Below are 72,089 nucleotides of genomic sequence, written 5' to 3'. Positions count from 1 at the left end.
GACTGGACTATTCTTCAACCTATCATGGACTGAATAGAAATTCTACTACAACATTACCGGACTGTGGGGTACCATGAGAAGGACCTGGGTAGCTGACTCTGTACTATACCTCCTGACCTTTTCCATGACTCCACAACCAGTGAGCCCACGTCACCCTTGCCCCTGCATGACAGTGTAGCAACATTTGACTGTCAAGGATACTAGATTCACTATGGCTTCTTCAGGACAGCAAGGCTTGAGTAAATGATCCAGTCAATGCCGTATTATAGGCTCACCCTTGCTCCTTGACAGATCTAGTTTTAGCTGTAGATGGAAGATCTCATACTACACTTGACAACACATTGGATACCAAGGGCGACCAAAACATACCGACTTTTTAACCCAGCCATGACTCACAGTCAGATGCCTATATAGTCCTGATTATCCGTCACTTACCACCTCCTGTCAAAGAACTACTTGGTCTGATAGTGGAGAGCATTCCCCCTCTGGTTTGATTATAATTATATGTTCATGTTTATTAATGTTTGCTATGTTACATATTTAAATGAGTATTTTATGTTATATTCATGCTTGTATTGTGAAAGCAACGCTGCTTTCTGGGTTTGGCGGGGATTATGGCTGACCTTTGCTAATCTCCGCCCCACAAAAATAGTTGTGTCCCCCTGATAGATATAAGGGGAGACACTCATTGCGAAAGTGATTTTCTTGACACTTTTCTTCCTCATCGCTCTCTCCTTAGAGTAATATTTAGGATGTTTGATCTTTCAATCATACCAGGCATCCCAGTTTGGTAGACTCCCGTGTCTGGCTCCTCGATAGTAAACTTTGTAACCGCCACATTTCCCACCCGGACCTTATCCTCTCCTTTGCCCACAGCCGATAGAAATAATGGCCCCAATTCGAATAGCTACCCTTAACGCACAAGGACTAAACTCCCCAACAAAGCGGAAACTTTTGCTTAATTATATCCGTACCCATAAGGTCCATATCTTGTTTCTCCAGGAGACACATTGGTCAGGGGATTCTAACACCATTAGGAACTCACAATATTTCCCCATTTGCGAAATGGCTTCAAATACTGCAGGGAAGACCCGAGGAGTGGCAATCTTAATCAGTAGAGACTTAACCTTCACACTAGAACATGTAGAGAAAGATACTGAGGGTAGATTCCTTATACTAATATGTACACTTAATGGCATACAATACACCTTAGCCTCAGTATATGCACCAAATGCGAAACAGATCCCCTTTGTAAGGCAGTTCCTCGCCAGGGTTGACCAACTCAAGAGAGGCCACCTAGTCATAGGAGGGGACTTTAATATGGTGTGGGACCCACGCAAGGATAAGAGATCCCTCCTCACCACTCACTCAGATAGAAATGTCTCGTCACTCTCCAATGCCTTCCGAAAACTTATGTTCCAGCATAACCTATATGATGCATGGAGATGCTTAGCCCCTACAAATACAGATTTCACACATTATTCCAAAGCCCACAACTCGTTCTCAAGGATCGACTATGTCATATGTGACTCTTGGTCCTTAGACAAGATGACAAACCCAACTGTTCAACCATGCACATGGTCGGACCATGACATGGCCTACCTAGACTTTTCCGAGTTACAGACCTTCACCAGCAGACCTCCCTGGAGACTTTCTGACCACCTATTGACTGAGAAAGAGATGCCATCACTTCTCAAGGAGATAACTGACTTTCTAACACATAATGACATAGGCACCACTGACCTAGACATGGTTTGGGCAGCCCTTAAGGCGTTCCTGAGAGGGTACTTCATTAAGACGTTAGCCCATCACCGTAAATCAGGTAACCAATCTTTAGCCAAGCTCTATGGAGACCTCTATGCCCTAGAGACCACCAACAAAGCATGCTCCGAACCCCAATTATCCCAAAAGATAGGCCGCATTAGAGAAGAAATTTCCAGAAGGGAAACTCTACGAGTGCAAGACAACTTGAACAGACTTAAACAGTTATATTATTACAAAGGCATTAGAGCAGACAGGCTGCTAGCCAATAAGCTCAGAAAACGTACACAGCAGAGTAGGATAGCCTCTATCACCACCCAACAGGGTCCAGTCCACTCCCCTAAAGCAATAGGAGTGGCCTTCACAGATTATTACTCCTCTCTCTATAATATCACGTCGACAGAGCAGATAAATGAAGCCACCCCGGATGACATCCGTCAGTTCTTGGGAGAACTGAATTTACCTACATTGGCAGATGATGCCAGAACTGCATTAACGCAGCAATTTACACTGGAGGAGGTCAGCATGGCTATAGCCGATTTGGCCTCTCACAAAGCCCCGGGACCAGATGGTTTCACTGTCACCTTCTATCAGAACCTTAGTTCCATACTTTCTCCAATTCTACTCCGTCTCTTTAATAGAGTGGCCCAACGTGGTGAGTTTCTTCCAGAATTTCTAGAGGCCAACATCACCACAATCCACAAGGAGGGCAAAGATCCATCGCTATGCTCTAGCTACAGACCCATCTCGCTCATTAATGTTGACGCCAAGATCTATGCCAAGATTCTCGCCAACAGACTGAATGTACACCTCCAGTCGCTCATACACCTAGACCAGGTGGGCTTCATTCTTAATAGACAAGGCTCTGACAATACCCGCCGTCTCTTGAACATATATGCAGAGGTGGCAGATTTGGGCCTACCCATGCTCACTGTGTCACTCGATGCCAAAAAGGCATTTGACAGAGTGAGGTGGGATTACTTAACCCAGACCATGGAGGCGTTTGGTATACCGGATGCATACATCAGAGCCGCCATGGCACTTTATTCATGCCCCACTGCTGTAGTGAGGGGTTTGGGTTTCTGCTCCCCCACAATACGGATAACGAATGGGACGAGACAGGGATGTCCCCTGTCCCCCTTGCTGTTCGTACTAGCAATCGAACCCCTGGGTGCAGCTATTAGGAAGTGCCCTGAAATACAGGGACTCCAGCTCCACTACACCATCCAGAAGCTAGCTCTGTTCGCAGACGATCTCACGGTCTTCCTCACGGATCCTTTGGATTCCCTCCCTCCATTGTTCCGCTTGTTGCAGAGATTTGGTGAACTTTCCTATTACAAAATAAATGTTAGTAAAACTGAGGTGTACTCTCTTAACCTCCCCTTAGAAGAGGAGCACAACATTCGACTCCTATATCCTTTCAACTGGTCCACTAATGGGAATTAGACACCTAGGAGTGTTTCTCTCTCACTCTAAGCAGATCACCATTAGAGAAAACTATGAGAAACTGCTGAAGGAGATTACATTCGAATTGAATACCAATAGATATAGCGAGATCTCGTGGTTCGGTAGAGTGGCGGCCCTCAAAATGATGGTCCTACCTAGACTCACATACGCGTTTCGATGTATTCCCATCCCAATTCTGATCTCTCTGACTCGGAAGTTCCAGACTCTTTTTAATGCCTATACTTGGCAAGATAAAAGGCCTCGAGTCGCAGCCCATATACTACAAACGCCTATAGAGAAGGAAGGAGCAGGCCTCCCCAATGTGAGGAAATACCACGAGGCAGCAATGCCCCCTCGGCGTGGGGTGACGGCCTGCCTGCGACCAGATGGAGAGAGATAGAGCAGGCTTCCTTACCAGCGCTGGTGGAGTTGGAGGACCTTCTGTAGCTTCCTCCGCATTGGCGGACAAAAATTCATATATCTAATGTCAAGGGGTGACAGGAAGCCTGGTTGAAATTGAGACATAGCAGACTCATTGCCCCACACCCCTCGCCTACACATTCTATCCAGGGCCTCCTCTTGGGATTACCTGATATCCCTACCAACTCGTGGTCTGCCACAGGAGTAGCTTCTCTGTCAGATTTCTACGATAACAGGAGACTGAAAACTCCCGCTTTATACTTCTGCACCTCCGAGCACTTATGAAATCCTGGGGCTTCTTGGAAGATGAGTTGAGGGACCCCACATTGTGGGAACAGTGATGGAGGGCCAATCTCCAACTCTACAAACCTCTTTCAGTGCATTACCAGTGCCTACACCTATTAGGAGACCCTATCCCCTCTAAAACGATTCATATGGAGGCATGGGAAAAAGATTTGCAACTTACCTACCCATTGGAAGTATGGGAGGAAACAATCTGCATCACTAAAAGGGCCACCCATTGTGTTACTTTGTATGAGCTCTATTTAAAAATCATTACGAGATGGCATTTAGTACCCACTAAATTGCAAAGACTCTATCCCGATCACTCTCCCATGTGCTGGCGAGAATGCGGTGAACGGGGCACCCCGACCCACATCTGGTGGTCTTGCCCAAAACTGGCAGACACCTGGAAAAAGGTAGAAACCCTATGCAAAAAACTTGGGCTAGTAGAAACACTGGAACCGGCTATGGCGCTCCTGCATTTGGGGGTGGACTTGCCCCCTAGCATTAAACGAAATTTACTTATATACATCCTCATTTCCACCAAACTACTGGTAGCCAGAAACTGGAAGAAAAGACAGCCCCCCAAATGGTTGGGAGTAATAGAATATGTGAACTACATCAGAAGTATGGAAACCTATGTCTATGGTGAACGCAAGAAATTGACAGATTTCTGCCTTATCTGGGAACCTTGGGACACTTACATGTCTGATAAAATACACAACCAGACTACATAACACCTGACCTTACCAACACACCCTTAGAGACCTTCCCCGACACTCTGTTAAGTGAGGAAGCCAGACACGGGATGTTCAAGAGAGCCAGTGGCTGTATTATTACGGCCTCTCTTGACTCCCATATAATACACGATGTGATGCTCGACCTCTTAGTTGTTTTTCCACTCGCTGTGCCTACAAAATCTGTTTTTCTCTTCAATAGTCCTAATGACTCTATCTATTGACTTTAAAGCTGTCGTAGTAACATAACCGCTAGACTGGGCAAACATGTTCTATACTGCCCAATTTGATTCTAAATGACGGCCTCTGTAAAAACGAGGTACGTGTTCTACCCAAGGTGTAAACAAGCCTCATGTCTTAAAGTTTATGTTTCATGTTATGTTGTTATTTCTTCTTACTGCAATGCATAAGCAGTATGCCATTTGACTTACCTCAATAAAAACTATTTATAATAAAATCCCCATCTGCACGCTCACTGTTGTTCCAAAACTGTACCGCAACCGAGATTCTCTCAGCCCTGAGCGGTATTTGTAAAATAGCAATAGGTGAACCAATGCTGTTTATTTGATGTTCTCATCAAAACTAATACTATAATTTATGTACTATATGACAACATAAATCAACTGTATATGTGGAGGACAGTGGATTTAGTTTATATCTTATATTATAATGTGAATATAAAAAAATGAACTGATGATTTAACGTAGTGTTTATGTGTTATGTGGAATGTGAATATGTGCTCATGTTATCATAAACAAAATTTCTATCTTATATTATAGTGTGTAATGCCAAAAAATAAAATAAAATATATATATATACAGGTATATATATATTGATCCTTCATACTACGTTAGGGGAACTGGGGATATATTGTTTAACAACTATAGTGAATGTGTATAATGTGAATAAATTTACTTTATCTTCTTGTGTTATGTAGGGTATGATTGTATTATAAATATAAATATATATATATATATATATATATATATATATACATATAGATTCAGTATATTTTTATAGAAGAAAAATATATATACATAGCAGAGCTGTATGAGAATACTATGTGTAAAGAAGGGGAATACAGCACTCAGCACAAAATACTCCTAATTGATCTGATATGCAGATTAAAGGCTGAAACATTAGTATCCAGACACAAAAAAACATCTGACACACCTCGGTTAACTCAAAAAGCCATGATATTTATTCCTTATAGAAACAAAGCTAGCATGCAATTGTCATAGCACATGTGGGGCCCCACTGAAGTGTATAAATAGACCACAGTATGTATGTGTATACAGATTACCGTAGGACATAATATGAACCACAAAATAACAGAGATACATAGATACAAAGGTTAGCGGATAATGTCAACAAATAGTGACTGAGAACACTGAAATATATATCAATCTTATTATGCAAAGTCCTGATGAAAAGACTTGATGTAGTATATTGCTTAGAGTCTCTAAGTCACTGATAAGGCATTAAACACTGCTGGTCGAAACTGACATTATCGAGGTAAAAGCGTCCTCAAATATCATTTCACCTGATATCTCCAATCTCAGCAATTTTCAGCTCGTTATCCTTGAGCAGCACATGTAATTGTAACAAATGCATACAACCTTGTTTGTTGCAGCGTGATCCGGGTATGCTGGGCAAAGAGGCATTCAGGTAAGTGGACCGGGATTCCTCCTCTGACGTCCTTTCACTCCCAACAGGTAACGGTCTGTATCTTTGCTCCAGAGAACATAGGTCAGACTTGAAACTCCGTATGTCGGTAAGCTGATTTCTAACGCCTCTGCCACAGAAACTTTTCCGGCTCCTTTCGAAAATGCACCCGCCAATCTTTACAGGTGCATCTACTGCTGCTTCAATATGATTAGGTCGACGCGTGTTTCGCCCCACAATGCTGTGCGGTCGGGGCCTCGTCAGGACTGTCAATCAGGAATGGAACTTGCTGCTTTTATTGATTGCTCACCTGCCAGTATAGAGAGGTGTGTTTATACCAGCCAATCATCTTTGTTAAAGGTGTGACACCTAGTTTTAAGAAAAGCTGTTTGTTTACCCTTGTACTTCACTTTAATATTTACCTATAAAAAACATCAACAGGCACAGGGTTGATATAGATAAAGTACAAAACAGAAAAGCTGAGGGGCGCTTACGTTCCTGGGTTTAGTCTGTGAGCTGAAGGAAAGCCGGTTGCTCTATTGAGCAGGAAGTAGATCCACTGTGAAAGCGTGTTGCAGATGTCAGTGATGGTCTGCTTCCTGTGTCACTGTAGTGATGAGCGCTGCCTGAGAAAGAGGGAGGTGTATTCTCCAAACACCTCCAGCAGGTAGTAATCTGTGAAAAGAAAGCAAAGACAGGCGCAGCCCAATTCAAGTGTAGTATTCTTTAATTCAGTGTAAGAGCACACGTACAAATGGCTACTTACAAAATGCACAAATAAAAACTGCATATAAAGGTATCTTTACATCCAAACTGTGTTGTAGTATAACATACAGCTGTGAAACAAACTCTACGCGTTTCGTCTGAGAACGCCCAGACTTTCTCAAGAGGTGAAAAATTGGAAATGTTGCAAGCATGGTGCCTACCGGCTTTATAAAGGGAACCATTAATTGCATGATTGATTACCAGCCAATCAAAGTGTAGGTGAAACTGATTGGCAGGTGAGCATGTTAAGTAGGAAAAATGCTTTGCATTATTGCATGTCTGAAAAGCATATAGAATTTGTTCAGTGTAATCACCTTAAATGCAAAAATAAAAGTTAAAATATAAACATAGATATGAAAATGAACAATGATGAACATGAATTGTACTACATGTACAGACTATTCAAAAATGAGCATTATGTTAAAAAACCTTGAATGTTAAAAACTAAATAAATGTTTAAAAGCAATGTGTAGTTGTATACATTAAAATTAAAAATGTGATGTTGGGTTTTTAAAATGTGTTTTTAATGAAACTACATGAAAGCTTGCAGGTCTAGTTCTAGGTTTAGACCTGATGGTTGCATGGTGTTTAGTTGATAAATCCACCATGATTATCTGCGTCTGAGTGTTAGAAGCCTGTTTGGAAATTTGTTGGGGGGTATCCAGTCTATGACTTGGATTTTTAGAGATGCAGGATTTGAATTGTGATGTAGTTTAAAATGTTCTGGCACACTGTGTGTCATGAGGCCATTTTTTATATTATTGACATGTTCTCCCAGCCTCGTACGTATACTTCTTTTGGTTCTTCCTATGTAAATCAAATTGCAGCTACATTTCAGCAAGTAAACTACATAGGTGGTACTGCAGTTGCTCTTATATTTTTGTTTGAATGTTATATCTCCCCCTGAATTGGTAAAGGTAACCTCCCTATTTACATATTGGCACATGCCACATCTGGATACCCCGCATTTGTAGGTGCCGGGTTTTTGTTGTAACCAGTGTGTTTTATCCTTAATTATACAAGGTTTATTAGAATTACGCAATCTTGTGGGTGCTAAAATGTTTTTAAAATCCATATTTTTTCTGAAAGTTACCAATGGGTGATCTGGTAAAACATCGCCCAGTATAGGATCTGCCTTTAACACACCCCAGTGTTTCTTTAGGATATTTTGTATTTCTCTAGAACTCTGACTGTATGTTGTGATAAATCTGACATTATTTGATGTGTTAGATTGTCTCCTTCGTTTTGACTTTTCAGTGGGAAGTAAAAGAGTTTTCCTGTCCATTAGAGAAACTTTAGTTTTAGCCTGTTCTAATAACTCAACTGAATAACCCTTTTCAATGAATCTAGAGTCTAGTAGAGCGCACTCTTGGTTGTAATCGCTTATTTTGCTGCAGTTTCTCTTTACCCTTTGGTATTGCCCCAGGGGAATGTTAGTCTTCCATCTGGGTAAATGTTAGTCTTCCATCTGGGTAAATGGCCACTACAAGATTGCGTAATTCTAATAAACCTTGTATAATTAAGGATAAAACACACTGGTTACAACAAAAACCCGGCACCTACAAATGCGGGGTATCCAGATGTGGCATGTGCCAATATGTAAATAGGGAGGTTACCTTTACCAATCCGGGTGGAGATATAACATTCAAACAAAAATATAAGAGCAACTGCAGTACCACCTATGTAGTTTACTTGCTGAAATGTAGCTGCAATTTGATTTACATAGGAAGAACCAAAAGAAGTATACGTACGAGGCTGGGAGAACATGTCAATAATATAAAAAATGGCCTCATGACACACAGTGTGCCAGAACATTTTAAACTACATCACAATTCAAATCCTGCATCTCTAAAAATCCAAGTCATAGACTGGATACCCCCCAACAAATTTCCAAACAGGCTTCTAACACTCAGACGCAGAGAATCATGGTGGATTTATCAACTAAACACCATGCAACCATCAGGTCTAAACCTAGAACTAGACCTGCAAGCTTTCATGTAGTTTCATTAAAAACACATTTTAAAAACACAACATCACATTTTTAATTTTAATGTATACAACTACACATTGCTTTTAAACATTTATTTAGTTTTTAACATTCAAGGTTTTTTAACATAATGCTCATTTTTGAATAGTCTGTACATGTAGTACAATTCATGTTCATCATTGTTCATTTTCATATCTATGTTTATATTTTAACTTTTATTTTTGCATTTAAGGTGATTACACTGAACAAATTCTATATGCTTTTCAGACATGCAATAATGCAAAGCATTTTTCCTACTTAACATGCTCACCTGCCAATCAGTTTCACCTACACTTTGATTGGCTGGTAATCAATCATGCAATTAATGGTTCCTTTTATAAAGCCAGTAGGCACCATGCTTGCAACACTTCCAATTTTTCACCTCTTGAGAAAGTCTGGGCGTTCTCAGACGAAACGCGTAGAGTTTGTTTCACAGCTGTATGTTATACTACAACACAGTTTGGATGTAAAGATACCTTTATATGCAGTTTTTATTTGTGCATTTTGTAAGTAGCCATTTGTACATGTGCTCTTACACTGAATTAAAGAATACTACACTTGAATTGGGCTGCGCCTGTCTTTGCTTTCTTGATATAGATAAAAGTACAGTGTGATATATCTCTGGCGGTTAAGCAAGGTTAGTAGCAAGTTAGGAAGGAAACAAAAAATCACGGCATTTAGAAGAAAAGTGTGCAGAGCTTGAAGCAAACTATGTCAAAAGGACACACAAAGTGAAACTAATTATTTTCCTGTGTATCTAGACAAAAGGTCTAGAGTAAATTAATGATTAGACTATACAAAGTGTTAGAAAAATAATAGCGACTTGTTCGCATTATGCCTTAATTTAAGGAGTACCATTGTTGCCACTTATAGTACTTAAATCCTATGGATTGGCTGAGATGCAACTTGTAAGCTAAGGAAATTCCTTTCCACCTTGATTATTCCATAGATATTATTTATATAAATGGTAAAGATTGTAAGTAAAATAGTATGAAGATGTAATTATGTATTTAGCTATATAATACTATCTGTATTCGCTAGGAAAACTATTTTAGTTTAAGAAGGATCCATATTCTATTCTCTCATTCAGGCCAAGAGGGGACACTGTCTGAAGCACATATGTCCATCTTGCTTCTTTTTTAAGAAGACATGCATTATTATCCCCACCTCTACCATTCATGATTCCCTGATCAATTGCTACGAACTTTAAGGAGGAAGTATTACTATTGTGGACATCTTTGAAATGTCGTGCTACACTAGTGTCTCTCTCATAAAGGATATCATCCCGGTGCTCCTGTATCCTGTCCTTGAACATGTGTTTGGTTTTACCTACATAGAACAGGGGACAGGAGCAGCTCAGGAGATATACCACACCAACGGTGTTACAATTAGAGAAGCATCTAATGTCAAAATGTTTCCCAGTATTTGCTGAAAATGTTTTACATTTGCGCATATAGGGACAGTATACGCAATGTCCACAGGGAAAGTTACCTTTTACTTGTTGGTGTCTATTCAACCAACATTTATCTGGTTCTGACCTCACAAATCTACTTTTGACTAGCTTATCCTTTAAGTTAGGAGATTTCTTTGCAGTCAAAAGAGGTTTGCTTCCAACTTTTTCTACAATTTTGTCATCAAGGGAAAGTAAATGCCAGTTGTGTGACAAAATCTATCTTATATTTTGCCATTGGCAGTTGTAAATGGTTATGAATCTAATATAGTTTTCATTCTTAACATTTTTCCTGCAATACAGCAGATCATTTCGCTTAAGTTTTCTTACTTTGTTTAATGTCGATTTTATCAAATTATGTGAATATCCTCTATCTAGAAAATTTTTACACATAATCTCTGCATGGTATTCAAATTTCATTTTTGAGGAACAATTCCTCTTTAGTCTTAGCAATTGGCCATAGGGGATTCCTTTCTTTAGGGACTCTGGGTGACCACTAGATGCCTCCAATAGGCTGTTAGTTGCCGTACTTTTACGATGGTTTTCAGTAGAAATGCTCAAGCCTTCTTTTTTAATGCAAATATCAAGGAACAGAAGCTCCTTTTCACTATATGCATATGTCAGTAAAATATTACGGTTGTTAATGTTGAGTGAATTGACAAATTCTTGTAGGCAGGCCAGGGGACCATCCCAAAACATCAGGATATCGTCCACATATCTAATCCAAAGGGACACATAGGAGCTGAACACATCCTCAAACTGCTCAAATATGTCCAACTCCCATGCTCCCAAATGCAGACATGCATATGTGGGTGCACATACCGCTCCCATTGCTGTCCCCCTGACCTGCCTATAAATAGAACCATCAAATTCAAAAACATTATTCTCAAGAATAAACCTTAATAGGTCTATTACAAAGATGGTATGTTGGTCACTTCCAGAACCCCTGGTTTTCAAAAAGTGTTCACTGGCTTTAATTCCTGCCTCATGCGGAATTGATGAGTAGAGGCTCTCTACATCAAGGGATACAAGGATTGTATTGGGGGAGACAGTTACATCGTCCAATTTGCGCAAAAGATCTGGGATATCCTTTACGTAAGAAGGAAGGGAAAGAAGAAATGGTCTTAGGAAAAAATCCACATATTGTCCGATATGTTCACTGATGCCCCCTATCCCCGACACAATTGGTCTCCCAGGTGGATGGGATTAATTCTTGTGAATCTTCGGGATAATGTAAAAGGTGGGCATCACTGGACAAACCGGATTCATGAATTTAAACTCATCTAAAGAAATCAACCCTTCCATTTTTGCACTTTGTAAAATGTGATAGAGTTTTGATTTCATCAAAATCAATGGATTTCTCTGAAGTCTTTCATATTGGGTCTTATCTAAAAGTTGCCTTTTTGCCTCATTTAAGTAGTAAGTTTCATCTAATAGGACTAAATTTCCTCCCTTATCGGCCGGCTTGTAAATAATTCCCTTAGCTGACATGAGTTCCTTAAGGGCATTCCTTTCCTTGAAGGATAAATTATCAACCCAAATACAATCATCAGGTAATTGCTCAATTTCTTGTTCAACAGATTTTACAAATAGTGAAATAGCAGGAACCTGTGCAATTGAAGGCATGAATGTGGATTTCGGTTTTAGCTTGGTTCTAAAAATTTTATCACTTTCACGGAATGTAGTACGTCCCTCACTGTCAGCTAAGAGTGATGTTAACGCCTTTTGTGCTTCATTTTCTTTTTTACTTTCTGAAAACAACCCGATTAGGGAGGAGATATCCACAGCAAGAGCAGAGAGGGAGAGGGGACACTGTGAGACAGAGATCAAGAAACAGGGGAATACCACGGAGAAGACCCTATCAGGGCTATTAAATCCTGCCCCTGCTAATGATGAACTGCAGATCATAAATTTGTCCTCCTTTAACCTCAATTTAACCCATATCCAAGTGCTTAGTCCAAGTGCTTAGAAAAGGCCTTTCATTTTACCCCACAAATAAGTTAAATAAGTTTGATCTCATTAAAGACGTACACATGCTCGCCAGAAAGCTTGTGTTACACTATACCCTTCATCAATTTTCAGAAAGTAAAAAAGAAAATTGCACAGGTTCCTGCTATTTCACTATTTGTAAAATCTGTTGAACAAGAAATTGAGCAATTACCTGATGATTGGATTTGGGTTGATAATGTATCCTTCAAGGAAAGGAATGCCCTTAAGGAACTCATGTCAGCTAAGGGAATTATTTACAAGCCGGCCGATAAGGGAGGAAATTTAGTCCTATTAGATGAAACTTACTACTTAAATGAGGCAAAAAGGCAACTTTTAGATAAGACCCAATATGAAAGACTTCAGAGAAATCCATTGATTTTGATGAAATCAAAACTCTATCACATTTTACAAAGTGCAAAAATGGAAGGGTTGATTTCTTTAGATGAGTTTAAATTCATGAATCTGGTTTGTCCAGTGATGCCCACCTTTTACATTATCCCGAAGATTCACAAGAATAAATCCCATCCACCTGGGAGACCAATTGTGTCTGGGATAGGGGGCATCAGTGAACATATCGGACAATATGTGGATTTTTTCCTAAGACCATTTCTTCTTTCCCTTCCTTCTTACGTAAAGGATACCCCAGATCTTTTGCGCAAATTGGACGATGTAACTGTCTCCCCCAATACAATCCTTGTATCCCTTGATTTAGAGAGCCTCTACTCATCAATTCTGCATGAGGCAGGAATTAAAGCCAGTGAACACTTTTTGAAAACCAGGGGTTCTGGAAGTGACCAACATACAACCTTTGTAATAGACCTATTAAGGTTTATTCTTGAGAATAATGTTTTTAAATTTGATGGTTCTATTTATAGGCAGGTCAGGGGGACAGCAATGGGAGCGGTATGTGCACCCACATATGCATGTCTGCATTTGGGAGCATGGGAGTTGGACATATTTGAGCAGTTTGAGGATGTGCTCAGCTCCTATGTGTCCCTTTGGATTAGCTATGTGGACGATATCCTGATGTTTTGGGATGGCCCTCTGGCCTGCCTACAAGAATTTGTCAATTCACTCAACATTAACAACCGTAATATTTTACTGACATATGCATATAGTGAAAAGGAGCTTCCGTTCCTTGATATTTGCATTAAAAAAGAAGGCTTGAGCATTTCTACTGAAAACCATCGTAAAAGTACGGCAACTAACAGCCTATTGGAGGCATCTAGTGGTCACCCAGAGTCCCTAAAGAAAGGAATCCCCTATGGCCAATTGCTAAGACTAAAGAGGAATTGTTCCTCAAAAATGAAATTTGAATACCATGCAGAGATTATGTGTAAAAATTTTCTAGATAGAGGATATTCACATAATTTGATAAAATCGACTTTAAACAAAGTAAGAAAACTTAAGCGAAATGATCTGCTGTATTGCAGGAAAAATGTTAAGAATGAAAACTATATTAGATTCATAACCACTTACAACTGCCAATGGCAAAATATAAGATAGATTTTGTCACACAACTGGCATTTACTTTCCCTTGATGACAAAATTGTAGAAAAAGTTGGAAGCAAACCTCTTTTGACTGCAAAGAAATCTCGTAACTTAAAGGATAAGCTAGTCAAAAGTAGATTTGTGAGGTCAGAACCAGATAAATGTTGGTTGAATAGACACCAACAAGTAAAAGGTAACTTTCCCTGTGGACATTGCGTATACTGTCCCTATATGCGCAAATGTAAAACATTTTCAGCAAATACTGGGAAATATTTTTACATTAGATGCTTCTCTAATTGTAACACCGTTGGTGTGGTATATCTCCTGAGCTGCTCCTGTCCCCTGTTCTATGTAGGTAAAACCAAACGCATGTTCAAGGACAGGATACAGGAGCACCGGGATGATATCCTTTATGAGAGAGACACTAGTGTAGCACGACATTTCAAAGATGTCCACAATAGTAATACTTCCTCCTTAAAGTTTGTAGCAATTGATCAGGGAATCATGAATGGTAGAGGTGGGGATAATAATGCATGTCTTCTTAAAAAAGAAGCAAGATGGACATATGTGCTTCAGACAGTGTCCCCTCTTGGCCTGAATGAGAGAATAGAATATGGATCCTTCTTAAACTAAAATAGTTTTCCTAGCGAATACAGATAGTATTATATAGCTAAATACATAATTACTTCTTCATACTATTTTACTTACAATCTTTACCATTTATATAAATAATATCTATGGAATAATCAAGGTGGAAAGGAATTTCCTTAGCTTACAAGTTGCATCTCAGCCAATCCATAGGATTTAAGTACTATAAGTGGTAACAATGGTACTCCTTAAATTAAGGCATAATGCGAACAAGTCGCTATTATTTTTCTAACACTTTGTATAGTCTAATCATTAATTTACTCTAGACCTTTTGTCTAGATACACAGGAAAATAATTAGTTTCACTTTGTGTGTCCTTTTGACATAGTTTGCTTCAAGCTCTGCACACTTCGGTTTTCTTCTAAATGCCGTGATTTTTTGTTTCCTTCCTAACTTGCTACTAACCTTGCTTAACCGCCAGAGATATATCACACTGTACTTTTATCTATATCAACCCTGTGCCTGTTGATGTTTTTTATAGGTAAATATTAAAGTGAAGTAGAAGGGTAAATGAACAGCTTTTCATAAAACTAGGTGTCACACCTTTAACAAAGATGATTGGCTGGTATAAACACACCTCTCTATACTGGCAGGTGAGCAATCAATAAAAGCAGCAAGTTCCATTCCTGATTGACAGTCCTGACGAGGCCCGACCGCACAGCATTGTGGGGCGAAACGCGCGTCGACCTAATCATATTGAAGCAGCAGTAGATGCACCTGTAAAGATTGGCGGGTGCATTTTCAAAAGGAGCCGGAAAAGTTTCTGTGGCAGAGGTGTAAGAAATCAGCTTACCGACATACGGAGTTTCAAGTCTGACCTGTGTTCTCTGGAGCAAAGATACAAACCGTTACCTGTTGGGAGTGAAAGGACGTCAGAGGAGGAATCCCGGTCCACTTACCTGAATGCCTCTTTGCCCAGCATACCCGGATCACGCTGCAACAAACAAGGTCGTATGCATTTGTTACAATTACATGTGCTGCTCAAGGATAACGAGCTGAAAATTGCTGAGATTGGAGATATCAGGCGAAATGATATTTGAGGACGCTTTTACCTCGATAATGTCAGTTTCGACCAGCAGTGTTTAATGCCTTATCAGTGACTTAGAGACTCTAAGCAATATACTACATCAAGTCTTTTCATCAGGACTTTGCATTATAAGATTGATATATCTTTCAGTGTTCTCAGTCACTATTTGTTGACATTATCGGCTAACCTTTGTATCTATGTATCTCTGTTATTTTGTGGCTCATATTATGTCCTACGGTAATCTGTATACACATACATACTGTGGTCTATTTATCCACTTCAGTGGGGCCCCACATGTGCTATGACAATTGCATGCTAGCTTTGTTTCTATAAGGAATAAATATCATGGCTTTTTGAGTTAACCGAGGTGTGTCAGATGTTTTTTGTGTCTGGATACTAATGTTTCAGCCTTTAATCTGCATATCAGATCAATTAGGAGTATTTTGTGCTGAGTGCTGTATTCCCCTTCTTTACACATAGTATTCTCATACAGCTCTGCTATGTATATATATTTTTCTTCTATAAAAATATACTGAATCTATATAATTTATTTTGGGGTCTGCACCAGGCCTATGTTCAGCTAAACACTGGCTAGGTATAAAATTTTGTTAGTTTTTTCAAATTTATAAACACTATTTACTAGGTGTTTTTGAAAAGTATAGTTTCTCTCCCTATTGCTATTTAGTTATATATATATATATATATATATATATATATATATATATATATATATATATATATATATATATATATATATTGCCATAAATATTTTTGTTGTATATGGGCATGTGAATAATGCTAAACATTAAACTAAAGAAACCCCATAATAATGAAATAATTTATAAGTAAGTAATGGAGCCTTAAAAGAATCTATGGCCTAGATTTGGAGTTTGGCGGTAGCCGTGAAAACCAGCGTTAGAGGCTCCTAATGCTGGTTTTAGGCTACCTCCAGTATTTGGAGTCACTCAAAAAAGGGTCTAACGCTCACTTTTCAGCCGTGACTTTTCCATACCGCAGATCCCCTTACGTCAATTGCGTATCCTATCTTTTCAATGGGATTTTTCTAACTCCGGTATTTAGAGTCGTGGCTGAAGTCAGCGTTAGAATTCTAACGACAAAACTCCAGCCGCAGAAAAAAGTCAGTAGTTAAGGGCTCTCTGGGCTAACGCCGGTTCATAAAGCTCTTAACTACTGTACTCTAAAGTACACTAACACCCATAAACTACCTATGTACCCCTAAACCGAGGCCCCCCACATCGCCGCCACTCGATTAAATTTTTTTAACCCCTAATCTGCTGACCGCCACCTACGTTATCCTTATGTACCCCTAATCTGCTGCCCCTAACACCACCGACCCCTATATTATATTTATTAACCCCTAACCTGCCCCCCACCACATCGCAGCCAGCTACCTACAATAATTAACCCCTAATCTGCCGACCGCAAAGCGCCGCTACTTAAGTTATCCTTATGTACCCCTAATCTGCTGCCCCTAACACCGCCGACACCTATATTATATTTATTAACCCCTAATCTGCCCCCCTCAACGTCGCCTCCACCTGCCTACACTTATTAACCCCTAATCAGCCGAGCGGACTGCACCACTACTATAATAAAGTTATTAACCCCTAATCCGCCTCACTAACCCTATAATAAATAGTATTAACCCCTAATCTGTCCTCCCTAACATCGCCGACACCTAACTTCAATTATTAACCCCTAATCTGCCGACCGGAGCTCACCGCTATTCTAATAAATGTATTAAACCCTAAAGCTAAGTCTAATCCTAACACTAACACCCCCCTAACTTAAATATAATTTAAATCTAACAAAATTAATTAACTCTTATTAAATAAATTATTCCTATTTAAAGCTAAATACTTACCTGTAAAATAAATCCTAATATAGCTACAATATAAATTATAATTATATTATAGCTATTTTAGGATTAATATTTATTTTACAGGTAACTTTGTATTTATTTTAGCCAGGTACAATAGCTATTAAATAGTTAAGAATCAGCCAGTCAGATTGAGCTTGCATTCTATTGGCTGATCGGAACAGCCAATAGAATGCGAGCTCAATCTGATTGGCTGATTGGATCAGCCAATTGGATTGAACTTGATTCTGATTGGCTGATTCCATCAGCCAATCAGAATATTCCTACCTTAATTATGATTGGCTGATAGAATCCTATCAGCCAATCGGAATTTGAGGGACGCCATCTTGGATGACGTCCCTTAAAGGAACCGTCATTCTTCAGTTGGACGTCGCCGGATGAAGATGGGTCCGCGGTGGAGGTCTTCAGGATTAAGCCGGTCCTCATCGGATGAAGATAGAAGATGCCGCTTGGAAGATGATGGTTGCCGGTCCTGATCTACCTCCACCTGCCTACAGTTATTAATCCCTAATCTGCCGAACGGATCTCACCGCTACTATAATAAAGTTATTAACCCCTAATCCGCCTCACTAACCCTATAATAAATAGTATTAACCCCTAATCTGCCCTCCCTAACATCGCCGACACCTAACTTCAATTATTAACCCCTAATCTGCCGACCGGAGCTCACCGCTATTCTAATAAATGTATTAAACCCTAAAGCTAAGTCTAACCCTAACACTAACACCCCCCTAACTTAAATATAATTTTATTCTAACGAAATAAATTAACTCTTATTAAATAAATTATTCCTATTTAAATCTAAATACTTACCTGTAAAATAAACCCTAATATAGCTACAATATAAATTATAATTATATTATAGCTATTTTAGGATTAATATTTATTTTACAGGCAACTTTGTATTTATTTTAACCAGGTACAATAGCTATTAAATAGTTAAGAACTATTTAATAGCTAAAATAGTTAAAATAATTACAAAATTACCTGTAAAATAAATCCAAACCTAAATTACAATTAAACCTAACACTACACTATCAATAAATTAATTAAATACAATATCTACAATTATCTACAATTAAACCTAACACTACACTATCAATAAATTATTTAAATACAATATCTACAATTATCTACAATTAAACCTAACACTACACTATCAATAAATTAATTAAATACAATACCTATAAATAACTACAATTAAATAAACTAACTAAAGTACAAAAAATTAAAAAGAACTAAGCTACAAAAAATAAAAAAATATTTACAAACATTAGAAAAATATTACAATAATTTTAAACTAATTAAACCTACTCTAAGCCCCCTAATAAAATAACAAAGCCCCCCAAAATAAAAAATGCCCTACCCTATTCTAAATTAAAAACGTTCAAAGCTCTTTTACCTTACCAGCCCTGAACAGGGCCCTTTGCGGGGCATGCCCCAAATAATTCAGCTCTTATGCCTGTAAAAAAAAACCATACAATACCCCTCCAACATTACAACCCACCACCCACATACCCCTAATCTAACCCAAACCCCCCTTAAATAAACCTAACACTAAGCCCCTGAAGATCTTCCTACCTTATCTTCACCATACCAATGTTGGGGGGGGGGTATTGTATGTGTTTTTTTTACAGGCAAAAGAGCTGAATTCTTTGGGACATGCCCCACAAAGGGCCCTGTTCAAGGCTGGTAAGGTAAAAGAGCTTTGAACTTTTTAAATTTAGAATAGGGTAGGGCATTTTTTTATTTTGGGGGGCTTTGTTATTTTATCAGGGGGCTTAGAGTAGGTGTAATTAGTTTAAAATTGTTGTAATATTTTTCTAATGTTTGTAAATATTTTTTTATTTTTTGTAACTTAGTTCTTTTTTATTTTTTGTACTTTAGTTAGTTTATTTAATTGTAGTTTTTTGTAGGTATTGTATTTAATTCATTTATTGATAGTGTAGTGTTAGGTTTAATTGTAACTTAGGTTAGGATTTATTTTACAGGTAATTTTGTTATTATTTTAACTATTTTAGCTATTAAATAATTCTTAACTATTTAATAGCTATTGTACCTGGTTAAAATAAATACAAAGTTACCTGTAAAATAAATATAAATCCTAAAATAGCTATAATATAATTATAATTTATATTGTAGCTATATTAGGATTTATTTTACAGGTAAGTATATAGCTTTAAATAGGAATAATTTATTTAATAAGAGTTAATTTATTTCGTTAGATTTAAATTATATTTAACTTAGGGGGGTGTTAGTGTTAGGGTTAGACTTAGCTTTAGGGGTTAATACATTTATTAGAATAGCGGTGAGCTCCAGTTGGCTGATTAGGGGTTAATAATTGAAGTTAGGTGTCGGCGATGTTAGGGAGGGCAGATTAGGGGTTAATACTATTTATTATAGGGTTATTGAGGCGGGAGTGAGGCGGATTAGGGGTTAATAACTTTATTATAATAGCGGTGCGGTCCGCTCGGCAGATTAGGGGTTTATAAGTGTAGGCAGGTGGAGGCGACGTTGTGGGGGGCAGATTAGGGGTTAATAAATATAATATAGGGGTTGGCAGTGTTAGGGGCAGCAGATTAGGGGTACATAGGGATAATGTAAGTAGCGGCGGTTTACGGAGCGGCAGATTAGGGGTTAATAATAATATGCAGGGGTCAGCGATAGCGGGGGCGGCAGAATAGGGGTTAATAAGTGTAAGGTTAGGGGTGTTTAGACTCGGGGTACATGTTAGAGTGTTAGGTGCAGACGTAGGAAGTGTTTCCCCATAGCAAACAATGGGGCTGTGTTAGGAGCTGAACGCAGCTTTTTTGCAGGTGTTAGGTTTTTTTTCAGCTCAAACAGCCCCATTGTTTCCTATGGGGGAATCGTGCACGAGCACGTTTTTGAAGCTGGCCGCGTCCGTAAGCACCGCTGGTATCGAGAGTTGAAGTTGCGTTAAATATGCTCTACGCTCCTTTTTTGGAGCCTAACGCAGCCATTCTGTGAACTCTCAATACCAGCGGTATTTAAAAGGTGCGGCCAGAAAAAGCACACGTAGTTAACGCACCCCTTTGGCCGCAGAACTCTAAATCAAGGCAATTAGTGTCTTATGTATAGGTTTATTAATAATTACCATTTCATATATGATGAAAACATCACCAGAAAGCAGCTAAATCTAACACTTCATTTAAGCCAGAGGGAAACAATGATTGGAACTTATATATCCAATATGTCTCCATCTGGTGTAGACGAACATATCTGTTAGTACCTACATTATGGGGAATCTGTTCTAGGGGGGTGATCTTGCATGTATGGTGATTGCCCTTGTGTTGGATTGTACTATGCCTAGATACACTGTCTTTCATGGAGCGGTTTTTGATGTTCCTCCAATGTTCACTCCACCTGGTTCGGATTTTTCTGCAAGTGCGCCCTAAATATTGAAGGTCGCATTCGCACATAAGTACGTAAATAATATAGTCACTTCCACAATCGATTCTACTTTAGATTGTGATTATTTCCCCTGTGGTATGTCACTTTATAGTTTTATTTCCATGTGTGATAGGTTTACACATGTAACACCTAGTTTTGTTAGATCTGTATGAACCTATTCTCTTTTCTTTAGAAGTCGGGAAATTGTGATTGTGTATATTCTTCTTTTTGGATATCACCAACTTACTTGGCGCAAGTTTCTGTTTAAGGGTTGGTGCTCTATGGAACACTAGTTTGAGATTTTTATTTATACTGTTTTTAAGGATGGGATCTTTTAGAATTATAGGCCGATATTTATTGAGAATCCGTCTAATTTCTTTATGTTCTGAATTATATTGGGTAATGAACACAGGGTCCTTTGAGTCTTCTTAATTTTTTGTCTTATTTACCCCTTTTGAATTTGGTGCAAGAATAATATCTCTGTCTACATTCCTCACTTTGGTATAGCCATCATTAATTAGTTCCATCGGGTATCCTTTCTCTCTAAATCTTTTTATTAAGATTTCAGATTGAACATCATAGAGTTCCATCGTACTACGATTTCTCCTAATTCTCCTAATTCCATTTGGCATCTTCTAAATTGATATAGTCATATTTTGATTGATCTGCACATATAGTTCATCTCTCTATGCTTTATATATTCACTGCAGCACATAGGAAATCCTAGCTGGTGGTGAGCTGTTACACCCGATAATTCTACAGCCTGCACCTACTAGCACATTGGTGTGCTCTACTAATATGTGAGTACCCATTTGGCTCATTTTGTATTATACTCATATATATATTTGATGATCCTGCACATGAGGTGCCCCTCTATTTTTCTTCAAATTCTGCAGTTGTAACCCGGATAAGTCGGTGAGGAGGAGGCAGCCATTTATATTTACCTATATCCAAAGAGGATTCTCCTACACATTAGAAGTGCATATTGCTAAATCTGGGACTATTCTCTAGACTTTCATTTTGTATGTACAAAACTACTATAGTTATGGTTATATATCACATTGTATAACAGACTTGATATATTGTTAATTGCTAATCATTAACATTTCAGTTTCTTTTTAGTGCCCCCTTTGTTTGTATTACATTATGGGTCTAGAGATCTATTTTTGAGAATGTATGAGTTGGGGGTTATCTAGGGGATCTCTTGTGTAATGCTGTGTGTGTTGGGTTTGGGTCTATGGGGTTTGCATGGACTTAGGATAGTGTGGTTTGCATAAAGGAGTTAGTGCCAGATGATATCTGAAAATGTATTGTACTTATATAATATAGATAGTAATGTTAACTCCAAGCTGATCATTTATTTTTTATATGTACACACATGTTCTTGCATTGTGGCTGGTGTTACATCAGGTCAGGAAAGGCATAATGGGTTAAGGATATGCATTGCAATAGGTTGCAAAAGCTAAAATCAAATTGTAATGCTGCCACATTTGGCTTTTGCTTTTCCCACTGAAATCAAGAAGAAGAGCAATTACCTGCAACCCTATGGAGGTTTTGGCTAAGTATTTTAGCACCAGGATTTTAATCTGTAACAATGTTTTGGGCATGTATTGGTTTTGCTACAACAATATTGGGATTTAGCCCTTAAAAATATTTCTCTGTTTTTGTATCCTCGATTACAATTGAAGATTATATTATTGTCTGCAATCTGATGAATTTATAATATGAAGTAAATTAAGTATGCTAATTTTCCTCCATTAAATAGTAAATTGTGAAAATGATTCCTGTAGTGAACTAACTTTGACTAATTAACTTTAAATCTGATTTGTTTTTGGATGCGGACCAGATGACATGCCTTATAGGCTTGTACCAGATGGACATCGAAAGGTTGCTGTTAACCATATGGTCAGAAAATAGTCCAGGTAGACTTTGCTTTCACTGGGATAAAAAAAATCCAGAATAATCAGCTTAATGCAAAAATTATCTATCCACATGGAAACGTGAAGCTTATTATCAGCATTTAAAATAAATGCTCAATCTGGGAATTTAATGTAGTCCTATTGAACAAAGAAAAATTATGACATGATTTAACTTCTACTTAAATTTAGTTAGCATACATTTTGATTATTACATTACAATTAGTCTAGACTAATACAAATATTAAAAAAAAAGTTAATACCAAAGAAAATAGATAACATTTTTATTACATTTATGTGGATATGTTGGGTGGTTTTATTTCACATAAACAAACCAGGTAATATTTTAGTGAATAAAAAAGTTGCAAATATTACAGAAAATATTACAGAAAAAATTACATACTAAAAAGCCATATTTCCATGAAGCTTTCTGTGAACTTTTAAAGCCATAATTACAGTTTCTCTTTCCTAGACTTAAACAATATTATTTAAAATAATTTGGCCTTTTTTTCCTTTAAAGTTCTTTGTTTGTGTTGACATTACATAGTTATTTTGAGGCCTAGTTTGTAATAATATGAACTTGTTATTTATTACTTTGATTGGATAAAAGTAATTGTACTTTACAAAAGTAAGTTTTTTTCTTAAAATACCAAAGGACTTCAAACTCTTAAGCAATCATTACTTAATCAGTTTCAATATTTACTCAATTTGTATTATTATTATTATTATTATTATTATTATTATTATTATTATGCTCTGCATATGTTAAGTATGTCACTACGCCATAAATACAGACAATTTTGAATCTAGTGAAGTTTATTTTAAGATAGGAAAATAGCCTAGATTAATTAACTGCCTCTCCAACTTTTCCGGTGTATTTAATTCATATATTATTCCATCCTAATATTTCCTTGATTTATTGACTTGGTGTAACAAAGAAGAATTTAGAGTCTTGAGAGGATGATAGTACATCTAACCCTGAACAGTATCAGATATATATATATATATATAGAAATATATTTAATAATAAAAAATACATTATTTTCTATCACCTAGATTACGAGTTTTGCGCTAAACAGGGTGTGAAACTAAAGCCAAAAAAGTTGCTTTATTTCACTCTCCATAGCGCTGCCATTACGAGTTACTGAAAACCCTCCTTGTGTGTGCGATATGTTGGCGTTAAGCTCCATACCGCACAAAAGCCAAGGGCTGCATTGACGTGCTCATGCACGCTTTACCCCAGAGACATCAATGGGGAGAGAAGTGCGGAATGAAAATTCTCCGTAACGCAACCCCATTGATGTCTATGGAGAAAAAAACTTATGTTTAAACCTAACATAAACCCCAAGTCTAAACACCCCTAATCTGCTGCCCTGACATCGCCAACACTATATAAACCTATTAACCCCTAATCTGATGCTCCCAACATCGCCGACACTATAATAAAGTTATTAACTCCTATTCTTCCGCAACCACCGGCATCCCACATCTTCACAACTAAGTAAACCTATTAACCCCTAAACCTCCAGCCTCCTACATCTCCGCAACTAAATAAACCTATTAACCCCTAAACCGCCACCCCCCAAATTTCAAAACACTAAATTAAACTATTAACACCTAAACCTAACACCCCCCTGTTAAAAATAGACAATATGATTAGAGCTATTGAAATCCTATTGGCTGTTCAAATTAGCCAATAGGATTTCAGTAGCTCTCATCCTATTGGCTGTTTTGAACAGTCAATAACATTTTAGAACATCTCATCCTATTGGCTGATTTGAATTTTAAGAATCAAATCAGCCAATAGGAATGCAAGGTACGCCATTTTGAAATTGCTACCTTGCATTGAAGCTTCGTAGGTAAAAGATTGTCCCCAGCACTCAATTATAGTTTAAGGAAATTTATTCACATAAAAATCAGCAACGTTTCGGGGTCACATCCCTTTATTCATGATAGTGCCTTAATCTATAATTGAGTGCTGGGGACTATCCTTTACCTACGTTGTTTGCTGGAGGATTAGGCAGTATCCTCAAGTCTTGCGTGCACTCCATATCTTCTGTGCTGTTCTCTTCATTCTATTTTGCATTGAAGCTTCAGTGTATGGCAGGGACCGTATGAAGAGGACGCTCTGCGCTGGATGTCTTTGTTGCTCCGCTCTGTGCCGCCGGGATATAGATAGAAGATGCCTCCATGATGGATGAAGATGTCGCTGCCTTGATGAAGACTTCTTGCCGCCTGGATGTCCGGATTTCAGCAACCGTGAGTAGATATTGTGGGGTTAGTGTTAGGTATTATTTTATTTTTTGTGTTTTTTTTTTCCATATTAGGGTTTGGGCAATTTGAAAAAGAGCTAAATGCCCTTTTAAGGGCAATGGAAAAGAGCTAAATGCCCATACAAATGCCCATTTAGGGGTAATGGGTAGCTTAGGTTTTTTTTTAGAGTTAAGTTTTTTTTATTTTGGGGGATTGGTTGGGTGGTGGGTTTATTGTTGGGGAGACTTTGTATTTTTTTACAGGTAAAAGAGCTGTTTAACTTAGGGGAATGTCCTTAAAAAAAGCCCTTTTAAGGGATATTGGTAGTTTATTGTAAACTAGGGGGTGTTTTTATTTTTGTGGGGCTTTTTTATTTTTATAGGGCTATAAGATTAAGTGTAATTGGTTTTATTTTTGATAATTTCGTTTATTTTTTTTTGTAATCTTAGTGTTTTTATTTTTCATAATTTAGTGTTTATTATTTTTGTAAATTTAGATTTTTTAATTTTTCTCCTAGTGTTATTTTTTTTTAAATTTGAAATTTAGATTTTTAATTGGTAGTATTTTTTATTTTATTAGAATAGTAAAGTTAGGTTAATGTATAGTTTAATGTTAGGGTAATTTTTATTTCACAGGTAAGTTTTTAATTATTTAAATATAGTTATATTGTAATTTTAATTTAAAGTTAGGGGGTGTTAGGTTTAGGGGTTAATAGTTTAATTTAGTGTTTTGCAATGTTGGGGGCCGAAGATTTAGGGGTTTATTGGTTTACTTAGTGGTGGAGATGTGGGAGTCCGGAGGTTTAGGGGTTAATAGGTTTATTTAGTGACGGAGATGTGGGAGGCCGGAGGTTTAGGGGTTAATAACTTTATTATAGTGTTGCCAATGTTGGGGAGTGGCGGAATAGGGGTTAATAGCTTTATTATAGTGTTGGGGATGTTGGGTAGCGACGTAATAGGGCCTGATAGCTTTATTATAGTGGCAGTGATGTTGGGGAACGGCGGAATTGGGGTTAATAAATTTATTACAGTGGCAGTGATGTTGGGGAGTGGCGGAATAGGGGTTAATAATTTTTATTAGTGTCGGAGATGTCGGGAGCGGTAGATTAGGTGTTAATAGGTTTAATATAGTGTTTACGATGCAGCAGGGTGGCAGTTTAGGGGTTAATAGGTAGTTTATGGTTGTTAGTGTACTTTGTAACACTTTAGTTATGAGTTATGTGAAACATTTTTGTGGCGCAAAACTTATAACTACTGGTATCAGATGGCGGTATGGATTTTATCGGTAAGGATAAACAAAAGAAAAAGTTGACAGTACCCAGCACTCACATATTACCATAGGGTAGCAATGATTGCAGAGACTGGGTCAGTTTCAGAGACTGGTAGTAAATTAAAACATAACTTTTACTATTCACAGGGTAAAAATTGGTAAGGTGTACCAAAAAGTGTACTACATAGATAGTTGTGAAGACATACGTTTAAAACTTAGAATAAAAAGGAAAATCAGGACTGATTGTGTGAGACACATGAACAGAATTATCTCCCTGGATAAGTACTAGACAAACTGTTCAGCTCAGAGCTCATAAACATGCACGGATTGCACTAAAACTATCTACAAAAGGGGATTGACCCCAACAACATTATCTAAACTGTGCAATACTGGCATACAGAGCAAGGGCAGAGCCGGTTGACTGTTAAGCTAAATAAAGAGAGGCAAGTGCCTATAATTATCAATATAAACAGACCCAGGGAGGTACATAAATTAGGGTCTCACACGCACAGACAATGCCTGATGGGCATTTTGCCGCTAGCATGGCTTTCTCAGAGGCTAACCAGAGTCTGGTCATTAGCCCGGTATTTGTATGGTCTTCTACCAATGAGAATTGGTTGTAAGCACACACCTCTCAATTAGGCCTATCGTGTACGGTCTCCCGTCATTGGTCCAGGGTTGGTCACATGTCTGTATCTAAGTAACGGTAAACATAGTCATAGCCATTTCTATAACCTCAGCAAAGTTAAATTATTTCACTTCATAATGTATGTAATCAGCCGATCCTCTAATATATTCAGTTCCCTGGGGTACTTATGAGTTCTGATTCTAGGAATACCGTTTATGATACACTATTGGGGTTATGTGTCATATATTTGTGACTGCATATAACGGAATGTGTGTGCAAGTTTCCTTTCACATTACAAATTGTATTTTGACATCGATTGAGGGTTTATATATTACTAATGATAATACAAATGAAACCATGAATGTCGCTGTGATATTTCCTCATTGGTCAGGAGGTTATCCTCTTGTCCAATAAGACTTGAATATATCCGTTGCCATAGAGATCTACATAAACACCGCTTGTAGGGATAATGGATTCTATTGTCACGATCTTTAAGCAATACTTAGATTGGATCAAGATGACAATTTAGATTTCAAACAGTTTGTGAAAGTGTTACTCCTCTAATTGTACCAAGGGGTTATAAAGGTAACAGTATTTGATAATTTTTAATCCCATAAAGTGCAGTACTGTAGCGTAACATCTTTGATCAAATTGCATAACGGTATGGAAATTAATAAAATCCGGTATATGTTTCTGAACAAAGTTTTGTATTACAGACTACCCCAAATGTGCACTCTATATATTACGGAATATATCCACAAGGTCATGATTTATATATCAGACAAACAAACGTTCAGAGTATGTTACTGAGTGGGATCCACATCACAGATTTTGTCTCAATACAGAATAGGGGTTTATGTGTTCCTAATAATAAAGCAAATTGCACACTGTATATCCTTGCGATATCCCACCATTAGTCTGGATTTTATCATCTAATCAGAATGGCATATATCCATTGCCATGAAGCTCTAAGTAAATACTGCTTGCAGGAATATAACTTTGTATTATCACAAGTTTTATCAGTACTAGACTTAATACTGATGACATTTGGAATTCAAAAGTATATGTGTATGTGTTAATCCTTAGATTACACCCAAAGGGTTATAATGATAACAGAGTTTAGTCATTTTTAATTCTGTAGTGTGCAATAATTTATCTTATATTTGCATTACATAGCAGAAGTTAGTAAAGTGAGATATTTGATTCTGAGCTGAAATTTATATTGTTAGGACCCCAAAAATACATTCAATATATTGGGCAAAATAAGGTGTAATATTGTTAAACAGCCAGTTTATTATGGCACTATTAAATTCAGATTTGATTTAGTGATATTCTGCTAGATTTAGAGTTTTGTCGGTAACGACCCGCGTATCTAACGCTGGCTTTTTTTTCCCCGCACCTTTCAAATACCGCTGGTATTTAGAGTTCACAGAAGGGCTGCGTTAGGCTCCAAAAAGGGAGCGTATAGCATATTTACCGCCACTGCAACTCTAAATACCAGCGGTGCTTACGGACGCGGCCAGCTTCAAAAACGTGCTCATGCACGATTCCCCCATAGAAAACAATGGGGCATTTTGAGCTGAAAAAAAAACCTAACACCTGCAAAAAAGCAGCGTTCAGCTCCTAACGCAGCCCCATTATTTCCTATGGGGAAACACTTCCTAAGTCTGCACATAACACCCTAACATGTACCCCGAGTCTAAGCACCCCTAACCTTACACTTATTAACCCCTAATCTGCCACCCCCGCTATCGCTGACCCCTGCATATTTTTTTAACCCCTAATCTGCCGCTCTGTGCATCGCCGCAACCTACGTTATCCCTATGAACCCCTAATCTGCTGCCCCTAACACCGCCGACCCCTATATTATATTTATTAACCCCTAATCTGCTGCCCCCAACGTCGCCTCCACCTAACAACACTTATTAACCCCTAATCTGCGGACCGGACCTCACCGCTAATATAATAAAATTATTAACCACTAATCCGCCTCACTCCCGCCTCAATAACCCTATAATAAATAGTATTAACCCCTAATCTGCCCTCCCTAACATCGCCGACACCTAACTTCAAGTATTAACCCCTAATATGCCGACCGGACCTCGCCGCTACTATAATAAATTTATTAACCCTAAAGCTAAGTCTAACCTTAACACTAACACCCCCCTAAGTTAAATATAATTTAAATCTAACGAAATAAATTAACTCTTATTATATAAATTATTCCTATTTAAAGCTAAATACTTACTTGTAAAATAAACCCTAATATAGCTACAATATAAATAATAATTATATTGTAGCTATCGTAGGATTTATTTTTATTTTACAGGCAACTTTCAATTTATTTTAACTAGGTACACTAGCTATTAAATAGTTATTAACTATTTAATAGCTACCTAGCTAAAATAAAGAGAAATTTACCTGTAAAATAAAAACTAACCTAAGTTACAATTACACCTAACACTACACTATACTTAAATAAATTATTCCTATTTAAAACTAAATACTTACCTGTAAAATAAACCCTAAGATAGCTACAATGTAATTAATAATTACATTGTAGCTATTTTAGGATTTATATTTATTTTACAGGTAACTTTGTATTTATTTTAGCTAGTTAGAATAGTTATTAAATAGTTATTAACTATTTAATAACTACCTAGCTAAAAGAAATACAAAATGACCTGTAAAATAAATCCTAACCTAAGTTACAATTAAACCGAACACTACACTATCATTAAATTAATAAAATAAATTAACTACAAATAACTACAATTAAATACAATTACATAAACTAACTAAAGTACAAACAATAAAAAAAGCTAAGTTACAAAAAATAAAAAAAAATAAGTTACATTTTAAAAATATTACAACAATTTTAAGCTAATTACACCTAATCTAAGCCCCCTAATAAAATAACAAAGCCCCCCAAAATAAAAAATTCCCTACCCTAATCTATATTAAAAAAGTTCAAAGCTCTTTTACCTTACCAGCCCTTAAAAGGGCCTTTTGTGGGGCATGCCCCAAAGAAAACTGCTCTTTTGCCTGTAAAAAAAAAATACAACCCCTCCCCAACATTAAAACCCACCACCCACATACCCCTAATCTAACCCAAACCCCCCTTAAAAAAACCTAACACTACCCCCCTGAAGATCATCCTACCTTGAGTCGTCTTCACTCAGCCGATTCCGAACAGCCAATAGAATGCAAGCTCAATCTGATTGGCTGATCCAATCAGCAAATCAGATTGAACTTGAATCTGATTGGCTGATTCCATCAGCCAATCAGATTTTTCCTACCTTAATTCCGATTGGCTGATAGAATCTTATCAGCCAATCGGAATTCGAGGGACGCCATCTTGGATGACGTCCCTTAAAGGAGCCTTCATTCGTCGGTAGTCCGTCGGGGAAGAAGGATGTTCCGCGTCGGCAGAATGAAGATGGATTCTGAAGAAGAAGATTGAAGACCCCGCTTGGAAGATGACATCGCCTGGATAGAAGACTTCTTCAGCGCCACCTGGAGGATCACTTCATCGGATGGAAGACTTCTTCAGCGCCCCTTGGAGGATCATTTCTGCCTCTACGGATCTCCTCTTCGGTTCCATCGGTGGCTCGGCTGAGTGAAGATGACTCAAGGTATGATGATCTTCAGGGGGGTCGTGTTAAGTTTTTTTAAGGGGGGTTTGGGTTAGATTAGGGGTATGTGGGTGGTGGGTTTTAATGTTGGGGGGGTTGTATTTTTCTTTTACAGGCAAAAGAGCAGTATTCTTTGGGGCATGCCCCACAAAAGGCCCTTTTAAGGGCTGGTAAGGTAAAAGAGCTTTGAACTTTTTAAATGTAGAATAGGGTAGGGAATTTTTTTATTTTGGGGGGTTTGTTATTTTATTAGGGGGCTTAGATTAGGTGTAATTAGCTTAAAATTGTTGTAATATTTTTAAAATGTTTGTAACTTATTTTTTTTATTTTTTGTAACAGCTTTTTTTATTTTTAGTACTTTAGTTAGTTTATGTAATTGTATTTAATTGTAGTTATTTGTAGTTAATTTATTTTATTAATTTAATGATAGTGTAGTGTTAGGTTTAATTGTAACTTAGGTTAGGATTTAATTTACAGGTAATTTTGTATTTCTTTTAGCTAGGTAGTTATTAAATAGTTAATAACTATTTAATAACTATTCTAACTAGCTAAAATAAATACAAAGTTACCTGTAAAATAAATATAAATCCTAAAATAGCTACAATGTAATTATTAATTACATTGTAGCTATCTTAGGGTTTATTTTACAGGTAAGTATTTAGTTTTAAATAGGAATAATTTATTTAAGTATAGTGTAGTGTTAGGTGTAATTGTAACTTAGGTTAGTTTTTATTTTACAGGCAAATTTCTCTTTATTTTAGCTAGGTAGTTATTAAATAGTTAATAACTATTTAATAGCTATTGTACCTAGTTAAAATAAATTGAAAGTTGCCTGTAAAATAAAAATAAATCCTACGATAGCTACAATATAATTATTATTTATATTGTAGCTATATTAGGGTTTATTTTACAGGTAAGTATTTAGCTTTAAATAGGAATAATTTATTTAATAAGAGTTAATTTATTTCGTTAGATTTAAATTATATTTAACTTAGGGGGGTGTTAGTGTTAAGGTTAGACTTAGCTTTAGGGATTAATAAATTTATTATAGTAGCGGCGAGGTCCGGTCGGCATATTAGGGGTTAATACTTGTCGGCGATGTTAGGGAGGGCAGATTAGGGGTTAATACTATTTATTATAGGGTTATTGAGGCGGGAGTGAGGCATATTAGGGGTTAATAACTTTATTATAGTAGGGGTTAATATTTGTAGGTAGGTGTAGGCGACGTTGGGGGCGGAAGATTAGGGGTTAATAAATATAATATAGGGGTCGGCGGTGTTAGGGGCAGCAGATTAGGGGTACATAGGGATAACGTAGGTGGCGGCGGTGTGCGGTCGGCAGATTAGGGCTTAAAAATTTTTAATAGAGTGGCGGCGATGTGGGGGGACCTCGGTTTAGGGGTACATAGGTAGTTTATGGGTGTTAGTGTACTTTAGAGCACAGTAAGAGCTTTATGAACCGGCGTTAGCCCAGAAAGCTCTTAACTCCTGACTTTTTTCTGCGGCTGGAGTTTTGTCGTTAGATTTCTAACGTTCACTTCAGCCAAGACTCTAAATACCGGCTTTAGAAAGATCCCATTGAAAAGATAGGATACGCAAATGGCGTAGGGGGATCTGCGGTATGGAAAAGTCGCAGCTGGAAAGTGAGCGTTAGACCCTTACCTACAAGACTCTAAATTCCAGCGGTAGCCCAAAACCAGCGTTAGGAGCCTCTAACGCTGGTTTTGACAGCTAATGCAGAACTCTAAATCTAGCCGTTAGTTTGCTCTGAAGTATGTCTGGAAAGCTCATGGATATAAGTCCTACTGTAAACACAAAATATTATAGGATCATAGAATATATGTCCACAAAGTGATGGTTTATATATCCAACAATCAGATGTTAAATAGAAAATAAAAATACCATTTCATAGTTATATTATTGTGATCAATGGGTCAATGGATAGTAGGATTATAGTCAACTAGCCTCCAGAAAGCCCAAGGTCATTTTAATACATATACATAAAACTGATGTTGGTTTGGGTTCAAAAGTCTGTAAGTATAGTTATCATAACAAAGTATTTGAAGTACATACATTTATTAGTATTATTTCAATCAACTAGACACTTCTTTACAAAAATGCTGAAAAACCATCTTGTTCGTTAAGTCCATTTGGTATAAGGGTATTAAGCCAGAATATCCAGCGACATTCAGATTGGAGTAACATTTGTTCTATGTCACCCCCCCTGATGCCAGGTTTTATGACCTGTAATACAGAAACTTTAAGAAGTGGTCTGGTACCATGTTTCCTTAAGTAATGCCTTGCTACTGGAGTAAGTGTTTTGTTTTTACCCATATCTGTTACACAACTTTTGATGCTATTAATGTGTTCACCTATTCTGGTGTGCAGTTCTCGGGTCGTGATACCGACATATCTCATGCCGCATTCACATCGTAGACAGTAGACCAAGTTTTTGGTCCTACAATTAGCGAAACCAAGCATCCATTTGGTTCCAGTACGTGTCAAGAATTCTCTTTCATCATGAATGTATTCACAGAAACTGCATGAGCCACAAGCATATGTTCCAAACAGTGTTTTATTGCTTGTTTTTTTCCTAATAAAGTGACTCTGTACCAGTTTGTTCCCTATTGTTGGAGCTCTGCACCAACTGGTATTTATCCTTTCACCTATACTCTTGGCCAACACTGGATCGGATTTCAGAATACCAACATGTCTATTGAGAATTTCATAGAGAAGCTGATGTTCTGAGTTATAGGTCGTTACAAATCTTACAGTATTTTCGGGGTTTGTGTTTTTCTTTTTTGGTATAAGTAAGGAATCTCTAGAGGTTCTTTTTGCGTGTTGGAATGCCAGTCTTATTGTTTTTCGCGTATACCCTCTCTCCCTCAAACGTAGTTTGAGTTCTTTTGCTCTTTCAAGGAAAACCGTTTCATCTGTACAATTTCTCCTGATTCTCAGGAATTCTCCCGTGGGGATTGCTCTTTTTGTTTGTGTAGTATGACAGCTGTCATATTGTAGTAAGGAATTTGTTGCTGTCTTTTTCCTATATAAATCTGTTTTGAGTGTATTTCTCTCATCCTTATAGATCATAATGTCAAGGAATTCTACTTTTGTTTCACTTATATTATAGGTCAGTTTTAAATTGAGGTCATTATTGTTTAATAATGATATAAATTCTTTGAATTTGTTAACACTGCCTATCCAGAATATGAACAAATCATCTATGTAGCGATTCCACATGCTTATATATTGTGTGTATTGGGACATGTCCTCTCCAAAAACTTTTTCACGCTCCCACCACCCTAAATAGATATTCGCATATGTGGGGGCACAGCTTGAGCCCATTGCGGTCCCCTGTACTTGTAGATAAAATCTATTGTTAAATACAAAGTAGTTGTGTTTTAGGACGGAATGTAGTAATTTCATTATGAAATCATTGAGTTCTTTTTTATCATTAGATTGCATGTCCAAAAAGTATTTGACCGCATCACAGCCTTTGTCATGTTTTATAGACGTATAAAGTGACTCAACATCACAAGTTATTAATCCCATCACAAGTTATATTATCCCTGGTGTAAGAGGGGAGCAAGGTCACAATATCCCGTAAGTATAGGTCAAGAAATCTGCTAGCCTGTTCACATAAACTCCCTATGCTTGAGACTATAGGTCTACCTGGTGGTTTATTTTTATGAACTTTGGGTAGAAGATATAATGTTGCAGTTTTGGGGTTTATATGGTATATATGTAATCTGGTTATTATTTTTTGACCCATTGATCACAATAATATAACTATGAAATGGTATTTTTATTTTCTAATTAACATCTGATTGTTGGATAAATAAACCATCACTTTGTAGATACATATTCTATGACCCTATAATATTTTGTGTTTACAGTAGGACTTATATCCATGAGTTAGCTTTCCAGACATACTTCAGAGCAAACTAAATGACTAAATCAAATATGAATTTAATAGTGCCATAATATTATTAGTGGCTGTTTAACAATATTACTCCTTATTTTGCCCAATATATTGAATGTACATTTGGGGTCCTAACAATATATATTTCAGCTCAGAATCAAATATCTCACTTTACTAACTTCTGCTATGTAATGCAAATATAAGATAAATTATTGCACACTACGGAATTAAAAATGACTAAACTCTGTTATCATTATAACCCTTTGGGTGTAATCTAAGGATTAACACATACATTCTTGAATTCCAAATGTCATCAGTATTAAGTCTAGTACTGATAAAACTTGTGATAATACAAAGTTAGATTCCTGCAAGCAGTATTTACTTAGAGCTTCATGGCAACGGATATATGCCATTCTGATTAGATGATAAAATCCAGACTAATGATGGGATATCACAAGGATATACAGTGTGCAATTTGCTTTATTATTAGGAACACATAAACCCCTATTCTGTAGTGAGACAAAATATGTGATGTGGATCACACTCAGTAACATACTCTGAACGTTTGTTTGTCTGATATATAAATCATGACCTTGTGGATATATTCCGTAATATATAGAGTGCACATTTGGGGTAGTCAGTAATACAAAACTTTGTTCAGAAACAAATACCGGATTTTATTAATTTCCATACCGTTATGCAATTTGATCAAAGATGTTACGCTACAGTACTGCACTTTATGGGATTAAAAATTATCAAATACTGTTACCTTTATAACCCCTTGGTAGAATTAGAGGAGTAACACTTTCACAAACTATTTGAAATCTAAAATGTCATCTTGATCCAATCTAAGTATTGCTTAAAGATCGTGACAATAGAATCCATTATCCCTACAAGCGGTGTTTATGTAGATCTCTATGGCAACGGCTATATACAAGTCTTTTTGGACAAGAGGATAACCTCCTGACCAATGAGAAAATATCACAACGACATTCATGGTTTCATTTGTATTATCATTAGTAATATATAAACCCTCATTCGATGTTAAAATACAATTTGTGATGTGAAAGGAAACTTGCGCACACATTCCGTTATATGCAGTCACAAATATATGACACATAACCCCAATAGTGTATCATAAACGGTATTCCTAGAATCAGAACTCATAAGTACCCCAGGGAACTGAATATATTAGAGGATCGGCTGATTACATACATTATGAAGTGAAATAATTTAACTTTGCTGAGGTTATAGAAATGGCTATGACTATGTTTACCGTTACTTAGATACAGACATGTGACCAACCCTGGACCAATGACGGGAGACCGTACACGATAGGCCTAATTCAGAGGTGTGTGCTTACAACCAATTCTCATTGGTAGAAGACCATACAAATACCGGGCTAATGACGGGCATTGTCTGTGCGTGTGAGACCCTAATTTATGTACCTCCCTGGGTCTGTTTATATTGATAATTATAGGCACTTGCCTCTCTTTATTTAGCTTAACAGTCAACCGGCTCTGCCCTTGCTCTGTATGCCAGTATTGCACAGTTTAGATAATGTTGTTGGGGTCAATCCCCTTTTGTTGATAGTTTTAGTGCAATCCGTGCATGTTTATGAGCTCTGAGCTGAACGGTTTGTCTAGTACTTATCCAGGGAGATAATTCTGTTCATGTGTCTCACACAATCAGTCCTGATTTTCCTTTTTATTCTAAGTTTTAAACGTATGTCTTCACAACTATCTATGTAGTACACTTTTTGGTACACCTTACCAATTTTTACCCTGTGAATAGTAAAAGTTATGTTTTAATTAACTACCAGTCTCTGACACTGACCCGGTCTCTGCAATCATTGCTACCCTATGGTAATATGTGAGTGCTGGGTACTGTCAACTTTTTCTTTTGTTTATCCTTATACATATCAGACAGTCAGCACCTCCCTTCCTTGTATATTTTACCAGTGCAGTTAACTGGTTTAGAAAGATTGTTTAATCTAATTAATTATATATATTACTTCTGAAGGGGCTCAATATTAGTAATATTACACTGTCTCACTATATTTCTGGATTGTATCGGTATAGGCTGTAATGCAAACATTTTAGTCGGACTGCACAACATGTAATACCAGCGCTATTTAAAATCGCACACGAAAACGTCATTTTTTGGAGTGCGGAATGGACGTTGCGTTACAGGCTAAAATGCTTGCGGTATAGCTATACCGACACGAGTCGCAATAGCTGCGATACTGCCATTATGCTGAAATTGCCATTTTCTCCAGCGTTAAAAGCCATAAAATACAAAACTCGTAATCTACCTGTAGTTCTTGATGGGATCAGGTTAGTGCAGCTGAAAACTTAGTATTCTTAAGGCGCGTTATTGAAATATTATATATAAGATATTACAAAAAAATATTCAAAATTATTAAACATATTGTGAAATATTCCAAATAATCCATAGAATATATATCTATATATTTCACAGAGTGATTAATATTTTTAAATAATTTTTATTATTTTTTTTTTAACATTTTAAATGCAATATTTCAAAAACATACCTTACGAATTCTAAATTTTCATGTTCGCTAACTCAACCACGATAAGATCTAAACTGACAATGAAACATGATACGCAAAACACATATTTTATTTTCCTATGTCCATCATATAGAAAATCACATACTTTTTATTATTAAATATATATTACTATATATATTTGATACTGCTCATGTAAAACAAATATCTATACCTTTATATCTATAGGAATAGATATGCAGGTATAGGTATATACACATATATATAGAAAAATGTATTTTAAAATAAAAAATAACATTATCCTGGAAGTGAAGAACAATGGAATGTAAAATATGTACTGTAAGGCACATAGAAACACATAGATACATATGTATCCATATATAGGGGCAGATTTATCATGGCCCTAATTGGGCCAAATATCGCTGTTTCTGCGCGAGCCTGAAGACTCGCTGGAAACAGGAGTTAAGAAGCAGCAGTCTTAAAGTGCCATAAACAGGTTGAGATCTGTGAATGTCCTAAAGGGGCTAGTTTATAAATTGCTGGCAAGTATTTTAAAATAATTTTCAAAAATAAGCAAAGTGAAATAAATAACTAAACTGCTTGAAGCAGCTAACCCCACCCCTCTTATCAGTGTTTAGACACAGGCATTGTATTTCAACTGAGTTCACAGCTTCTAGGCATGCTCCAGCAGATAACCCTATTCACTTTTGCATTTTACCAAAAGAACAATAAACATAGATACAGCCATAAAAGGAATTGTGTGGGGGGAGTTAGAGCTTTACAATTCTGAAACTTAAAAGAAAGGGTTAATGATGACGCACCGATTGGCCGCGAAACTGCAGGGGGTGGCATTGCTCAAGCAGAACTGCTTGTGCAATGTTAAATGCCGACAGCATATTCAGCAATATCGGCATTCAGCAATATCTGGCGGACATGATCTGCTACAGCAGATCATGTCCACCAGACATTAATAAATCGACCCCATAGACTTTTATATGTAAGTGCATTGGAGCCCTTTGCAGTCAAGTAACTAAAAACATGTAAAATTATATTTATATATTTAATAAAGTGTTTAACTGTGTTTTTAGTGTAAATATTTCCCATTTCAAGGTTCTTTACATACAGGAATATAATATATATATATATATATATATATATATATATATATATATATATATGTATGTGTGTGTGAAGAACATTGGAATGTGAAATATTATTATTTCATGTCGGGTTAGTGCACTTGAGAAAACACTATAGGGTTTGTGTAATGTGTTGGGTGATTCCAATTCTCACACTCCATTGAAATCTAAAGGAGAATACGTTAACACGGTTGTAATGTTGTAAATTCTGCTTTTTGTGTGCCTCAGGTTAATGCACATGTGAAAACTTTTACTTTAAACTTTTGGTATCCGAAAGTGCAGTTAGCGCACGAGCTGGAGTGATAATTAGCGCTCCACTCGTAATCTAGCCCTATAATGACCCTTTAAAGGGACACTGAACCCAAATTTTTTCTTTTGTGATTCAGATAGAGAATGCAATTTTAAGCAACTTTCTAATTTACTCCTATTAGCAAATGTTCTTCATTCTTTTGGTATCTTTATTTGAAAAGCAAGTTTGTAAGTTTAAATGCCGACCCATTTTGGTGAACAATCTGGGTTGTTCTTGCTGATTGGTGGATAAATTCATCCACCAATAAACAAGTACTGACCAAGGTTCTGGACTTTCTTTTTCAAATAAAGATAGCAAGAGAACAAATAAAATTTGATAATAGGAGTAAATTAGAAAGTTGCTTAAAATTGCATGCTCTATCTGAATCAGAAAAGAAAAAAAAATTGGCTTCAGTGTCCCTTTAACAAACACACATTTGGAGAGATGGCTGCAGGGATTAAAGCTGAATGCTGATGCATGGAAAAGAAGTCAGTGAAAGTAATGTATTCTATTTATTGGGGGGGGGTAATACTGGCTATACTAAATATGCTAAAATGTGCTTATTTAAAACTACAACATTAATTATTAAAAAGTTTACATATGTTTTGTACTGCTGTTTAAAAGATTTTTAGAGTGATGTAATTTTAAGTTGCTAATAATAACAGTGAATGCCCTTTATGTTTATTAAATGAAACAGAATCTGAATGGCTAATCAATATTTGAATGTTCATTCAGTTCTTTGAATTGAAATGCTATGAAAGCTTATTTAGCATATGTCTGTACAAATAAATATTTGAATGCAATCGTTACATTCTATCTCATAGATGTGTAATAAAAGGCTAAATTTGAATGCAATAACTATGATATTTGAAAAACAAAAGAGTATATAAAGTTATATAAAAATAATTATTCTCTTGTTATGCCAATACATTTGCACTTGAAAGTTAAATCTGTTTAATACTGTATTATTTTAATAGTTTGAATGCTTAACATTTGAACTTGCATGAATCGTTCAAAGTCATTATTTTAATGAAATACGTAGCGGAGAGTATATATTGCAGGTATAAAATACTTTAAATATTACCATTTCATGCAGTATCTTGTTCCTAGTTCTACAGTCTTGCAGATTATAGTGATATTGCTAGGTAGTGAAGTAGTGTTTTAATTGTGATTTAGTAATTGCTTTTTTAGATGGGTAGTTAACTCTAATTTTAGACTTACGTAACATGAGATTATTGGTTATTATAATTAGTGTAAATATTGAAAAGATATGTAATGGGATAACTTGATTATGAAAGTCAAATTGTCAATGTCTTTGTGGTTGTTGAATTTAACTTCATAAAAGATTAGATATAACATTACTGTAATGATTAGACATTTTATAACTGCAAAACGTCCATAAGGCAAAGTGTAATTTAAAACATATTATTGTAGTGATTACCTTTTTTTAACTTAAAAAGTGAGGTCTTTTGAAACATGAGCAGACTGATATGGAATGATTTTTTGATAGATTTTATTACAAGGACAGAGACTTCATATTTTGCTTAACCTTCTCTTTTTACTGCTCACAGCACTTAAAGGGATATGAAACCCACATTTTTTCTTTCATGGTTTAGGAAGAGAATGCAATTTGAAACATCTTTCTAATTTACTTCTATTATCTAATTTGTTTTATTCTCTTGATAGTCTTTGCTGAAAAGCATATCTAGATATGCTCAGTAGCTGCTGATTGGTTGCTGCACATAGAAGCCATGTGTGTTTGGCTCACCCATGTGCATTGCTTTTTCTTCAACTAAGGATATCTAATAAATGAAGCAAAATAAATAATATAAGTAAATTGTAATGTTGTTTAAATTTGTATTCTCTATATGAATCATGAAAGAAAGATTTTGGGTTTAGTGGCACTTTAAAAGCAATATAAACATTAACATAAAAACACAGTACACCAAGAACACAGATAATAGTCCAATGAAAGAAATCCTTGAGTGGTCAGACAAAAAAAGTGACCAATGAGAGTAGTCCAAATATCCATAAAGAGTCCAGTAAGTCTGTAATCCTCCTCTTTTCTCTTTGCTGCTCCAAGAGATAAGTTCATAATACTGTATGCATTATTTTGTTACATTAAAGTTCAATTTAAGCTTCTGTGTTAACTTTATATTTTAATTATAGCCTTTGTTTTATCCTTTGGTTTTATTATTATTTAATATCCCTTGGTTTTATTATTATTTATTTTCATATCAGTATAGTTATCTCTTATTTAGATTATAGCAAGCTAAGTTGTTTCCCATTATTGTGTGTTCCTATCTTCCCCTCTTTTATTGGTGTGCCGTTATTGTTATATTTCATTAGCACGTTCGTTTTATCTTTAATTGGGGTGGCCATTATCATCCTTCACACTTCTACTATTTATCCGACATTTAAACTACAGCATCAGACATTAGCCACGCCCCCTGTATGCACCATCAACGCTTCCAATTTCCCGCCTTCTACCTGCCCTCACCTCACGGACCGCCTCAGACCGTAACTCCCAAATTACAAAGAAACTTTGTTTCATTTTTGAAATTTTTTTAGATATTTAACTTAAAACATTTTTTCAGTTGGATAGCTTAGTTAGCTTAGAGGTTTTGTCACTTTCCTCAGACCTAATAGCCTTGGCTTCGATTACCCTTAGGTTTAAGTTTCACATTACATTTTTTCTTTAGTATTTATTAACTTTCAGTTATCTGGTGTCATTTTTATTAAATTATTAATTTATCAATGACTTCATTCAACATTAGACTTATTTCTTTTTTAAAAGAAACAATTTGACTTAGCAAATAATTATATATTTATTTGTTGTATATATATTAATTTTTATTGTTTAATATGTAATAAGAGAATATGATTCAACGTTCTATTGATAATTTAAAGCAGCAGTTTCATATGCAAATGCAATCTGTAATGCAGTCTGTCTCTGACATTCAAACTAATGTACATAAAAAAGCTGCTCATCTAAGGTTAAAGCTTCTAAAGGCCTAATTATGGGCAATAAACGTCTGCTTAGATCAGACAAAAAATCTTCTGCAAAATCTAGACAAATTATCTCGTCATACTCTGAATCAGAAATTGACGTACAACCCTGTACTAAAAGCAGAAGTTACGTAAACGCAGATTCTACAATAGAGTCATCTGATTCCGATATGTAAATGGGTTGTGAAGCAGAGACTTCAGAGGATTCTTTATATACCCCAGAATTTTCTGACTCATCCTCTGATGATAATTTTCCTAAAATTAAAAAGAGGAAAAAAATGTGATAAATCCAAACCTAAACTCATAGATAGCCAAGGTCAATTATATTTAGAACCAGATAACCTTCTCCATCCTAGATCTTCACTATGGAGACCCTCAAAAAGGATGGCAAAATTCCATGACCATTATATTAGAAAAACTCTTTCTAAAAAATAAAGAATGCTTTAAGAGCCGAGTGCCCCAGACCTGAGCTACCTAATACTCATGTTACTACAGATATTGATGCTAACTTGTTAAAATGTATAGGCAATAGAAAAACATAATTTATGTAAGAACTTACCTGATAAATTCATTTCTTTCATATTAGCAAGAGTCCATGAGCTAGTGACGTATGGGATATACATTCCTACCAGGAGGGGCAAAGTTTCCCAAACCTCAAAATGCCTACAAATACACCCCTCACCACACCCATAAATCAGTTTAACGAATAGCCAAGAAGTGGGGTGATAAGAAAAAAGTGCGAAAGCATATAAAATAAGGAATTGGAATAATTGTGCTTTATACAAAAAAATCATAACCACCACAAAAAAGGGTGGGCCTCATGGACTCTTGCTAATATGAAAGAAATGAATTTATCAGGTAAGTTCTTACATAAATTATGTTTTCTTTCATGTAATTAGCAAGAGTCCATGAGCTAGTGAGGTATGGGATAATGACTACCCAAGATGTGGATCTTTACATGCAAGAGTCACTAGAGAGGGAGGGATAAAATAAAGACAGCCAATTCCTGCTGAAAATAATCCACACCCAAAATAAAGTTTAATGAAAAACATAAACAGAAGATTCAAACTGAAACCGCTGCCTGAAGTACTTTTCTACCAAAAACTGCTTCAGAAGAAGAAAATACATCAAAATGGTAGAATTTAGTAAAAGTATGCAAAGAGGACCAAGTTGCTGCTTTGCAAATCTGATCAACCAAAGCTTCATTCCTAAACACCCAGGAAGTAGAAACTGACCTAGTAGAATGAGCTGTAATCCTTTGAGGCAGAGTTTTACCCGACTCGACATAGGCATGATGAATTAAAGATTTTAACCAAGATGCCAAAGAAATGGCAGAAGCTTTCTGGCCTTTTCTAGAACCGGAAAAGATAACAAATAGACTAGAAGTCTTTCGGAAAGACTTAGTAGCTTCAACATAATATTTCAAAGCTCTAACAACATCCAAAGAATGAAACGATCTCTCCTTAGAGATGAAAAATCAGAAAAAGAGACTCGCAAGAAAGAGCAGATAATTCAGAGACTCTTCTGGCAGAAGAGATCGCCAAAAGGAACAAAACTTTCCAAGAAAGTAATTTAATGTCCAATGAATGCATGGGTTCAAAAGGAGGAGCTTGAAGAGCCCCCAGAACCAAATTCAAACTCCAAGGAGGAGAAATTGACTTAATGACAGGTTTTATACGAACCAAAGCTTGTACAAAACAATGAATATCAGGAAGATTAGCAATCTTTCTGTGAAAAAGAACAGAAAGAGCAGAGATTTGTCCTTTCAAAGAACTTGCGGATAAACCTTTATCTAAACCATCCTTAAGAAACTGTAAAATTCTCGGAATTCTAAAAGAATGCCAAGAAAAATGATGAGAAAGACACCAAGAAATATAAGTCTTCCAGACTCTATAATATATATCTCTAGATACAGATTTACGAGCCTGTAACATAGTATTAATCACAGAGTCAGAGAAACCTCTTTGACCAAGAATCAAGCGTTCAATCTCCATACCTTTAAATTTAAGGATTTGAGATCCTGATGGAAAAAAGGACCTTGCGACAGAAGGTCTGGTCTTAGCGGAAGAGTCCACGGATGGCAAGAGGCCATCCGGACAAGATCCGCATACCAAAACCTGTGAGGCCATGCCGGAGCTACCAGCAGAACAAACGAGCATTCCTTCAGAATCTTGGAGATTACTCTTTGAAGAAGAACTAGAGGCGGAAAGATATAGGCAGGATGATACTTCCAAGGAAGTGATAATGCATCCACTGCTTCCACCTGAGGATCCCGGGATCTGGACAGATACCTGGGAAGTTTCTTGTTTAGATGAGACGCCATCAGATCTATTTCTGGAAGCTCCCACATTTGAACAATCTGAAGAAATACCTCTGGGTGAAGAGACCATTCGCCCGGATGCACCGTTTGGCGACTGAGATAATCCACTTCCCAATTGTCTATACCTGGGATATGAACCGCAGAGATTAGACAGGAGCTGGATTCCGCCCAAACCAGAATTCGAGATACTTCTTTCATAGCCAGAGGACTGTGAGTCCCTCCTTGATGATTGATGTATGCCACAGTTGTGACATTGTCTGTCTGAAAACAAATGAACGATTCTCTCTTCAGAAGAGGCCAAGACTGAAGAGCTCTGAAAATTGCACGGAGTTCCAAAATATTGATCGGTAATCTAACCTCCTGAGATTCCCAAACTCCTTGTGCCATCAGAGATCCCCACACAGCTCCCCAACCTGTAAGACTTGCATCTGTTGAAATTACAGTCCAGGTCGGAAGAACAAAAGAAGCCCCCTGAATTAAACGATGGTGATCTGTCCACCACGTTAGAGAGTGTCGTACAATCGGTTTTAAAGATATTAATTAAGATATCTTTGTGTAATCCCTGCACCATTGATTCAGCATACAGAGCTGAAGAGGTCGCATGTGAAAACGAGCAAAGGGGATCGCGTCCGATGCAGCAGTCATAAGACCTAGAATTTCCATGCATAAGGCTACCGAAGGGAATGATTGTGACTGAAGGTTTCGACAAGCTGAAATCAATTTTAGACGTCTCTTGTCTGTCAAAGACAGAGTCATGGACACTGAATCTATCTGGAAACCCAGAAAGGTTACCCTTGTCTGAGGAATCAATGAACTTTTTAGTGAATTGATCCTCCAACCATGATCTTGAAGAAACAACACAAGTCGATTCGTATGAGATTCTGCTAAATGTAAAGACTGAGCAAGTACCAAGATATCGTCCAAATAAGGAAATACCACAATACCCTGTTCTCTGATTACAGACAGAAGGGCACCGAGAACCTTTGTAAAAATTCTTGGAGCTGTAGCTAGGCCAAACGGCAGAGCCAAAAACTGGTAATGCTTGTCCAGAAAAGAGAATCTCAGGAACTGATAATGATCTGGATGAATCGGAATATGCAGATATGCATCCTGTAAATCTATTGTGGACATATAATGCCCTTGCTGAACAAAAGGCAAGATAGTCCTTACAGTTACCATTTTGAACGTTGGTATCCTTACATAACGATTCAATATTTTTAGATCCAGAACTGGTCTGAAGGAATTCTCCTTCTTTGGTACAATGAAGAGATTTGAATAAAACCCCAGCCCCTGTTCCAGAACTGGAACTGGCATAATTACTCCAGCCAACTCTAGATCTGAAACACATTTCAGAAATGCTTGAGCTTTCACTGGATTTACTGGGACACGGGAAAGAAAAAAATCTCTTTGCAGGAGGTCTTATCTTGAAACCAATTCTGTACCCTTCTGAAACAATGTTCTGAATCCAAAGATTGTGAACAGAATTGATCCAAATTTCTTTGAAAAAACGTAACCTGCCCCCTACCAGCTGAGCTGGAATGAGGGCCGCACCTTCATGTGGACTTAGAAGCTGGCTTTGCTTTTCTAGAAGGCTTGGATTTATTCCAGACTGGAGATGGTTTCCAAACTGAAACTGCTCCTGAGGATGAAGGATCAGATTTTTGTTCTTTGTTGAAACGAAAGGAACGAAAACGATTATTAGCCCTGTTTTTACCCTTAGATTTTTTATCCTGTGGTAAAAAGTTCCTTTCCCACCAGTAACAGTTGAGATAATAGAATCCAACTGAGAACCAAATAATTTGTTACCCTGGAAAGAAATGGAAAGTAGAGTCGATTTAGAAGACATATCAGCATTCCAAGTTTTAAGCCATAAAGCTCTTCTAGCTAAAATAGCTAGAGACATAAACCTGACATCAACTCTGATAATATCAAAAATGGCATCACAGATAAAATTATTAGCATGTTGAAGAAGAATAATAATATTATGAGAATCATGATCTGTTACTTGTTGCGCTAAAGTTTCCAACCAAAAAGTTGAAGCTGCAGCAACATCAGCCAATGATATAGCAGGTCTAAGAAGATTACCTGAACACAGATAAGCTTTTCTTAGAAAGGATTCAATTTTCCTATCTAAAGGATCCTTAAACGAAGTACCATCTGACGTAGGAATAGTAGTACGTTTAGCAAGGGTAGAAATAGCCCCATCAACTTTAGGGATTTTGTCCCAAAATTCTAATCTATCAGACGGCACAGGATATAATTGCTTAAAACGTTTAGAAGGGGTAAATGAATTACCCAAATTATTCCATTCTCTGGAAATTACTTCAGAAATAGCACCAGGAACAGGAAAAACTTCTGGAATAACCACAGGAGATTTAAAGACCTTATCTAGACGTTTAGATTTAGTATCAAGAGGACCAGAATCCTCAATTTCTAATGCAATTAGGACTTCTTTAAGTAAAGAACGAATAAATTCCATTTTAAATAAATATGAAGATTTATCAGCATCAACCTCTGAGACAGAATCCTCTGAACCAGAAGAGTCATTAGAATCAGAATGATGATGTTCATTTAAAAATTCATCTGTATAAAGAGAAGTTTTAAAAGATTTTTTATGTTTACTAGAAGGAGGAATAACAGACATAGCCTTCTTGATGGATTCAGAAACAAAATCTCTTATATTATCAGGAACATTCTGAACATTAGATGTTGATGGAACTGCAACAGGTAATGGTACATTACTAAAGGAAATATTATCTGCATTAACAAGTTTGTCATGACAATTAATACAAACAACAGCTGGAGGAACAGCTACCAAAAGTTTACAGCAGATACACTTAGCTTTGGTAGTTCCAGCACCAGACAGCGATTTTCCTGAAGTATCTTCTGACTCAGATGCAACGTGAGACATCTTGCAATATGTAAGAGAAAAAACAACATATAAAGCAAAATTGATCAAATTCCTTAAATGACAGTTTCAGGAATGGGAAAAAATGCCAAAGAACAAGCTTCTAGCAACCAGAAGCAAAGAAAAATGAGACTTAAATAATGTGGAGACAAAAGCGACGCCCATATTTTTTTAGCGCCAAATAAGACGCCCACATTATTTGGCGCCTAAATGCTTTTGGCGGCAAAAATGATGCCACGTCCGGAACGCCGACATTTTTGGCGCAAAAGAACGTCAAAAAATGACGCAACTTCCGGCGACACGTATGACGCCGGAAACAGAAAAGATTTTTTGCGCCAAAAAAGTCCGCGCCAAGAATGACGCAATAAAATTAAGCATTTTCAGCCCCCGCGAGCCTAACAGCCCACAGGAAAAAAGTCAATTTTTTAAGGTAAGAAAAATAATTGATTCAAGTGCATTATCCCAAATATGAAACTGACTGTCTGAAAATAAGGAATGTTGAACATCCTGAGTCAAGGCAAATAAAATGTTTGAATACATATATTTAGAACTTTATTAAAAAATTGCCCAACCATAGCTTAGAGTGTCACAGAAAATAAGACTTACTTACCCCAGGACACTCATCTACATGTTTGTAGAAAGCCAAACCAGTACTGAAACGAAAATCAGCAGAGGTAATGGTATATAAATAAGAGTATATCGTCGATCTGAAAAGGGAGGTAAGAGATGAATCTCTACGACCGATAACAGAGAACCTATGAAATAGACCCCGTAGAAGGAGATCATTGAATTCAAACAGGCAATACTCTCCTCACATCCCTCTGACATTCAGTGCACGCTGAGAGGAAAACCGGGCTCCAACCTGCTGCGGAGCGCATATCAACGTAGAATCTAGCACAAACTTACTTCACCACCTCCATAGGAGGCAAAGTTTGTAAAACTGATTTGTGGGTGTGGTGAGGGGTGTATTTGTAGGCATTTTGAGGTTTGGGAAACTTTGCCCCTCCTGGTAGGAATGTATATCCCATACGTCACTAGCTCATGGACTCTTGCTAATTACATGAAAGAAATGTAATTTTCGAAAAGGCCCAAATAGATTTATCATATCCTGCCAGGATAAAGTTTTAGATACTTTAGGGCCAGTTAAAAAAATATTTGAACTCTCAGAGAAAGCTATCTCCAAAGAAGCTTCCCTAGATCCTTATATTGTTAGGGAATGGCTTCAACAGACTGTGTATTTTCTTAGTGACGTAAATACATCAATTGCCACTCAGAGACAAAGGTTGGTCCTAAGATGTATTTACCCAAACATTCAAGACTTTGCCCCAACAGAAATGGGCCCTTTAGCTAATGGCCTTTTTATGGCGAGCAAAGCCTTAAGGAATTAAATAATTGTGTGAATTTGTTTAACCCTATAAATAAAATTAAATTAAATACAAAAAAGATTTTTTTATTATTATTATTGGTTATTTGTAGAGCGCCAACAGATTCAGCAGCTTTACCCTCCTCAATTTTGTTTGACAGGGCTTTGAAAGGTAGAGGCTGCTTTCCCAGTCGCACATTTCTCCCCAGGTCTCAATTTCAAAACAATACCCCTCCTTCCACCTCACTCACAAACTTCTTTCCATCAAGAGCTCAGACATGGAACTTCAGAGGTTTTCGCTCCAGAGCCCAAAGAAGACTCTTTCAAGGTAAATCCTTCTCTTCCTTTTACCAATTCTTCCCCACATTTAGTAGGAGGAAGATTAAAACACTTTATTCACAATTGGGAGAAAATTACTTTAGATCCGTGGGTCCTTCAGACTATTTCATGTCTCCATTTAAATTTCATTTATCCCCCCTCCCAACCCAAAAGACCTAACCCAATAAGATTTCCCTCACAGGATTCCAACCTATTAGACACATAGCTTTCCAATCTAGCACAAAAATATGAGATAGAACTAGCTCCATCAATAGAAAACTCTTTCTTAAAGGGACACTGAACCCATTTTTTTTCTTTTGTGATTAAGATAGAGCATACAATTTTAAGCAACTTTCTACTTTACTCCTATTAGCAAATGTTCTTCATTCTCTTGGTATCTAAATTTTGAAAAGCAGGAATGTAAGCTTAGATGCTGGCCCATTTTGTTGAACAACCTGAGTTGTTCTTGCTGATTGGTGGATACATTCATCCACCAATAAACAAGTTCTGTCTAAGGTTCTGGACTTTCTTTTTCAAATAAAGATAGCAAGAGAATGAAAAAAAAAATGATAATAGGAGTAAATTATTAATTTGCTTAAAATTGCATGCTCTATCTGATTCATGAAAGAAAAAATTTGGGTTCAGTGTCCCTTTAGGCAACATGTTCTCTGTAAAGAAAAAAGAAGGAACGTTGTGACCAGTTATACATTTAAGAAATCTAAACCATTTTTTTAGAATACAATCATTACAAAATGATCATCTTCTCTGTCTGTCGGACAGAGATTAGATGCTAAGATTAGATTTGACATGCACTTACTTGACGGTCCCGGTACATCAGTCTTTCAGAAAATTCCTTTGTTTCCTCTAGAGAGAATCAATTTGGCAGTTTACCTGTCTTCCCTTTGGACTATCTTTCGCTCCATGGGCGTTTACAAAAAACGTAAAACTAGTTGTAGCCTGGCTCTGCTTGAGAGGGATTCGTTTAATTATTTATTTGGATGACATCCTTCTTACGGTATGCATCAGGACCATGCAACTCTCCTTTTTCACTTATCTATCACTATCAATCTTCTTCAAGATTTAGGTTTCCTAATCAACTTCAACAAATAAGTTTTTTCCCCATCTCAGAATATAATTTTCCTAGGTTTTCTATAGACACCAAACTTTCTACTCTATGTCTTCCCTTACAAAAGATTTCAAACATCAAGAAAGAAATTCCCTCTCTTTTAAAGAAGAAGAACTTTCCCATCAGACTGTTGGCCATGATTATATGGTTACTTTCTTCTTCCATTCAGGCTATCTATCCTGCCCCTCTTCACTATCAATCTTCTTCAAGATTTAGGTTTCCTAATCAACTTCAACAAATAAGTTCTTTCTCCATCTCAGAATATAATTTTCCTAGGTTTTTTATAGACACCAAACGTTCTACTCTATGTCTTCCCTTACAAAAGATTTCAAACATCAAGAAAGAAATTCCCTCTCTTTTAAAGAAGAAGAACTTTCCCATCAGACTGTTGGCCAGGATTATATGGTTACTTTCTTCTTCCATTCAGGCTATCTATCCTGCCCCTCTTCACTATCAATCTTCTTCAAGATTTAGGTTTCCTAATCAACTTCAACAAATAAGTTCTTTCCCCATCTCAGAATATAATTTTCCTAGGTTTTTTATAGACACCAAACGTTCTACTCTATGTCTTCCCTTACAAAAGATTTCAAACATCAAGAAAGAAATTCCCTCTCTTTTAAAGAAGAAGAACTTTCCCATCAGACTGTTGGCCAGGATTATATGGTTACTTTCTTCTTCCATTCAGGCTATCTATCCTGCCCCTCTTCATTACAGAGCTCTTCAACATCTGAAAATATCTTATCTTTGCAGAGGATTCTTGTACTCTCACATGATCTCTTTATCCTCAGAAACCATAGAAGAGTTACAGTGGTGGCTTTCCAAAATTTCTGCTTGGAATGGAAAAGCTATATTTGGCGATTCTCCAGATTTGATTAATCTGATGCAAGCAAAACAGGTTGGGGAGCCAGATGCGGCTCTGTTGTCACCGGAGGCAAATGGTCATCGGAGGAACAACAATTACACATCAACAATTTGGAACTTTTAGCACGATCCTTTGCAGTGAGTAGCTTCTCCAAGTTGAACACTCCCTTGACCATTCCTCTCAGGATGGACAATATATCTGCAGTCCGTTACATCAACAAATTAGGAGGTACCAATTCCAAATCCCTCTCAAATTTGGCCAAGGATTTCATACATTATTGTCTTTCTCAGAACATTTTCATTCAGGCGGAATATATTGCAGGACCAGATCCATGCTGGATTCAAGCGACTGGAAACTCAATCCTCTTCTTTTTCGCAAGATTTTAACATTGAGGGGCCCCTTCTGTCTGGAGCTTTTTGCATCTCATCTCAAGTTTGAAATGAAACCTTTTTACAGTTGGAGACCGTATCCAGAAGCTCTAGCAACAGATGCCTTTCTTCAGAATTGGCCATTCAAGGGCTCTTATGCCTTTCCCCCATTTTCCATGATCACTCAAACGATTGCCAAGATCAGGAGAGAACAGATTTCCCTAGTTCTGATAACCCCTTGGTGGACTTCTCAACCCTTGTACCCATCTCTTCTAGAGATGCCTTACCTTACACCTTTTCTGCTCCCTCATCAAATAAACATCCTTTAAAATCCCAAAGAAAATGTTCACTATCTTGTCAGAATAGGTTCTCTCAATCTCATTGCATGGACAATTTCAGGGGTTCCTGGTCAATCAAAGGACAAAAAACATTACAGGACTCTTGGTCCCCAGGAACTAAAAAGTATTACCTCTCCTCATGGGAGAAATGGTCTGGCTGGTGCGATCAACAACATCTGGATCCCTTTTCAGCTCCTATAAGTGAAGTGCTGAATATTTTTACTGTTCAAAGCTGGTTTGGCATACAGATCAATCAATGTAGCTAGATCATCTATTTCAGCAGGTCACAAACTATTTCAGAATTCTCCTATTGGACAACAAATATCTGTTTGTCGTCTTATAAAATCTATTAAACTTAAACGTCCCCCATCTTAACTTAATTTTTTTCCCTCTTCAACAAAAGGCCTGAAAATTCAAATCTCTTTATTAAACAGCTTTCAGCAAAATTAGCCACTCTTATATGTTTACTTTCTTGCAGAAGGGTCTCTGATGTTAAAGCCATAGATTACAATAATAAAATGTTCTCTCCTCAAGGTGTTATTTTCCCTTTGTCTTGAAGAACCAAAACTTCTTCTTCTACTTTCTATACTTATTTTTCTGATTTTCCTCATTTATGTGTTGTTTTGTGTCTCAAGGAGTATGCATGTAGAACTGCTTCTTTCAGAAATTCTACACCTTCTCAACGTCTGATTTCATTTACTCATCCTCATCTTCCTGTTTCCTCTACTACCATCGCTAGGTGGGTTAAGTGGGCCATGATTCAAGCAGGTGTAGAGAATTTCTCTCCTCATTGTGTTGCAGCTTTAAAAGCTTTTTCCAATTCTTGTTCTCTTCAAAAGATCTTGAATGCGGTGGATTGGTCCTCTGATTCTAATTTTCACTAATTTTATTTTAAGCTATTCATAATATTCATACTCTTGATATCATGACCTATTTGGGTTTGAACAAGCAAAATATGAAGTCTCTGTCCTTGTAATAAATTCTGATTATCCTAGCTTTGTGAAGGAATAATCTAGATTTTAGTAAAGAGACAGAGACGAATATTTTAACTCCCTCCCTCCCCTTCTAGAATGGAATGCATATATTTACATTTATTATAACATTGTTTATATATTTCAGCTTTCATTCTTCCCAATCCAGGAATCTAAGACATGGAATCGGCTTGATTTGATTCAACAATTCCCTTCTTCTTCTTCTGAGCATCATCTTAACAGTTTGGATTTTTCTTCTAGACTCAGCTTCAGAGACTAGATCTTCACTTCTACTATCAAGTTTTCGTTCTTCATGATTTTTTTTATGTTGGTAGTTCTCTTCGTTGGATTTCATGTTTTCTCTGATTGGAACGTTTCATCAGTGTTCGGCATCAAAGATCAAAGAGGAGGATTACAGATTTACTGGACTCTTTCTGGATATTTGGACTACTCTCATTGGTTAATTTTTTGTCTGACCACTCAAGGCTTTATTTCATTGGTTTATTATCTGTGTTCTTGGTTTAATGTGTTTTTATGTTAATGTTTATATTGCTTTTAAGTGCTGTTAGCAGTAAAAAGAAAAGGATAAGCAAAATATTTGTCTCTGTCTCTTTAGTAAAATCTAGATTATTCCTTCACAAAGCTAGGATAATCAGAATCATACTTTAAAGTTTTTTTGTAATATTACGTATCCAGGATATGCCTGAAAGTGATGCTTTTCAAAGAATATTGTGAATTACATTTATGTAATTTTCAACCTTATGAAACCATTAACTATTCCACTGCCAATGACTGAGGATTATACATCCATATTTTTGAGGTAATGGCCACACTATTTGTCACTTGTAAGTAATACTCATGGGATTACTAACAGACATATAGGCTAAGTGGGAGCTAATGTACTAATATCTTAGGGCTAGATAATAGGTCTCACTTTTTATATAATATATATATTTATATACTGTATATATATTCACATACCCTTTCTTACACAAATCAGTCATAATTTAGATATAACTTCAGCTTTTTGAACACTGTTGCACATGTCTATCATTAACTCCGTTGTGGGAGATCACTAACTAAGTACGTGTGCAGCACACACTTACTGATCATAAATCTCTACACTTAGTCATTAACGCTGTGAGAAGTGCAGTTTAACAATATCACACACACGAGGGTATAACCAACTATTTGTTTAAAAACATACGTCATGATAATGTTAGCCTATAACTGTACCCCAGGTAGGTGGAGCCAACATTGCGCTCCCTCTGACAAAGAGTAAGGAAGTATGTAACACAATCAAGGCACAAATTGTGAGTATATTACCACTAACAATAATTATTTACAAAGGTAGTGAATATCTAGCTACATATGCATGTATTATGGGTTACACTTGATACATAATCATAATACCGAACAAAACGCAAACATTGTATATATTTTGACACTTCCGGTTATCGCACTGAAGGGCTTGGCATCAATATAAATCTTTGCTAGTAAAAACTATTGTTACGATCTGAGGAGTTATAAATTAAATATTTGGAATATAATATTTGCCTGCTATGTCCTGATCATTTTAGAGGTTGTCATAGGCAGGCGAGCATTAAGCTGTTACGAATTACGTGTATATGTGTTTCTGGTGTATTCATTATACAACTTTAAGACGAAGGGTACTGATTGGCTCACAAAGGGGGTGGGATTCGAATGAACAGGTAGCGTAGTCCTATTTATAGATACAAACTGACAAACATAATATGCCTGAGGAAACTGTGTTTACCGAGTAATGTGTTGCAATGTTTTAATTTGAATATTTGGATAACACACTGTTTTTTTTTTTATCAAGAGTGTTTTTACCCAATGTTTTTAAATTCAAATAAATGTATTTGATTTTTATCGAAACACTCTGTATATTGTGTTAAGTCCTGGGTTCGGAGTATACGCTACCTTGAGAGTCATCCACTCTCCACTTCATACGCTGAGGATCCTGTGTTCCAGCAGTGCCAGAGTTCAGCTAGCTGGATTGCTGTAAAAGATCCAGCCTGCATCAGTTGGCATAATAGATTGCTATCTCAAAATGTGAGTACCTTGTACGGATTTGTACTGTATTGAAATTGCAGATCTGACTGATACACACATGTGGCACCTCTTTCGTTTTGTCATCTTCATATATGTTTTTAACAACAAAGACTTGAGAACTTAAGATCGTTTGGCATGGTCTTTCTAATGTTTAACTACATGTTAATTTTTTTTTTTTTTGTGTGTATGTTTCTAATAGTTAAAACCTGTTTTCAGGTATTTATATTGGATTGCCTTAGCAGATTGTTTTGAAATTTGACAGTTCTATAGGAACCATCAGTGCAACAAATTTGAAGTAAATGTAGTATTGAAAAAAAGGTACTGTACTTTTACTTTTCTCGTAGAAAGAGTAGCCAAAGCTAAAGCAAAAACGAATGTACCTAATTTGACATGCAGGTAGATTATTTTCTAGTGTGTTTTGTAGGGCAAAAATGAGCAGTATCTGGTGACATATAGAGGTTGAAAGGTACTGATTTTTATATATTTCAAACATGCTTGGTTGAAGCCAATAGTTTTTTTTCGTTATTGGCTCAAATGTTGTTCTGTATGGTACTGCAATCTAGAGGGCAGGGCTGGACTGGAAAATCCAACCTGCCCTGGAAATTTCTGAAAAACGAAAAAGGGTTTATCACGGGTGTTTGTGCGCGTTGGGAGTAGCACGTATATTACAAGTTGAAAGTAAACACATTAACTCCAACGCAATTGTCCTGTCAGTATAGCACAACTTCAGAGCTCTGGATAACTGGTATGCCCAAAACAGATCAAAAATGCATTTGAAAGTACAGTTATACTCATAATAACACTATCTAAAAAAATATTTAAAAAAAATGCAATTAAAAGTTATAAGGGCTCATATATATGAGTTCTCAGGTGTTAGAACAAAAATAAAAGCCTGCAAAGTTTAAAATGTATGTATTTATATATATATATATATATATATATATATATATATATATATATAAATATATATATATAAATATATATATATATATATATGTGTGTGTGTGTGTTTGTACATATAAATTATTGTATTTATATGTGTTGTGTAAATATGTATTTATAGACATATATACACATATAAACACATAAATACATATGTATACATATAAGAAACATTATATATACAGTACTGTATGTATATATATATATATATATATATATATATAAATAATTATTTATGAATTAATAGAACATTTTCTTCTATGTGAAGAACATTGGAATGTGAAATATTAATATTTAAAGTTGTGTTAGCGCACTTGGGAAAACGCAATCAGGATTGCGCGACCTGTTGGTTGTTAGGTTTTTAAGATTTTTTGCGCTCCATTGAAGTCTATGGGGGAATACATTATTGCAATTGTGACATTCTAACTAGCTTTTTGAGCACGTCGGTTTATTGTGCATGCAAAAACATTTTTACTGTGTAATACGCTCGCAAAAATCTGAAGTCAAGCGCAGTTAACGCACTACTGGGTGCAACAAATAGCGCTACACTCATAATATAGCCCTAAATGAGTTCTAGTTATCAAGCTGTGGAAGTTGCTTTGCAGGGCAGTCTTGCTGATGCCTACTTACCACAAGTTAATAAGTGGCTATCATCAGACCTTCCCACCACTTCACTCAATCAGGGTGATTGACAGACCCTGCTCTTGTGTGATTGTGTTTTATTTCACAGGTTTTTTTTTTTTTTACTTTAGTTAAAAACTTTATGCTTCTGGGTTTAAATAAATGGGTACCTATACGTGGGGCTTAACAAAATATACAGAGTAAATGGTATCAAAAGAACCAGGTATTATTATGTCCATTTCATCAGTGATTTAAGACGTATGAAGAAGAAATACTACAGATAAATAAAAATGCATCTCTCTTTTTGTAAGTGTTGTTTTCTTTATTTTCATTTAATTTGGAAAAAAAGTTTTTATATTTTCATGTAAAAAGCCTTGGATAAGGATGTGATGTCTCAGTAAATAATGTGTTAACCCTATCCTTTCATTCACATCTAAAACTTATAATATTTAATCAATGTATATATCCACTAAATATCTATTAACTGTCCAAAATCCTCCAAGGTATTTAAGAGTAATATTGAATTTGATACCATGCAGTGAAGGGTCATCACCACGATTGCCACTTAGGTTGATGGATAGACAATTCTATACACAGATGTCAAGGCTTTCACATATTTTACTTTGTCACATGACAACAAATTATTGGAGAAAAACTGCTATTCTGTATGCATATAATTTTTTATGATTATTGTTTTACTTTATTTATTTATTCATTCTTTCATTTATTTTAATGAACCATTTTTTTCCAAATAGATAACACAAATTTCCCTGTTACAGAAAAAAAGTATCTCCCTCTAGAAACATGTGAGAATTTTTAAGCGATATAAAGAAATAATAAAGAAGAGGATACCTATTTTCATGCAGGAGCTAAAAGAACTGTTGGGGAAATGCCTGGACCTCATTAAAAAAACATTTTTAATTATTCTGAAGTAATAAATAAACCAATTTCATGTAATTAACAATGGATGTAAGTACATTTTTAATGGCTGATTTTAATTTTCAAATGACTATTTAATTTTAAATAAATAAACTGATACAAAAAAAAAAAAAAACAATCTTAAAGGCTGTAAAATAGCAGAAAAAAGCAGAAGAAGAGACAGAAATAGGCAAGGGATAGTAAGAAGAAACCAGACTGCTCTGAATAAATATAATGGATATCAGAGAGAAGACTTTGTACAATGAGTGGAATGCAGTGATTTTTTTTTCTTGGGGGGCTTCTTTTAAGTTTCTGCTGTATTAATAACTTCATTCCTGGAATGCAGTGATACATTTCAACATGGCAGAACCCATGACTATATGTAGGTGGGGAATAACCTCAATACTACTATTATAAAATGTATTTAGGGTCAGATAACAAGTGGAGAGCTATCGTTAGCACTAGGAGCATAAAGGCATACGCGAGATTGTGGTGTACTTTATGTTCAAATACATATTACAAGTGCCGCACTGTTCAAATTACAGCAAATGTGTTTGCATGAAATCATGATAATCTACACTCCCTATATATTCTATGGGTAGCTCTGAACGGAAATATGCACTCGTATTACAATTGAAAGTAAATGCAATTGCATTTACCGCTCAAACGTTTTACTTGACCTATATTAAAAGTTTGTCTGAAGGAAACAGTTGAACAAAACTACCATATTAACCCCTAAACCCCCCTAAATCACAGACTACCTCTTTACACTATTAACCCCTAAACCAACACGCAACCCACCGCAAAGTGAAACACTGCACTATTAACCACTAAACAACCAGCCCCCCACATCACAAAGTGTGCACTACACTATTAACCCCTAAATTGCCAGCCCCCCAATGCAAATTCACCCACTGACATCTAACCCCCCTAACCTAATAACCCTTAAATTAATCCAAAATAGACTAACCCTAGCTTAACAAAAAAATATCTTAAAAAAATAAAAACTTATGGCTAGATTATGAGTTGTGCGTTAGAGTAAAAAAGCAGCCTTAAGAGGTCCTAACGCTGCTTTTTTTACGCCCGCAGGTATTACGAGTCTTCAAGGTTTAGGTGTACCGCACACTTCTTTGGCCTTACAGCAAAACGACTTACGTAAACTTCGTAAAGTCTTTTCTCTATGGGACTTCCATAGCGCCGATATTAATAGTCTGTCCTGGGAGCGGTACACCCTCTACCTCCAAGAGTCCTAACGCATTTAAAAGTCAGTAGTTAAGAGTTTTATGGTACAATGCCGTAGCATAAAACTCATAACTAAAGTGCTAAAAAGTACACTAGCACCCATAAACTACCTATTAACCCTTAAACCTAGGTCCTCCCACATTGCAAACACTATAGAAATTTTTTTAACCCCTAATCTGCTGCCCCCAAGATCGCCGACACCTACATTATATCTATTAACCCCTAATCTGCCTTCCCCAATGTCGCAGACACCTACATTATATTTATTAACCCCTAATCTGCCGCCCCCAATGTCGCCGCCCCTATATTAAAGATATTAACCCCTAAACCTAAGTCTAACCCTAAACCTAACACCCCCTAACTTAAATATAATTTAAATAAATCTAAATAAATATTCATATCATTAACTAAATTATTCCTATTTAAAACTAAATACTTACCTATAAAATAAACCCTAAGCTAGCTACAATATAACTAATAGTTACATTGTATCTAGCTTAGGTTTTTTTTTATTTTACAGGCAAGTTTGTATTTATTTTAACTAGGTAGAATAGTTACTAAATAGTTATTAACTATTCAATAACTACCTAGCTAAAATAAATACAAAAGTACCTGTAAAATAAAACCTAACCTAAGTTACAATAACACCTAACACTACACTATAATGAAATAAATTAACTAAATTAAATACAATTAAATAAATTACATACAATATACTAAATTAAATTAAATTAGCTAAAGTACAAAAAAACCCCACTAAATTACAGAAAAAATAAACAAATTACAGATATTTAAACTAATTACACCTAATCTAATAGCCCTATTAAAATAAAAAAGCCCCCCCCCCCAAAAATAAAAAAAACCCTAGCTTAAACTAAACTACCAATAGCCTTTAAAAGGGCCTTTTGCCGGGCATTGCCCCAAAGTAATCCGCTCTTTCACCTGTAAAAAAAATACAAACAACCCCCCAACAGTAAAACCCACCACCCACACAACCAACCCCCCAAATAAAATACTATCTAAAAAAAACCTAAGCTTTCCATTGCCCTGAAAAGGGCATTTGGATGGGCATTGCCCTTAAAAGGGCAGTTAGCTCTTTTGCAGCCCAAAGTCCCTAACCTAAAAATAAAACCCACCCAATACACGCTTAAAAAAACCTAACACTAACCCCCTGAAGATCGACTTACCGGGAGACGTCTTCATCCAAGCCGGGCTGAAGTCCTCAACAAAGTCAGGAGAAGTCTTCATCCAAGCTGGGCGAAGTGGTCCTCCAGACGGGCAAAAGTCTTCATCCAGACAGACGGCATCTTCTATCTTCATACATCCGGCGCGGAGCGGGTCAATCTTCAAGACAGCCGACGCGAAGCATCCTCTTCTGCCAACGGACTAACGACGAATGAAGGTACCTTTAAGTGACATCATCCAAGATGACGTCCCTTAGATTCCGATTGGCTGATAGAATTCTATCAGCCAATCAGAATTAAGGTAGAAAAAATCCTATTGGCTGATCAGTTCAATCCTATTGGCTGATCCAATCTATTGGCTGTTTTGTACTTTAGTTAATTTAATTTAGCAAATTGTATGTAATTTATTTAATTGTATTTAATTTAGTAAATTTATTTAATTATAGTAAAGTGTTAGGTGTTATTGTAACTTAAGTTAGGTTTTATTTTGCAGGTACTTTTGTATTTATTTTAGCTAGGTAGTTATTAAATAGTTAATAACTATTTAGTAACTATTCTACCTAGTTAAAATAAATACAAACTTGCCTGTAAAATAAAAATAAACCCTAAGCTAGCTACAATGTAACTATTAGTTACTATTAGTACTATTAGTACTTTTAATAGGTATTTAGTTTTAAATAGGAATAATTTAGTTAATGATAGTAATTTTATTTAGATTTATTTAAATTATATTTAAGTTAGGGGGTGTTAGGGTTTTACTTAGGTTTAGGGGTTAATAACTTTAATATAGTGGGGGCAGCAGATTAAGGATTAATAAATGTAGGTAGGTGGCGGCGATGATAGGGCTGGCAGATTAGGGGTTAATAATATTTAACTAATGTTTGCGAGGCGGGAGTGCGGCGGATTAAGGGTTAATATGTTTATTATAGTGGCAGCAACATTGGGGGCAGCAGATTAGGGGTTAAAAAGTGTAGGTAGGTTGCAGCAACATTGGGGGTGGCAGATTAGGGATTGATAAAAATAATGTAGGTGTCGGCGATGTTGGGGGCAGCAGATTAGGGGTTCATAACTATAATGTAGGTGGCGGCGGTATCCGGAGCGGCAGATTAGGGGTTAATAAATATTATGCAGGTGTCGGCGGTGGCAGATTAGGGTTAATAAGTGTAAGATTAGGGGTGTTTAGACTCTGGGTTCATGTTAGGGTGTTAGGTGTAAACATAAATTTTCTTTCCCCATACGAATCAATGGGGCTGCGTTACTGAGTTTTACGCTGCTTTTTGGCAGATGTTAGACTTTTTCTCAGCCGGCTCTCCCCGTTAATTCCTATGGGGAAATTGTGCAGGAGCACTCTACACCAGCTCACCGCTGATTTAAGCAGCGCTGGTATTGGAGTGCGGTAATGAGCAAAATTTTGCTCAACGCTCACTTCTAGTCTTTTAACGCCAGGTTTGTAAAAACCCGTAATACCAGCTCTGCATGTAAGTAAGCAGTGAGCAAAAACTGCTCGTTAGCACCGCATAGCCTCTAACGCACAACTCGTAATCTATTTTTAAAAAAAAATAACATTATTGTTTAAAAAAAAAAAAACTTACCATTACAAAAAAGATTAAGACATTAAGAAAAAAACATTAAAAAAAATATTTCTAATACAAATAAATTATTATTATAGAGGTTCTTATAATTTGTAATAAATCATTATAATATTGAATTACATTTTCTAATGTTTACTTATTATTAATAATATTTTTTTCAATATTCTATATAAAATAAATACTTAACATACGTCTCAATATAACTCCTGCCACTTTTAGCGCATATGAAGAATGCAGTTATTTGTATTAAGGCTCATAAATTGTATGCTTAACCCTACAGGAGTTATATTATATGTGTTACATATTTATTTTATATGAAATATATGGAAAATATTATTAATAATTAATAATAATTGGTAAACATAGAAACATTTAATTAATTATTATAATTATTTATTACAATTTATATGAACCTCTAAATTAGTTATTTATTTTTATTAATAATCAAAGAGCAAGACCATAAGAGAAGAGGTGAGAAGTTTGGTCAAGAATTTACATAATATCATGAGCATATCCATATACAACAATTATGATCTATTTATCAATCTGTGGGTGCAGCTTTGGAACATCTTCATTACAAGATCCTATGAGCTAGCCTGCATCTGATAGCTCTGAGCTGGCAGATTGATTTGAGGGTTAATTTCACAATTTTAATTATTTTAATGTGTAATTGGTAACTTCATGCATATGTATATACATGCTTGTAGTGTATATTATATATTTACAATTTTAGCTTTTTACAGGGCATGCTCAAAACATAGACAACACAAATAAGACAAACAGTTTTTTTTTTTTTAATAATGGCTTGTTCACTCACCAAACAAAAAGCACTTATTAGACAACTATATTCATTCAAATTTAAAATTGATTGGTGTACCTTCAACTTTCACTGTAGGCTTAGGTTTTTAGTGTTCAGGTATAGGTACCTTTTTCACACTTTTCACAAAGGTAACCATTTTTAGATACCGAGAATGTCCACAATACTGCCTAATTATATACACTAAATAGATAAAATGTAGATACCTGAAAATCACACATATGCGAGTGTGTTTCACATCCCTTTGCAAATCTATGAGCATTTCACATGGATACCCCCCTTCCCATTGCAACTAAAACTGCCGCAACTCTTCTGAAAAAGGCTTTACACAAGGGTCAAAACATGTTGAGATCTCAGTCAGCATATCCTAAAAGTGCTCTAATTAAAGGCACAGTCAACAACAGAATTTGTATTATTTAAAAAGATAGATAATCCCTTTATTACCCATTCCCCAGTTTCGCATAATATTAATATACTTTTTACCTCTATGATTACCTTGTATCTAAGCCTCTGCAGACTGTGCCCTTATTTCAGTTCTTTTGACAGACTTGCATTTCAGCCAATCAGTGCTGGCGCCTAGGTAACTCCACGGGCATCAGCACAATGTTATCTATATGGCATACATTAACTAATGCCCTCTAGTGGTGAAGTAATTTAAAAATGCATTCAGATAGGAGGCAGCCTCCAAGGGCTAAGAAATTGGCATATGAGGCTACCTAGGTTTAGCTTTCAACTAAGAATACCATGAGGGATATTTATCAAGCCGTCAACTATACTGCATTCAACAGCACCAATACGCTCGCCTAACATCGCGGCCACTGACCTGAATACGCTCTCCTTATTTATAAAAATAGCTGTCAAAAAGCCGCGCACCAAGTACGGGCGATGAGCAGCGGACTGTTGTTAACTAACAGTCATCGATCTCGCTGCTATTTGGCTTATTCCCAACTTTATTTATACCCTGTCACTAAACACTGTCACTATACTAAAATGTTTAACACCTATCCCGCCGCTCCCGGACCCCACCGCAACTAAATAAAGTTATTAACCCCTATCCCGCCACTCCTGGACCCCTCAGCAACTAAATAAATGTATTAACCCTGCCAGGTAATATTGCTCACTTGTGCTGCACACATTACCTATGTGCTCCACTTGTAATATTGCTAACATTATCAGCTAACAATTCTGTCTTATTTTTTTGTCTTTTCTGTCTGAGCATCCCACCTGTATCCTGTAGTCTAACCACAACGCTCATCCTGTACAACGTTCATCCTATAGCCTAAACCACAAAGCTCAGAACTAAATGTCATGACCTATAACATACTACCTACAGGTTTCCTGTAAGTGCTAACTTACGTTTTTCCTCTCTTTTTTATTACAAATATTATCCTGTATTATGATATGTTATACTATGTGCCAAATAAGGGTATCAGGAAGGATATTAGTGTATTTGCTTAGCCAATAATATTCTGTTACGTATCAGACGCCTGCGTGCATCCATGTCTATATAATTTGCTGTAGCACCCCATAATAAACGAACATTTGCTAATGATAACCTGCCTGTGTATGTTATTTTGGTAATTGTTCCCGGACGTCCGAGAGGTCACTGCTTTCTCCAAGACTCATCTTCCAAGTATTGCCCCGTGTATTCCTAACAATCTGGTGTCAGAATCGTGGGATCGACCACTACAGGAGCCTCCGACAGGGTGAGTAATTTTGTCTATATATTGTGACTTGATTTCTGTGCCCTGTGGGAGGCCCATTAAGGCCGATATTCAGTTAGTTGGGGAATTTGTCCTTGGTGGACCCGGGTGGGTAAAAAGTGTCTAGGGGAGACCTCCGCGGAGCTTAAGGTCTAGGTTTAATTTGGCCCTCTGAAGTCTTGGTTGAAACCAGTATCTTACCGCTGCTATTTATGTTATATGTTTTGTCTTGTCATTGCAATTCTATTATAAGTACATATACGCAGGTGTAAGACGCACCGTTTACCGTGTCGAAGGCCACCGCCTAATGATACGCAGATAGACGATAGCACGGCGACACCTGTATGGAATGTGCACTTTTGCTTCTTATTGTAATTGTTCTGTTATTTGAGTCATATGTATCATGAAGTTATTTGTCTTATATGTTGTATATTACTCATATTGTATACTGTTTTTATTTTAATATTGTGATTCTATTATGAGGACATAGACACAACTCGTGTCCTGTGTTCACTATCGCTCACCATTTCTTATTGTATTTTCATTGTATATTTCATTGCTGCTACTCTATTATAAGGACATAAGGACTTTAACGTGTCCTGTGTCTACTATTGCATGAGCTAGTGGAGACAACAACTGAATTTAAGTACTAGATACTCCGTCCTGGCTAGCAGTTTTGAAGACTACACGTAACAGTGTATGAAACAGCTGTTGTTAGTGACGGATTAGTCGGAACTTGCCTCCATTAGACGCTAAATCCCTTTGATTGTGTGTTTGTGTAACGGTATTACTGGTCAGGGGTCATGGGGACCGGTCAAAGCAAACAAAACCAAACTGAGGGAGAAACATGTAAACAATTTGTGGCCAGGCAGGAAAATGATGGGTGGGCAATGGTCATCCCATTTGTAGATAATGTCAGTGGGTGGACAGAGCATATAGACCCCAGAAATGCATTTCCAAGGAGCGGCTGTAATTGTAAATTTCATAAAGACATGTTAAGAGATTTATGTTTAGGAGAAGAAAAAGCATTTGATTTGTATACAGGAGATCCCGATTGGGACATGCAATACATGGGACAAGCCGCTGAGTATTGGTTAAAATATTGTGACGGATACAAATCTAATGGCAATAATAGACACAGTAAAATAGATAAATCTAAACTTTCTAGAATTATTTTTCATCCTCCTCCAATAATCTATTCGAAACATGTCCCAGATACAATGGCCACTGCCCCACTGGCTGCGCCACCGCCATATGCGGGATTATATCCAAGTATTACTAATCACAACGATGATGATATAATTGTGGCTTACAATACAACCAGAACACGTCCACCCCTCCACTTAATGGAAGCCTACAGGGGGCTGAGGCACCTGCTGACGTAAGTGTCCAGGAACCTCGTAGAAATGAGCCTGGTCCTAGGAATGACCAGGGTGGTTGGGCAAGAGAAGCACCAAATTTTGTAGTTACATCTAGTGGCCGTGTTAGTAGCCATCCAAGGAGATATAGTGATTATGACTACAGCCCACATCCAAATGTAACTATGCCAGTCCATGGAATTCACACTCCCGAGTCTCGGATGTATCTATCCGCGATAAGACCAACCAAGAATTAGTGCCCTGGGTACCACAACCTATTCAAAAACATGAAGATGCAAACTGGGTAGACCCCCGCTGCATCTCCGGCACCAGTACCATAAGTACTATGCCATATTTAATTGCTGGGGACCAAATGATTATCAAACCCCTCACGGCTGGTGAATTAAGCGATATTACTAGGGATTGCCCCGACCCTTTAAGACAACCCGCTGCCTGTATACTTCACCTTAAATGGTACTTACAGGGAGCCATGTATACACAAACTGACATTAAAATGATAATTGATAAATTGTACAATTACCATGAAAACGACGAATGGGACTGGACTAAAGTCCCTACAATCGACACAAATGACACAAATACTTCAGTTACTTCATATGGTCTAGCAAACCCCGAGGTCAGAGCAACCATGTGGACACAATTAGAAACTGAAATAAAACGCTGTAGTAAGACACAACAATCTATGAGTGCAGTTTTAGCATGCAAACAGAAGCCTGGCGAGGCAATTTTAGACTTTGCTAAAAGATTTTTTAAATGTTGGACAGAGGAAGGAGGCTTATCCTCCGGGGAAGGCATGGCTGTGTTAAAGAATCAGACTATGTTAGGGTGTATGACACCTGCAGACAGCCTTTTGTTAAAACAACTCATACCCGATTGGCCCAAAATGACCTCAAAGGAATTATTATCAGCTATTGAGTCCCATCATGCTGCAGGATGTTTTGATAAAGGTGTTAAGGGTGCATATGTTCAGGTTAATGATAACACACTTCCACGCCATAGGCAAAGAGGGGGCAGAGCTAACCAGGAACACAGACGCAACATGTGTTTTAATTGTGGGGAGACAGGGCACTGGAAAAATGAATGTCCCCACCCGCCCCATAAGGGCAGGGATAACTTTTATCCTAGGGACAACCACCGATCACACTCACATTCACCACCCAGATGTGACAACCGACCACCACAACACAGAATACAATGGCCATAGGGCTGCCCGGAGGGAGGCACCCTACTCTTATCCAAGGTTACATCGTATTACCATTGTGAGCCCTTCGTTACTCTTAACATAGAGGGCTCTGAATTACAGTTCCTCGTAGATACGGGAGCTACTTGCTCCACTATCTCGGGCGAATTATACGATGGACCCTTGCGAGAGTCTAATCCCTCTGTGGGAATCACAGGTGTGCCCATTCCTACCTTCCGCACTCCACTCCTCACAGTTCAAATACCCGACTCTCCCAAAACCTTGTCCCACTCGTTCCACATTATCCGAGGTTGCCCCTTTAGTCTCCTTGGTCGAGATTTGATGGGTAAACTGGGAATAATGATGACAATATCACGGAACGGTGGAATGACGGTCGACTTTGACCTCAGTGAATCAGGCGAATCGCCCGAGGAATCACTGTCGTCAGAGACGGCCATGTTGAGCAATCAGATACATCAGGTTACTGACCATGTCCGTAACCTACCTTCAACCACAGATTTTGACACTCTATTTGACAGCGTTCCCCCTACCTTATGGTCAACAGGACCCTATGATACAGGGACCATCGACTGCACCCCATATAGGGCAACGTTGCATGAAGACTGTTCCCCAGTTTTCATTAAACAATACCCTATTAGTGAAGACAAACTGGAGGGCATAGACCCCATGATTAAGGCATTTCTGGAGAAAGGTATTCTGAAACATACCGTCTCTCCGTACAACACGCCCATTAACCCCCTGCCTAAGCCGGCGGGTGGTTACCGTTTTATTCAAGACCTAAGGGCCGTGAATAAATTAATCATACCTCTCCCTCCCTTAGTCCCGGATGTGACCGCACTACTCACGGCCATTCCACACAATGCAGAATTTTTTTCTACCATTGATTTGGCTAATGCTTTCTTCTCTATACCCGTTGATGCGGACACACAACAGTTGTTCGCCTTCGTGTATAAAGGGGTTCAAATGACGTGGTCAAAGATGCCCCAAGGCTACACGGACAGTCCGGCCGCATTCGGCCTAGTCCTCAATACCATACTCAAGAGCTGGACCAGCCCCTGTGGTTCCGTCCTTTTGCAATATGTTGATGACCTGTTATTGTGTAGTACTTCATACGATGCAGGGGAAAAGGACCTAGTGGACCTTTTGTTGTTCCTACCCCAAGAAGGGCTCAAGGTGTCTAAATAGAAACTTCAAATCTGCCAGCCACAAGTCCAGTTCTTAGGCTTTATCCTGTCCAAAGGCAAATGAGAACTCAGTGCAAAAAGAGTAAAAGCCCTCTCTAAACTGCCAATGCCAGCCACTCCCAAAGAAATGCTGACCTTTCTTGGGATGATAAACTATTGTCGACAGTGGATACCAGACTGCTCCCACTATGACTCAATCCTCCGCACCATTTGCCACAGTGACTCTCCACCCACAATTCACTGGACAGAGACTCTGACCCATGCATACAATGAACTTGCCAGGTCCATCACCACATCCCCTGCCCTCGGCCTCCCCGACTACACAAAGCCTTTTCATTTGTATGCAAAGGAAAATTGTAAAACCATGGCGGCCGTCTGTGCCCAAGAGCATGGTAGTAATTATTTCCGTCCTGTAGCCTTTTTATCTAAAAAGCTGCCCGTCCCTGTGCAGGGTATGCCTTCATGCCTGCGATCCCTCGCAGCATGTGCCATGGCCATTGAGATGTGCAAACCTATCACACTGGGACACCACTTGTTCTACATACCTCCCATCAGGTTCTGCACCTCCTTAACAATCTTCAAACACAACACATGACTGCCCAGAGACTTAGTGGTTATGAAATACTGCTTACCAGTACTTCTGAGTTAACCATTAAGTACTGTGCAACTAACTCAGGCCCAGCGTCTATTCTCAAGGCCTTGTTATCCTCTGACGTACCACAATCTGACCTCCCCCTTCATGACTGTGTTGCACTCATTCACTCCAGCACAACACGACGCCCTGACCTCCGGGACACCCCTATTCCAGGGGTCCCTGACATCTTTGTGGACGGCTCATGTAGCCGCCCAGATGACCACACGTACCTTGCAGGATATGCAGTGGTCCAACTTCCCGACATTGTCGTTGAATCTGCCTCTGTCATGCATAATTCTGCTCAGGCAGCTGAATTAATAGCTCTCACTCGAGCCTGTGAACTTTTTGCTGATGCCTCCGTAAATATCTATACCGACTCCAGATATGCCTTTGGAGTGGTACATGATTTCGGCATGATTTGGAAACAAAGAGGTTTCAAGTCTGCCGACGGTAAAAGTATCAGTCACACCACTCTCATTACAGAACTCTTACAAGCCATCCTGCTCCCAAAATAAATAGCTGTCATACACTGCCGAGCACATACTAACCTTAACAATCCTATTGCTAGGGGTAATGCATTAGCTGACACAGTAGCCAAACAAGCAGCCAAGGTATCTCCATTGCAAGACACTGTTTACCCCATGCTCATTGCACCCTCTCTGGTCGACAATGTCCTCACATCTTCACTACAGCAGTTTGCCACTGTCACTGATATCAAATACTGGGTCTCTCAGAAGCTCGAATTAAACCCCCAAGGGTTTTATTCGAAAGAGGGGAAAGGTGGGACAGTCATTGGTATCCCTGAAACCAGTGCACCCATTTTTTTTCACAAGCCCACGGTGTCATTCACCTGAGCATCCACAACACTCTAGCGTTAATCAAACCTTACTTCTGCATACAAAATCTACAGTTACATGTACAATCTTACATTAATCGTTGCATCACTTGCCTGCAAACTAAACACAACAACAAACCTGCAAAACATGACCACCTAACACCACCACCTGCACCCTTCACTCACCTGCAGATAGACTTCACACATATACCTAAAACAGGAACCAAACAGTTTTACCTGCTTGTCATAGTTGACCAATTTTCTCGCTGGCCTGAGGCCTTTCCTACTACTAGGGAAGACGCAAAAACAGTAGTGAAAAACCTTTGCACTGATGTCATTCCCAGATTTGGTTGCCCCCTGCAGATTAATTCAGACAATGGCCCAGCTTTTGTTAGTAAGGTATTGCAGGAATTGGTAGGTCACTTACAGATAAAATGGAAGTTTCACATACCATATCACCCCCAGAGCTCAGGGGTGGTGGAGAGAATGAACCGAACCATTAAGGAAAAACTCCTTAAAGCCATGGGAGGGAATTGGGTCAAATGGCAGGATCATTTACCTGCAGTTTTAGCTGAGGTACGGATGTCCCCAAGCAAATCCACTCAGCTGTCCCCATTTGAGATTTTAATGGGTAGACCGTTCCCCACCCCCTGGGTCAGGAACCCACACATAGTCACTGGTGATTTAGATTTAATCAGGGAACGATATGTACATGAACTAATCTCTGTTTTGAACGGCAACTATGGTGATGTGGCCTCTCGATTTCCTCTTCCCTCACAGGAACCAACCCACAGCTTCAAGGTCGGAGACACAGTGTGCCTCAGACAGCTGAATAAAGCAAAGAAGGGAGGCTTCCCATACGGTCCACCTACCAAAGTCATGGCCATCACTCGTACTGCCATCCTCACAGCCCAGGAGCCCATCTGGATCCACGCATCTAGGGTAAAGCTCTGTCCAAAGAGGGGTGAAGCTGGCTGTCTAGTCCCTTCTGAAACATCTGTACCGCCAGTCCAGGACGTCTCAGACAACAGTTGTGCCTAAAGAGGGGTGAAGTGTTCACAAAGTCCCTTCTGTAACACCTGTAGCATTCTCGACTGCCAGTCCAAAGAGGGGTGAAGTTGGTCGCACAGTCCCTTCTGTAACATCTATATCCACATCATGATTGCCATTCGCCCCTGCTTGGTGTATCTCTACCTCCTCACCTCCTTGCTCTTGATTGCAATACCAGCATGGATAATAGCCTCCTGCTATTATGAGACGCCGGACGAACATTATATATACGCCCCTGTTTGTAATTATTTCATCACTCCCCCTGACTCACCCCCGGAACAAAGCACAACCAGAACTCAACAACTCTGCCAGCACCACACATTCCAGCCCTCGGTAGAACCCGAAGGTCAGCAGACTGGACCCCTCCTAGGGTGACCAAGCACCTACCCTCAAAAATGGCCATTACACAAACCACAACACAACTCTCTACGACCTTTTGGTATAATTCTTCAAACATCCATGTTGCCTCTTTTGACTATTGTGACATTGTTTCATGCCCCGGGGATGTATCAACACAGTGTGCCATGTACCAAGATATCCCTTCCAGGTCTATCTATATTTGTGTAGAGGATTTTAATTGGAGTAAGAATTGTAAGTACTGGGAATCTGTGGGGTGGAATACAGGCTCAGGCCCTAACTGGGCATCTAGACCTAAGAGTGTATTAGCCAGGAGAGATATAAATGGTAAATCCTTAATTGAAAGAATGACCCTTTTTAAGAACTTGCCTTTCAGTAGGTAAACCCGGACAGAGTATGAAACTTACCTTGACCATTGAAAACCCCAGTCCAAATGATAGTGGCCCTTATATGCTCTCTTTTTGGGATAAAGGCGCCTTATCCAACGCTAAGGGTAGTTTCCAGCTCCAAGATATGGTTAATTCCTCTGAATGGAACAAAATTGTCACTACAATTTATCAACACCTTGGTCAAACCCTAATTAACACCCAGTCCCCATCTCAGGGCATGATTGCTATGGCTGATCCCTCACCAAGAGATACTATGGCCTTAGAAACAGGTTATTCAGACAGAAACCTTTGGTTAGAATGGATGGCCTTTTCAGCCAAGCAATATAATAAATCGAATTGTTATGTTTGTGGTAATGCCCGCCCCCATTTAGGTACTGTCCCCCTTAACATCCCTAGTAAGGCTGAGTCCTGCTTCCTCAGCCTGTATACTAATACCATTGTCAATCAGTCAACCTGTATTGCCTGGAAGGAAAAATACCCCATCATTAATAAAACCCCACACCTCGGTGAGGGAATTACTATATATCTTGGGAACTACACTTGCTATAGGGGCAGAGGTAAGGGTAGATTCCTAGGTAACTTTACATCTGATTACTGTTATAAGTATAGTAACCTCAACACCTATAACCACATCCAGTCGTTAGGTGACATATATTGGATTTGCGGGGATATGAAAATCTGCATTAGGCTAGAGGGACAGTGGTCTGGGGAATGTGCTCTAGCAAAAATTATCATGCCTCTCCATATTTTAGGTGTAGATGACATATACATACACACTCACCGCACCTCCTCTCATCGTACACGGCGTCAGGCTATCCCAGGTAGTTTTGACCATCATGTATACATAGACGCTATAGGGGTCCCAAGGGCGGTCCCAGATGAATTTAAGGACCATGACCAGGTCAAAGCTGGATTTGAATCCATCTTTCCCATCATAACTGCCAATAAAAATTTAGACTGGATAAACTATATATTTTATAATCAACAACGTTTTGTTAATTATACCAGAGATGCCCTTAAAGGCATTGCTGAACAACTCGGCCCAACCTTGTACATGACATTCCAAAACCGCATGGCTTTAGACATGCTCTTAGCAGAGAAAGGAGGGGTGTGTAAAGTCATTGATGATCAAACTGGTGGGTCTTGCTGTACATTTATCCCGATAACACAGGACCGACAGGGAAAGTAACGCTTGCTATTAGGAAATTGGAAGAATTATCCATTGAATTAAAGAAAAAATCAGGCGTTGATAACCCCTGGGATAAATTCTTCACTGGTTTAGGCTTGCTAGATTGGCTAAAAAATATTGGTACCTTTATTGTTTTTATTGCTCTGTTCATACTGTTCTGTTATTGTGGTTTTAAGATAATTGTTTTCTGCATTGCTAAACATACACACACACCTGCAACTCCTATTTCCCAGTGTGCACAATACTTGCAAGTTCTACCACACCAACATAATCGACATCGACAACATCGACTATACCATCCTGCTACTGCCACATACATCAATGTCCCATTCCGCTCCAGACGCTAGTCCCGTGGTAGTCATTGTTATGACTAAAGAGGGGAATTGTCAGGTAATATTGCTCACTTGTGCTGCACACATTACCTATGTGCTCCACTTGTAATATTGCTAACATTATCAGCTAACAATTCTGTCTTATTTTTTTGTCTTTTCTGTCTGAGCATCCCACCTGTATCCTGTAGTCTAACCACAACGCTCATCCTGTACAACGTTCATCCTATAGCCTAAACCACAAATCTCAGAACTAAATGTCATGAC

This window comes from Bombina bombina, chromosome 2 (genome assembly GCF_027579735.1).
Source record: "Bombina bombina isolate aBomBom1 chromosome 2, aBomBom1.pri, whole genome shotgun sequence".
In the NCBI taxonomy this organism is placed as follows: domain Eukaryota; kingdom Metazoa; phylum Chordata; class Amphibia; order Anura; family Bombinatoridae; genus Bombina; species Bombina bombina.
Note: the sequence above shows the minus strand (reverse complement) of the source record.